The 60,948-nt window shown below is 36.3% G+C and overlaps 2 protein-coding genes, 1 long non-coding RNA gene and 1 pseudogene across 3 annotated transcripts; 1 reads left to right on the top strand and 3 right to left on the bottom strand.

Moving 5' to 3' along the window:
- The first annotated feature begins 4,120 nt into the window (after positions 1-4,120).
- Positions 4,121-7,022, top strand: LOC142617625 (uncharacterized). The gene is made up of 4 exons (XR_012841004.1): positions 4,121-4,256; positions 5,935-6,225; positions 6,419-6,505; positions 6,615-7,022. It is a non-coding gene; the product is annotated as an uncharacterized LOC142617625 (long non-coding RNA).
- Positions 7,023-17,290: 10,268 nt separating this feature from the next.
- Positions 17,291-20,920, bottom strand: LOC142617127 (NADH dehydrogenase [ubiquinone] 1 alpha subcomplex subunit 6). The gene is made up of 2 exons (XM_075789835.1): positions 20,571-20,920; positions 17,291-17,689 (listed from the first exon to the last, which is right to left on the bottom strand). Exons 1-2 carry the CDS (start codon positions 20,781-20,783, stop codon positions 17,504-17,506), a joined length of 399 nt encoding a protein of 132 aa, XP_075645950.1. The 5' UTR covers positions 20,784-20,920; the 3' UTR covers positions 17,291-17,503.
- Positions 20,921-25,060: 4,140 nt separating this feature from the next.
- Positions 25,061-27,361, bottom strand: LOC142616807 (subtilisin-like protease SBT1.8; annotated as a pseudogene).
- Positions 27,362-55,362: 28,001 nt separating this feature from the next.
- Positions 55,363-58,659, bottom strand: LOC142616806 (subtilisin-like protease SBT1.7). The gene is made up of 2 exons (XM_075789584.1): positions 58,606-58,659; positions 55,363-57,666 (listed from the first exon to the last, which is right to left on the bottom strand). Exons 1-2 carry the CDS (start codon positions 58,657-58,659, stop codon positions 55,378-55,380), a joined length of 2,343 nt encoding a protein of 780 aa, XP_075645699.1. The 3' UTR covers positions 55,363-55,377.
- Between the last annotated feature and the right edge of the window lie 2,289 nt (positions 58,660-60,948).

Raw genomic sequence — 60,948 nt, 5'->3', positions numbered from 1 at the left:
ATTGCTTGTTTACCTTAAATAAAGTTCGATTACTTGACCCTAAAAAAAAAATGTCTATTATATACATTTATTCAAATAAAATATTAATTTCTTTACACGGTGAACAATGTAAAATATTCAAATAAAATATTATACACATTTCTTTACACGGTGAGGTGAGTTAGAGGTAGAGAGAGGAGAGAGAAAAAAATAATAAAAAAGTCATTTATATGGTGAACAGTAACTGTGCATATATGCACGGTGTGGTTAGAATGTGTAAAGTTGGTATTTTTTTTTTCTATTTTAGAACATTACAGATGAGCTGGTGTGGTTGCTCTAAGCATTAACAATTTACACTTGGTATATCATGTATGGTTTATCTAACTCCAAAATGAGTTGGGGATATTGTAAGGAAACATGAATGTTGAAAACTTGGAAGTTTTTATTTGTCCAAAGAGGTAACTTTTGCTATTGTTTGTTGACAATTTTGTGTGTGTCAGTGGCGGCTCTAGGAATTTTTTTAGGGTATTTCTTAAGAAGCATAAATTACCCATGTACTTTGTCTTTTATAAACTATAATTTGTTGTATTGTTGTTTCATTAATTATAAAATTATTAATTGTTGTTTAGCCTAACATAATATAATTTGTTTGTCTTTTATAATGTATTGATTAATTAAATTATTAATTATTGTTGTTTAGTTGCTTCATTATTTTTTTTACTAACTACTAGCAGTCTAGCACACACCCCATGTGCATTATCCACGGCTCAACCACTACCTAGTGACTAACATAATTTAATTTTGTCTTTTATAATGTATTGGTGCCTGCCTCTGCATACCTTTACTTTCCCAATTCAAATATCCCATTCCACGGCCCCATGACCCCATCCACCCCTCACTCAACAGACAAGAGTCACAAGAGGAGTCAATTAGATAAATTTACAATACACTAAAAGACAAACTCACCAACACACTAATGAAAAAAGTCAAAACAAGGGTATAAAGTAAAGTTGTAAAGACAAACCAATTACAGTTCAGAGAGAGAGAGAGAGAGAGAGAGAGAGAGAGAGAGAGAGAGAGAGAGAGAGAGAGAGAGAGAGAGAGAGGGTCTCATTTCAGTTCAAACAGAAAGAGTTTTCTCTCTCAGACCACAGTCCATAGCAAACCCAAAGATGTAAGAGAGAAAAAGAGAGAGAAGTAAAGTATAAAGAACTTAAATACCTTGAGGAAGGCTTGAGGGGCGGCGTCGCGAGCCGCGGCAGCACATTGAGGCGAGGAAGGACTTGAGGCCAAGCTTCGCAAGCTCTGATTTGATCGGACTGATTTCCGATCTTTGATGCTCGATGTGCTCTGTTGCTCGAGTTTGAGGCCCGATTCGATGATTGATGTGCTCTGTTGCTCGAGTTTTAGGTGGAGGCATCGTCGCGCCGATGTGCTTGGTCCGTTGGTCGTTGTCGTTGATGAGGTTTTGTTCTTTAGGTTAGGTTTCTGATTTTAGTTTTTGCTTTACCATTTGATGAATCGGCAGACACGTATTGAGTTTTGGTTTTTTTTTTTTTGAGAATCCGTTTGGGTATTTAGTTAATAATTATTTTGATTTAAAAATATGGTTGGGGTTGGTTTTGTTTAGGATTGATGTTGAGCTTTTTTTCCCTGGGTGGGCTTGCTCTGTTAATTTTTTTTTAATAGATTTAAGTTCAAAATTTTTTTGAGCTTTTTCTTTTTGCTTGAAAGTAGAACAAATAATCCACCAAAATATAATTTTATTGGCATAAAATTTTTTTTAGGGTGTTCCTAATTTTTTTGAAGGGTAGATAAATAAAAATTTTAAATTATTATATATAATTTTTTTTTTCAGGTCAAGGTTGTCCTAGGACCAACTTGGCCTGAGCATGGCGCCACCACTGGTGTGAGTGTGTTTTAAAAAAAAGAAAGAAAAGAAATGAGCATGTGTATTGTTGTAATTTTTTGTTTCCTATTCTTTTTTGTCTTAAAAGGGAAAAGGGAATCGTTAAAATGGAGGAGAGAAAAATGGTCTCTTGGACATCCCTATTTATTATAACAAGATTTTATTTATTTATTTTTTAAATGGGACATTTTATTTGGGCACCATAACCGTAAAGTGTAAATAAGGACAGAGTCAGAACTTGGAGTTGGGGGGAGGGGGCGACATTGTTGTTGGTCATGTGCGGCGACTCTAACCTCTAGCTTTACTATTACTTAACTGCTTGAGAATTTGTTTTTGGGGGGTGTGTGTGACTTTGATGCTGCTATTGGCTAAGGACAAAATAATTTTATTTAAAATATTTTAGAGGACTGAGTTGTTTGTTTTGGGTAAAATTGGTTGATCGGGCTTAATTTGTTTTAGATTTACTATTAGTAATTTTGTGGTTGTGCCAAATTTTTGGACTTTTATATTTTGTTATAGATTTTAGATCTATAGATTTATTTATTTATTTATTTTTTTATGGTCTTTACAAGGAGGAATGCTAGAGCTACAAGTTTTTTTACAAATTGCTAATGTAGCGAGTAGTTATTAGTAAGTAAAAAAATGGTGTATGTGGTGGGCCAAGTATGAACCAATATAAATTTGCTACCTCAATGGTTTGTAAAGATATAGAAAAGTTCTTGTAAACCCCTTGCAAGAAATGCATAAATTAAATTGTGTTGCCTATTGTATGGAGGTAGAATTTACAAGGATTTAATGGAGAAACTGGTTTGCCAAAACATGCACCTAGTATTTAGGATCTACTTATAACTTATTAAAGGAAAATAGTAGAAATAGAGAACTAAGGCCTCCTTTAAGAAAAGTGTTAGAGATACTGCCTGAACTATACAATCATCATGATATTCAAATTAATCTTAAATTAACAATTAGATTGATCTAGGGTTTAAAATCTTTTGAGATTCTGCCACTCACACCCTTGAAAGTTTTTTTCACAAGCAAATATCCCCTGAACATATTTGCAATATTGAAGAGCAAATTTGGGGCTTAATTTGTGCTTTTACATGTCCAAGTCTCCTAAAACTTGTCAGTGCAACTCTGACATTTAGTTTTGAAATTCTCTTGCATTTGCTAGTTAACACAAACTCGCTGAAAATTATTTCCACTGGCCGACACAGACAAATCATAATCAACTCCATTTTACCAAACTTAACAATTAAGGGAAAATGTCACCATGTTTAATGAATCCAAAGTTTATGATAACCCCAGGTTTACTAAAATTAAGATGAACATACTATATATAGTTAGACCAGTTGATTAGGACAATTGTAGAGTACGTAATATGAATCAGCATTCCCCTCATTAATCCACTTTATTATCTCATGCATTGAACGTAAAATCACCTGAGTAATAGAGAAACTTTGATAAGTGTCACACTGGTGTTACCTGATTGTCTAATCCATTTTAAGTGTGTGCCAGTATGATCCAGTTTTTCCTAAGCCTAAGATAGCAAAATCATTAATTCGCCATTGCAACAAATTTTACTACCAAAACCTTATAAATTAACATGACAATGAATAGTATCGAACTTGCATCAACAAAATTTTAAATAAAATTATTGTTCTCTGTGTGTTTTTTTTTTAAGAAACCTTTATATTACGTTTAAATGTTAACACGTTGGTTTCTAAATCCAATATATTAAAATTTATAATATTCCTAATATTGCTCAAAAGATATACATACCATTATATTCATCAATTTCTAAGGCTACATATGATATATGTGAAATTACCATGATATGGAATCTCAAAAAATCTAGTCACAGAGTATGAGGCATGCTGTAAGGTATACAATAAATTAGGCAATTGGGAGTACAATTACACACATAATAATTTGTCACAGTAATAGATAATTTTTTTATAAGTTTTGATCTGAGTTCACTACTGGTATATATATTTTATTATCTATCATTAACAATTTGCCAATTCATTAACCAAAACGACGTCGTTTTGGTTAGTAAATGGAAAAGGTTAACAGAAGTCTAATGAAATACTTAATTAAGAAAATTTGAAATATAAAGGATTGAAATGAAAAAACTGAAACTTAGAGTACTGAAATGACAAAAGTTAAAACTCAGAGGGTCAGTTTTGAATTTAAGCCAAAACAAAACTACATCGTTTTTGAAAAATTTTCCCAACCTAAAAACTCTAACCTTAAAAACATCTCTTCCTTCTCAGTCTCACGGACTCACGCTTTCCCTCTCCCTCTCACTGCCTCACACCTCTCTCTCTCTCTCTGCTTCTTATCTCATCTTTACTCTCGGCTTCATCGGGTAAGTAAACACTGGTATTGAATCTCTCTGGTATTGTTTATTAATTAATTATTTGTGTAAAAGAAATGTTTATAGAGCTTTTAAAGTGAATACAAGCAGCCTCCATTCCTATCATGTCGATTGCACTTAAATTTGAAATCACACAGATTGCAAATAAATCTATCTAGCCGCTTTTGCTAAGGCCGGTTACAAGACAACATTGGATTGGACACAGTATCATACGTTCCATCCATTTTCACTGGGCCTTAAATCTGCCCAGGCATCAATCCATCCATCAGATAAAGGAAACTGTCCATCCCATTTTTCAGTCCAATTCATGTCACCATAAAAGACCACATTTGGAAATTTCTTAAGAAAGTTAACAGCCTCCTTTGCCTGAGCCATGCGTTCCTTACTGTGCAATTTTGTGTGTGTATACACTGGTGGATTTATGTTGTGATTATTTATTTGTGATTTTGTGTATAGTTATGTTGTGTATGTTGTGGATTTACAGAGCATTATTGTTTGTGAATTATAGTTTACAAAAATATTATTTGTGTATGTTGTGTTGATGAATTTATTTGTGGAAATATTTTGTTCTTTATTTATAGTTTTAAGAGCATTATGTTGTGTTGATGAGTATTATTTATTTGTGGAATTATTTAGTTCTTTATTTGAAACTTATTTGCTATTTGGATGTAATCATTGTAATGAACTTATTTATTTAGTTCTTCGTTTGATACTTATTTGCTATTTGGATGTAATGAACTTATTTATTTGGTTCTTTGTTTGAAACTTATTTGCTATTTGGATGTAATGAACTTATTTATTTGGTTTTGTTGAAAATTTATTATGTTAAGGATGATTATTGTGTAATGTTATTATGTTAAATTCTTTAAAAAGATGTTATATACATATATGTTTTTTAAGTAAATATATTTATTACTACTATTAGTTTGTTAGTTTTAGTATATTAAAAAAATTATTATTTATTTATATAATTTTAAAAATTGTTAATTAAATTATTTACGATATCATCAGTTCAACCACTGGTCGTTAGACTCTGGTTCGAGCAGAAAACCAATAACCAATCCCTTTTTTGGTTATTTCACTGTATCAGTTTTTAAAATCATGAGTACAAGTACTCCTCATGTAAAAAAACTGAGAAATTTAAAACTACTCCTAAAATAAATTTAAAGACATATAAGGAAATTTCACTTAGGCATTCTTATCTCTCCTTCAAATCGGAAAAAAGAAGAAGAGATTTTTCCACAATTTATACCTCAAAATTAGCCCGTTAGTCTTACACCACCAAAATTTTTGAGATGCTACCCAAAAATTAAATCATTACTAAATTTCTCATTTATCTCAAATTGTCTAATTTTAAGTTTTTTATTTTATTATTTTTTTTTAAAGCAAAACTTAAAACAACAAACTTCCCAAATTTTTAGCTTGTGGAACAGTTCAAAGAGGAATAATTATTTCCCTTAAATTTTGACCAATCCTATAAAATGACAGAGAAACAAAAGGATGGCAATAGTCAATAGGAAATTTAACAGGAAGTTTGTACTTAAGGCTAAAAAATTTAAAGTAAAACTGCTAAATTAAAGCCTCATTTTGACATGGCCAAAAATAGGGTGATCCTTATTGTAGAAGATTTTTTGTGTGTATTTATATTGATAAATAGCATGTGGAACAGTTCAAAGAGGATGAACAAATGCACGTTTAAGTATTGCAAAGGGAACGTCTGAAGCTAGCTATTACATCTCTATACACTACAAACTCAACACTTGATTCGAGTATTAGCTAGTCACTCATGGCCCTGCCTTGTGGAAGTGGGAGGAGGTGGTCAGGGGTAGTAAAGATGACCTGGTGCTTGTTCTTTCTCATACCAATGTCATTAGCTGGAGATACAAACACTGACACCATCAAACAGGAGATTCAGGAGCAATTGAAGCGCCTTAACAAGCCTGCAGTTATATCCTTTCAGGTTATTAATCACTTCAACTAATATGTTTGTGTTTTGTATAATATTTTCAGCTTTAGTCTTAGAAAAATCATTCACTTTTGTGGGTTGTGGTGCTTCATGACTCCAATGTATAATAGCAATGTAATTTTGTTACAACGTTGAGAATTTAGTCTAATATCTATTTGTGTGTGATGAGAAAATGTATTTGATACAGAGCCCGGATGGAGATATAATCGATTGCGTACCTATCGACAAACAGCCAGCTTTGGATCATCCTTTGTTAAAGAATCACACAATTCAGGTGACTAATTTAATTAACTAAATTTCATTTGGTATCACGAATAATTTGAGACTTATTGTATGTATGTTATGGGCCGGGTTTGCGTTGGTATTTATGCGGAATGCCATAGATGAGACCAAGTTCTTACCCAAAAGGGTTTTCATTCGATGAGAGCAACGGCGCGTCTTCAAACTCCAAGCCTGAAATAACTCAGCTATGGCACTTGGTTGGAAGGTGCCCAGAAGGAACCATTCCCATAAGAAGAATTAAAGAAGAAGAATTATTAAGGGCAAGATCTATAGCAAATTTTGGAAGGAAAAAATTCCCTTCCATCCCTAAATAAAGAGAAAGAGGGAAAAATAAGAAGAGGAGAATTATTTTTTTCTTCTCTTCATGTCACACCAAATGTACCTACAAGCCATATGTAATATGAAACTCTCCGATTCATTAATGAAAATAAAGAGTTATTCTATGGAGTAGTAAAACTTTGAAATTATGTAATTTAATATAGTGGAAGTTAAGATTGCAAGTTATAGTATATATGCTCATGCTTTCCTCCGTTCCAAACCAAGAGTTCTCATCCTCTTCTCCATTCATTTTATCTTCCTTGGTATGCTTTGGAGTGTGTGTCTCTTCCATTATATGTGGTGTATCCGTTTTTGGGAATGTAATTATGTAATGGCCCACCAACTTCAAAAATATGGTATTGAGCTAGTTGATTCGTGGTGAGAATGACATTTTCCAACTAGATGGTGTTATTATAATTTTCATGGACAACAAATTTTTTTTTTTGGATTATTGGAATATCTGAATGAAGGTGTTACTCAAATCCCAACATGTATGGTAGATAGCGGTAACATGACCAAAAGAATGTTAAAGAGCATGAGAATGTCCAAAGAAGTTTGGGATGAACCTGCTCATGCAGTCTATTTGTCCAACTATTGTCTCACACAAGGATTATATGAAAGATAACCCCACATAGCAAGCATGGAGCTGAAAGAATCCTACAATTTCTCACTTACATTTGTTTGGGAGTATTGCATATGTGCATGTAGTGGATAAAGAAAGGTCCAAGCTAGATAACCATAGTGAGAAGTATATGTTTATTGGTATGATCCAAGCTCTAAAGGCTATAAGTTGTGAATATCAAGTATTAGAAATTAGTTGGGATGTGGAATTGATGAAGAATGCATATGAAATTGGAGCACCCAAAAAGAAGAAAAATATCATTTTCCCCTTTATTTAATGATAGTAAGCAGATGAATGAAGTTTTAGAAGAGCTTCCATTCCACCTTCATCACTAGCACCTCTTATTTATGAATTTTCATCCTCAAGATTATCATGAGGAGGATTCTAGTGAAAGACTAAGGAAATTGAGAATTTTCAAGGAAAACTATGATTCAATGGAGAATATAGATGATCTCTCTCTCTCTCTCTCTCTCTCTCTCTCTCTCTCTCTCTCTCTCTCTCTCTCTCTCTCTCTCTCTCTCTCTCTCTCTCTATTAAGTTGTGCAAGATTTGAAAAGGAAAATTGCTAAAAAAAATTATAAAAGGTTACTAGACGTTTATTTGACCCTTCACTTTAGTCTTTGTAGTTTCAAAATTCATTGTTACGTACTTGAGTGGTGAAATCCCTCATTAGATACTAATGAGAAGGAGTGCTTAATAGAGTATAATTGGACCAAACTCAATTGGCTTAAAATTCTTGGTTATGTGGCATCCTTATATGTTATAATGTCCCCTTAATTGGAGTCTCTCCAAGGTGTTTTCTCCCTAAAACTGGTATCCAAAGTCGATGGTTTGAGGACAAATCTTTGTTAGTTTATCCCATCAAGTAGAATGAGAAAGAATCTTATATCAGCTCCATCCATGTTTGAGTAAAGGTTCTACTAGGTCTGTGTTGGTGACTCCTATAGTTATGCAAAAAAACTCCCATGTTTGCTCCACCCACGATTGGATAAAGGGTATTCTATTAGTGATAGCTGTTGATACCATATTTTTTTAGACCTTGATTAGTGTGCCAAAATGTTGATTCAGGCATTAAAAAGTGAAATCTATGCTTTTAAAACGTAAGAAAATGAAGTATTACATGAAAAAAGCTTTTTAAAAAAAAATTTACTCCAATCGAGCCTTGGGGTAATCATTCTAAAGATTTAAGAGTTCAAAATCCCAAGCTTGTCATTTTTTGCTAATTTTGACCAACGTTGACTAACCCTAATCGAGATTAGTCCAAATGTTGACATTTTGATTGAACCGTTCGATTGATATATATTTTTAGCATATTAAAGATCATAAAATCACCTTCAAAACGATAGTTTATGGGCCAAAATCGAAGTTAAAACGGATAAAATATCAAGAACACAACAAAACCCTGATTAAAAGTATTATTTTACATGTAAAACGACTGGTTTTGGAGCGTTTTCGTGCAATAAACCGTACTAATCCAGCCACAACTAGTGCAAATTGTCCAGACCAAGTTGAAGCAAGATGGTTAGCAAATTTTCAATAAAGGGTTTGAGAATAGCCTCTTCGTATTAGGAGGAAATAATTTTCCAAGAAAAGTGTTATAGAAATTTCTACACTGTATTACCTCCCTTCGAAGCGCGATATCTTGACAACGGTAGCTCCAAATTGCATGAGGTTAGAGCCTATGGAAACGAGACATTCAGATTTTTTCAGAGACACCAATTTTGAAGAAATCCTAGTCTTAAAGACCTCTAAACAGTAGCCTGAAAATAGGGTCGGAAAAAAGGATAAACCCAAAAATCAAAAAATCAAAAATTAAGGGGATGAGGATGAAAATTGGTGAGGTGGCAAGGATCCCAATGGGTAGCCGCCTCTCCTTCCACTCTTCTCTTGGAAAATCATGAAGAAAAATCTAAAAAATTCCTATCTTTCTCATTTTCTCTAGACTTTTCTCCACATCTATTTCCCCTTTCTTTCCCCTAGAATATCCCCTTAAAACCAAAAATCCTAGCCCATACTTTTCTCCATTTTCACCCTCCAAATCCCATTGGTGAGTCTTCAATTTTCTTCATAGAGCTAGGGTAGTGTAGCTACTACCCCCGCTACCTCTTTTTTTTTTTTTTCATTTTTTTTTTGTTATAAACTCTCTCTCTCTCTCTCTCTCTCTCTCTCTCTCTATATATATATATATATATATATATATATATATATATATATATATATATTTCTTTTATTTTGGATACTCTGTGCAGGGGCAGAAGGAGAGAGGGGAGCTAGGGGTGGCCACGACCCCCTTGACTTTTTGAAAATCCTCCCTCCCTCCCTCCCGTATTTTTGGCAAACGAAAAATTGAATATAAATTTCAATAATGGCCCTTATATATAATATATATATATATATATATATATATATATCTAAGAGTCTAAATCTAATTAAATTCTAAATTGGATTTCAATTAGAATCTAATTTTTCATCATGTGCCCATCTAATTTTTTAATTTTTTTTAGTAAGTGAATTATTGGGTGCAAAAACCGAAGAGTCTAAATCTAATTAAATTCTAATATATATAGATGAGTTAAAGTTACACATTTTCTAAACTATTGGATTTAAGTAGATTCAATGGTAAAAAAAAAGGCATTCATTAATGCTGATATTTTGATTGATCTCATTTATTATCCATTATTTATGATATTCCATACTTATCTCTAAACCTAAAAAAGGTATACGTATTTCTCCCTCTCTCTCTCTCCTCCATTGTAGTACATTTTTTCTAACAGATTGCTTTTCCAATATAAAATTTTATCCAATTTCCATGCCATTTAAATATTGCAATTTGAATAAAAAAATTTAAATAAATAAATAAAAGAACTTTAAAAATTGGATTCTATAATGAGAAAATGATTATTTTAAATGGCAGTAGCCAATAGGTATGAACATATGAGCATCAATTTCTTATGACTTAAGAGAGGTTATTTTGAGAAAGTATGTTTACTGCTAAAGCTTTCAAGGCATTCACACTTCTTGGATTTGTTAGGACTTAGGAAGGTAATTTTGAGGGAATATGTTTACTGCTGAATCTTGTGAGGCATTCACACTTCTTGGATTTGTTAGGACTTCTTGACTAATCAGGAAAAGATTTATTTTTTGCATTTTTTTTAAGTTATCACCAAACTTAACATCTATTGTGTATCTTTGTTTTCGTTTATTTTTAATAAAAAAATGGCAGATTGTCATGTAAAATTATGCATGATTGCCTCTTATTTGGATTGATTGGTAGAGTTTTTTTTTTTTTTTTTTTGAGAGAGTTTCAACCTATGATGTCCGCTTCTGATAATAACTCTTTATCATCAGATCAAGACACAAATAAGTTTTTGGTGTAGGCAGGGATTGAACCCCATATCTCTTATTCAATGATTGATTGGTAGAGTAGAGTTTCCTCTACTTTTCCTTCGTTTGATGAAATATACAATCATCACACCAGTGTATCACTTGGTAGAATATACATACAACTTGGCTGTGGAAGTGGAATCCTAGAGCTGTGGAAGAGAGAGAGAGAGAGAGAGAGAGAGAGAAATGCGTATAAATTTTTTGGGTTTAGAGATAAGTATGAAATGACATAAATAAGAGATAATAAATGAGAAATCAGAATATTAGCATTAATGAGTGTCTATTTTTTAACCATTGAATCTACTTAAATCCATGGTTTAGAAAAGGTGTAACTTGAACCCATCTCTCTCTCTCTCTCTCTCTCTCTCTCTATATATATATATATATAAAAAATGAGAAACTATTACATATTTTAGAAATGTATAGTTTTAAAAAGTGTAAGTTAATACCATGTATAATTTGAACATCTTTTCAAAAAAAGGTATAATTTGAATCGTGTAATTGTGATTGTTTTTAATTGTATCCGTGCATATACGCGATGTTACACACTAGTTGAGTGTAAAAATCGAAGAGTCCAAATCGAAGAGTCTAAATTTGATTTCAATTGGAATCTAATTTTGCACTACGTGTCCATCTAATTTCTTAATTCTTGTGGCAGATAAATTATTGGGTACAAAAACTAAATACTCTAAATCCTATATATATTAGTTACTGCTGAGCTCTTGTTACATCACCTCATTGCCATGTCATTGGCTGTATAATTATTATTTTTCTTATTTATTTTTTATTTCTATTTTTTTTACAAAAAATATATAAATAGATTATTGACTTTACACATTTATATTAGGTGGATTTAACATTACATATAATTTTGGTTTTACACGTTCATCTACTCTAATTTAGATGTTTATAACTAAATAATGAAATCAATGAAGAATCAAAAACAAAAAACAATGTCTATACATATCTATACTATATATAATTGTATGAGCTGGAAAATTGGCTGCCCAAGTCCACTGGAAATAGTGAAGCCCTGGCCCTTTAATTAAGCCCAAAATAATAAATTTTGTTAGAGAGTGGGAAGAAGTTTCTAATGTAAGTTTAATTTAGTTTAGGTCTAAGGTCGAAGATCCAGGCAAGGATAAAAAAAAAAAACTGCTGTAAAGAGTAGTTAATATTAATATTACCCTCGGGTCAGTTTGATGATAAGTTCTTATATAAGAGTTCTACATTTGTATAATTGGGGAGTTCCCCTCTCTTATATACTCTCTTTTGTTTGCATCCTAACCCCCCATTTGTATACTTCAAGGCTTTCCTTATGACACTTGTTCCTTCAAAACTCTGTTGAAGGTGGTAGAAGAGGCTGCTTAGCTGTGAATTTATTGTTTAGGTGTCATTTCCTTATTAATGCAGCTGATAAGATTGTTGTTATGCATTCAATGCGGAGGTACTAGGTAAGCTTTTACAGGAAACTTCTCCTAGCTGCTTTGGCCTTCTCCTATAAGGTCACTTCTTCCACTCAGGCACTCATGAAACATTGTGCACCTTCCCACCCTCTTCTCGGGTAAACCTACTTCTCGGGTTTATGGTGCTTCACAGATGAATTGATGAAGGTCATATCCTTTCTATTTTCTTAAATTCTACAGTTTTACTTTGTTCAACCTTTCATCTACTTCCACATTTCCTCTTCCATCTTAATTTTCATATAAATTTATTCTTACTTTATTTCCACCTCTCTCTCTCCTATTCCTTCCAAGTTGTCCATGACAAAAATGTCAATACTTTATCTCTTTCTCCAATTTTTGTTTCTCTTTTGGTAGATTTTTTTATTGTTCCAACCACTTTTTTTTTTTTTTCTACGAATGGTTCTTTTTGTTATTTTTGATTTAATTGTCACATCACATTTGTTTATCGTTTTGGTAAATTTATATCAATTTTTATGCATATTTAGGTAGTTTGGTATTCCAATTTCTGATCACAAGTTCTTCTTCTTTTTTATTTTTTATTTTTTTTTATTTTTTTATCCCATTGGTTTGATTTGATTTAGGTTACTAATTAGTTGTTTTGCAAGTTAGAATTTGATTTTTTATGGTGTTCAATTTAGATGTTAAACTATGAGACTTTATTTTATTTTTTAATCCTTTGGGGTTGACAAAGTACTTCTAATATAATTATTAAGTGTACTCTATAATGCCATTTATAGAGTATTCTATAATGAAAAAGTACTCTTAATAAATGTATTAGAAGTACTCTATAATGCCATTTATTTAGAGATGAGTAAAGATTAGTCAAACGAAAATAATCGGAAGGGTGACATGTTTTAGCTTTTGCAATTGTATTTCAATTATTATTATTATTTTTTAACAATGCATATATAGATATTTAATTCTTAGATTTTGCTAATAATTGTTTATTTGATAAATTGTTTTCCTAATTGGTCCAATTAATCATTGTTAGGTTTTATTAATTTTTTGGTTATGTTTTTTGGTGTTTTGGATTGTAGGGCAATAAAAAAAAAGGTTCGAGAAAGATTAATTAAAACTAAAACAATAATTTCCAAATTTTATATTCTTTTTAATGATTCACAAAATGTTAAAAAAATTTTATTAAAAAAAAAGAATATTTTCATTAACTTGCCTTTTGAATTTTAGGAAAAAATTGTATTGTTTTCATTTTAGCACGACAAATTTATATTTATGATTTATGATTGCTCTTATAATAAATAAAAATATGATTTTTCAAATTTATATTTATATTTATGATTTATGATTATTCCTATATTACATTTATGATTGTTCCAAGAATAGATAAAAATATGATTATGAAGTACATTATTTTTATTAAATTAGTCCAAATTATAAAAAAATAAATTTAACGAGACCATAATAAAATGCGCGGATTCATAGCTAGTAAAATTCTAAAATAAGAAGCCATTCCATATTTATAAAATGTATGGTTATAAAAAAGGTGTAAAATTTTTTGATACAAGATGGAATTTATACTATAACTTAATCTAAGTGTATATGTGTGTGAAGTTCCTTCCTAGAGACTTGAACCCTGTCCATTGCTCCTCACACCTCACAAGCACTTATACTTATGGAGTGACTACCGCACCAAGGGTGCGCGATGGTAAAAAAAAAAGGTGTAAGCTAATACTATGTATAATTTGAACATTTTCTCACAAAAATTTATAATTTATAATTTGAATTGTGTAATTGTGATTGTTTTTAATTGTACCCGTATATATAGACGGGTTACATACTAGTTTATATAGTTTTTTTTTTTTTTTTTTTTTGAGAAGCCAGATCACAGACCTGGGAAATTTATTCAAAAATAAACTCAATCTCAATGAACATCATGGAAAACTAGTGGGGCAATATCAGGTGGCAATTCATGCAGCCAAACCCAAACCCCATCAACTAACTTGGCCTTCTTAGCAAGAGCGTCAGCCACAGAATTACATAGACGACTAACAGAGACAAATTCCACATGCTGAAAAACAGAGGAATGACTAATGCATTTTTTTTTTTTTTTATTTCCTTTCCCTCTAATTACTCTTATGCCATACATAGTTAATTAAATTCAAGTGTGTTTAATGTATACCATACGTAATTTAATTATATTTTATTTTTATTAAATTGACTTGTATATTTTAGACATGTAAAGACTTATCTATTTATATTTTTTTGCAAAGATGTAAAGACTTATTTGATGTAAATATTTTTGTTTACCTAAGAAAATATCATATGTCAAATCAAAATTACAAATATTCCATGTATAAGCAATAAATAAATATTATATATGTGTGTGTTATTCTTTATATATATATATATATATAGAGAGAGAGAGAGAGAGAGAGAGAGAGAGAGAGACAATAAATAAATATTATATATGTGTGTGTTATTCTTTATATATATATATATATATATAGAGAGAGAGAGAGAGAGAGAGAGAGAGAGAGAGAGAGATACAGTACTTAGGTATTATTTTTTAGGTCTCCTTTTAAGATCCTGCTGTGTGGATTTTTTCTCATGTGATGGAAGTGTATTTTTAATTAAGTATTTACATAGCTAAATCTTAAGAAGAGAACCTAAGGATAATACTTAAAGTATAGTAACTAAGTTTTGTTATATATATATATAACTTGATCTCCTAAAAAAATTTTCTGGCTCTGTCATTGCAGTTATGTGAAATAGTTGATGTAAACTAGTGTGAAAGAATATTTTTCTTTCATCTCAATATAAACTGTATCATCCAATATGCTATGAAGGTAGAAAACACATGCATATAACTTATAAGCATATTTAGAATACATCACAAACCAAAAAAAGTATTTTTATATCACCTTCTTATCATCTTACCCAACATAAAGAAACAAAAACTTTACCTCTCAACTAGTCTCAGATTGTTTAATTTTCAAAGCAAAAACTAATATGAGCATAGAAGACTAAGTTTTCCGACAAAGGTAGATTAATTTATCCAGATTGATTAATTTTGAGCCTAAATTTCCATATGCTAATTGCTAACGCATTTATTAATGATTGATGCTGGAATGACATTTGTAGTGAGTAAGTTTTATTTTGTATTTGCCAATGACATGACATTAACAGATGTCTAAAAGTATTCCCATCAGCCGTTGCAAAATTATGCCATTTTAATACATCAAAAAACCTACTTTATTATTTTAATACATCATTTTAATATATACCATTTATCATATGTTCTATTCTTCAATTTTATATATCAAAATAATATATACAATACATTAAAATAATATTTACAACTCATCAAACAATCAACAACCTCCACACAGCTACCAACAACCAACAACCACCACCACACAACCACCACATCCTCCACAACCCAAAATATAATTCAAAACTAACCCATAGCCCACCAACACCAAATTGGAAGCCCCACCACCACCTCAACCACAACCCCTACAAAATTGAGCTTTTGGCCATGGGCTAGAGACAAGAACAAAAAAAAAAAAAAAAAGAAAAAAAAGAAAAAGAAAGGAGGAAACAAAATATAAAAGCAGAGAGATGGTGAACCTCAGTGGTGGTGCAGGCCTTGAAGCTTTCGGCCATGGACTTTTCAACCATCAATCAGAACTCATAGGCTAACCCACCTACTGCTGACCCATCCATCGGAACCCATAGCCTAATCCACCCGAATCCACCTACAGTCTAACCCACCCACCACTGATCCGCCCATCCGAACCCACCCATCACCGTCGGAACCGAACCCAACCAACACCATCTGAACCCACACATCATCATCTAAACCCACCCATTGCCCAACCCACTCATCAAACCACAGCCAAAGAGAGATCGGTGTGGAAGTGATGTGTTGACGTTAGCGTGGAAGAGCAATGAGGGTGAGAGAAGAAAAGATGAGAGGTTGAGAGAGAGAAGAGGATTGGGGTTTGAGAAAAAAAGAGAGGAAGAGATTGATAGAGAGATGAGAGATAAAAGGAATAAAAAAATCATTAAAATTATACATCTGTCCGTATGCTTCCATATACGTGAGTGTATTGTTCATCAATGTCAAAATATTTTGACATTTAGAACATCTCATGAGAGATGTTTTTTTGGTGTTTGGTGTGCCAAATGCCAAATATTTGGCACACCTGATGGTAATGCTCAACAAACACATGAAATTACAAGGAATGCCTATTGCAGGGTCCTTGGCGTGGATTTGAAGCAGGAAATGGCGGCGAATCCAAAGGTGTCCCGTGACCTTTGAAGGCCTCACTGACCGAGAAGATTGAGGGTTTGGTGGTGGCTGCTCCACCACAGCTGGTTGGGCAAATTTCCTTTGTTTTACCGTGATGGCTCGAGACAATTCTTCCCCATCTCTTGCATAAAGTAACTTCTCCATTTTTTCACCCAAGTGTTGCATTAAAGTAATTATGCAACATATATATTCAGAGAAACCATTAAAATAAAAGGCAATTGTGTTTAAAAGATCATAACACAGTATACAACTGGAAGAAGAAATGAAATTATATATGGGAGTCAAGTTCAACAATATTAATGGGAAGTAAAGAAGCAGAGACGTATAGGTGTATTGTATATACCCTGGTTAGTGAAGCCTACAAATTTCTAGTTAGGACTCAGGAACCTATTGCTAGTGTTCGTACAGTCGTTAAGGCTTTTCACATCCTAGTTGCCTCTTTGGTTCTTAAAGAGTATTATTATAAAATTATGCATGTCTTTGGAGTTCAGTCTCTTTTGCTTCCGTAAATTAAAATCCGAAAACATTGGTGTCATGAATGCTGCCATTGGAGATACATTCCACCCTGCTGAATCATTGTTAGACCAATTCAAGCAAACTAACGCCAACATGAAAATGCAATCATTATACCACGTGTGGATTAAGATATAAACCAATCTAACTAAATGAAAACAAAGGTACAGCATGCAGCAGTAGTAACATAACACATTGCTATTTGCCTCATCCAATAGTACTAACACCAAATTTCTTGAATTTTGAGAACAAAAACAAGGTTTCAGTAGTACTTTGGTTCCAACATACTGACCATAACAGAAGATACAAGGATCTTTATCCAAATGCAAGATACAAAACCAATTTCAAGTACATATTTATTAGGGGAGCCCACTTACACAAGCAAAGAAGGCACATCCATCCAACAGTAAAGATTCAAAAGTAGTTGCTGTTGTAGAAATTTTTGAGAAAGTTAGAGTCGCCTTGATCCTTGGTGCCCGAATCCAGCACAAGCCCTTTTTGACCCACCACATACTGGCCAATTATATGATGCCGCTGCTTAGCGTGCTCCACTATGTTGTTGAACTCTTCAACTCCCTTGAGCAGCAACATATCAATCACCTGCACATTTACTAAAAATATCAGGATGATGGGGGGAAAACTTTTTCGAGTCAGAATTTATAATATCATAAGACATCTTACCAATATATTTTTAATAATACTAAAACCACTAAAACTATTAGACTCAACATGAACGATTTATTTTACAAGTGCATGAACCATGAATGACTCATTTCTCTATAACAAGGTGAAAACTTGGTTCAAGGAACATTTAAACCAGAAAATTCCCCTTAATCTGGCAGTAACTAGATTTCTTAAACTTAAGGAAAAGTCCATACGATACATGAATAGACGCTAGTTTAAGAGACAAATTGATTACGACAACACATCAAACTCCATCCACTTCAAGGCTATACAGTCACAAGAACCATCGCAACAGCAACAGATCTATTCAAATGAAAATATTTCTCTCACTAAAACTTCAAACAAATAGCTGAAATAAAATCTATTACCGGAGCTTCCAATAATGAATTAACACAGACAAGTAACATCCAACTCATGCTCAAATTGTCCACTACAAGCTTGATATTTATGACCAAAGTCATACTCTTTGTTACCCCCTTAATTGACATGCCCCTTTTTACTACTTCTACTAATGTTATTTTAGGTCTTCCTCTACCTTTTTTGTTCGCTTGACTTGCATCAACTCACTCTCCCTCACTGATGTATTAATCATTTAATTGCTCTCCTCTACACATGATCAAACTATCTCAAATGATCCCCCTCATTTGATCTCAAACGATCTCCCTCATCATTTCATCATAAGGGGGCCCACCCCCACAAATTTCCTCTCTTTGAATCTTATATTTCTATTCATTTTCACTTATCCGTCTTAAAATTCTCATCTTAACATGAGATTTCAGCTACACAAAAAGCCCTAAAGGACAGCCTTCCAAATTTGTAAACTTTTATGATGATTAAACCTTCCTTGCCAACACTCCAGGAGCTGAATCACAGTTTTTGGCAGGACCCAAGATATCCCAAACAAAGCAAATGCAAAAGATCAGATATTTATGGCCACTGAACAATGATGCAAAAGATACCCAGCAGATTTCCCACTGTTTTTCACATGCAATACTGATCAGTAATTATGATATTTCACTACTGCAGATTTCCCACTATTTTTACACATGCAATACTGATCAGTAATTATGATATTTCACTACTGAAGATTATACACTATCAGTATTATACCCAATGCTGTTGTCCAGGTGAAAAAAGGGAAATCTTGTTTGGCACCTTTAAACCCCATGTACTCAGTTAAGGTTTAATCTTTTTTGTGGTGCATATCGAAACACCACAATACAATCTGACTTCAAATCAGTCATTTTTTGTTGCCTTCCAAGACGCTCACTCCTCACATCGGGTAGTAGGCTAGTTAGCAACTTAGCGTACAAGTAGTCAAAAAGATGCCCCATTGATTCTGATTCCCAATCTTGTAGTTGTGAAGGATTAATAAATTAATGATTCCAATACCACATTGCACTATCAATTGAGTTGCCTAAATACAAGGCAATTGAAGTTATAAAAAATGGATATGTACAGCATTAGCCTACTAGGAATCTAAGGATAGGTCCTCAAGAGAGAGCAGATGTGATACTTTCAGCTTTAAGTTCTATAAACCAGCTTATTACAAAAATCCATATGCAAACTTCAAGTCTCTAGAAAGCTAGAAATGTTACTAGGCCCTCCACACATTAAAATCGGGACATAGCGCAAATCTCAATTGATTAAGGATGCTTATTACAATCCAAACAATCCCCATTGACATTATCATAAGCCTTCTCCTAACAAAACATCCATACCATAGCTTTTATAACCACTCACCACTGACATATAAATGACAATCAAACAAAGAAATCAAGAAAGAGAAAAATTCAAACCTTGCCTAATCTTTGGGCATATCAGCCTCAATATTTGATCATAAATGTTTGGTTATGCAAACCTAGGCATCATCAAGTAAAGTTCCTGGATTCCCTAAAACATGTACAAAACGTAAAAGAAATACAGCACAACGATGTAAACAAAGCCAATCAATTTAATTAGGTTTAAAAACCTTCAACATAAAAGATGTACAATCACAACAGGTCTATACTTAGCTAGCATGAATTCTGAATGTAAGTGCGACTTAATTAGTTTGAAGAAATCCAATATTTCAATTTCGCTAAAAGCTAACATTGTTTATTTGATTTGTAACTCAACACGGCCCAAAACATAGGACCATTCAAACAGAAATCTCCTAAAAGACGATTTCAGCCAGATAACCAAGACTGCTTCAGCAGTTCCTTAAGTACAGTACATTAAGTTTTCCAATTAAATTCAAACACTTAGCCAAATTGAATTCAATTCGGGAACCTAACATACTACACCTAATGAAATCTAAAATAGAATGTAACTCGGTAGGTGCCCAAAACATGAGACCATAACATGGGTTTCAGCTAAATACCCAATTCTTCTACTGCAGTTTCCTTAGATGCAATACATTATGTAAATTCAAACACACGTTTGTATTGACCATACTGTCTAGTCTTTTCCAAGAACAATTAAATTCAATCAATTATGTGTTTGAATTTAATTGAAAAACCTAATGTACTGTAACTAAGAAGCACGGACACAGACACGGGTATGACACGAGTAATTTTTGAAAAATTATAATATAAAATGGCTGATAGGACACCGATATGACACTGATACAACACAGGTACAACAACGATATGTCTGAGACTTCATAGTTTATACCTAAAATTCATACTAATTACCAAACAGCCATTTACCAATCACATTGGCTAAATTCACAATAATGTTAACGAATAATCTAGAAAGATCTGGAAATGAAGAGAGAGAGAGAGAGAGAGAGAGAGAGAGAGAGAGAGAGCTAGACCTTGATGTTGGTGATGTGAGAATTCTTGCGAATCTGAGCGGCGACGGAGGAGCGGAGCTCGGAGACGGTAGCGACTTCGTCGAGGTTGTAGATGTCGATGATGGATGGGATGGATCGGCACGCTGTTCTGAAGAAATCGATAACTCGGTGCCTCGCTTCCTCCAAACTCGCTGAGTTCGGTGGTACTTTCACGGCCCGCCGTGTAAACGACATTTTTTTCTTGCTCTGAGTCAACTCGTTCGAGCTCACGCAACAACACCACAGCAATAGTAGTAGCTTTGTAGAGTTTTTGTATTTGTGATTGAATTGATTGTCAATAAACAAAACAAAAGAGATTAAGAGAGGTTGTAACGACGCCGTTTTTTAGGTAGTTGATGGTGTATGGGAGAGAGAGAGAGAGAGAGAGAGAGAGAGCCCATGGGCCTAGGGTTGGAACTTGGTGGAAAAGTTGTGGAATTGAGAAAGGAACGTGTGTTTCAATTGTGTAAACCCATGGTTTTGTTGGGCCTCTAATAGACTTTAAAAAGCCTAAAATAAATAAATTTGATTTTAAAAAATTAAAATTTCATTTGCTTATATTAATATATATATATTTTTTGAAAAAAAATTTCATCCACTTAAATTTTGATGTTTCCAAATAAGAGATTTGAGGCTCGAATAAGTGGTATTGGCTTGATGATAAAAAGTAATTATTATGGAATAGACTTTATAAGCTAAAATTCTCTTTATATATATATATATATATATATATATATATATATATATATATAAAGTCAAATGAAACCCTATCATCATCTTTCTTGTTCCAACTTTATTTTATTTTTTGATAATATATTTTTTCAACTTTCAACTTGTAAACAAGGTGATAAATTAACATGTTATATTTCTATATATTAATATAAGTATTTACTAACATTATATTTTGGATAAAAAATGTTCCCATGTTTTATACATGAATTTTTGAACAGAAGACATTGATAATGATAAAATTTAATAGAAAGTTCTTTCAAAATAATTTACTAAAAAATTTACTAGAAGTTTGATACCTCAACTAGCTCCTTTTGATATTTCCAATAGAATTTAGCGTTCAAATTCCCCTCATCCCATTGTAATTGTCTAATTGTAATAAATAATTAAAAAACCTCAAACCAATTAACTGCTAAGATTACATTTTTATATCTTTTTATCCATGTAATAGTTATTGGCTTTTTTATTTATTTTAAATAGACATTAATGATAATTTCAATAGGCATGTTAGGTCATGGATTAAAAGAGATTCATCGAAATAGGTTGGTAGGGAACATTCTTCAAAAAAAACAAAACTTTAAATACTGTGTCATCATCATGTTTTTATTATTGTTATTGTTCTTGTTGTTGTCTTTGTTCGAAAACCTTAAGTTTTAAGAAAAAATCAAAATGTCCCATACATGATGCTGGATACTTTTAAGAGGGATTGGAATTGGCATAATGTTATTTAAGGCAACCAAAAAATTGGCCAACGACGATTCTAATGTTACAAAACCCACCTCAAATGTTTTGAGTGTTAGTTCTCCCACTTGGGAATCTGACGAAACTGGCTTGTCTGAAGAGTGTTGTATTGCCGGTGATATTTCCTTCCAGATCTAGTGAAGATCTTCGGGTTTTTTTCTCCTCCCCATCATTTTTTCTTATCCTTGTTGCTGTTAGCCAAGTAAACCAAATTAGACTGCCACCGGTGGAGAGTCGCATGGTTGAGATGATGTTTCTATTTGGTTGATGACATGTTTCCTCTTCCCCCACCCAATGTGATTGGGTCAAGTGTTGCGTTGAGTCCAAACCTGACTTAATTCGACATGTGAATACCCCTATTATTATTGTTTCTTATTTAATTTCATTTTAGTGTTAGAACTAGGCATAATCGTATCTCTTGCAATGACAAGAGCTATATACTCAGAACACTTCCTTAAAGTGGCGGAATTGAAAATCTTGTTTGGGAGCTCAAGCTAAATATATTAATAAATTTCAAATTCACAAAATAACACACACATATATACTTTATACTTAAAGGATGTCTTTAACATAATTATATATATTATTTTCACATGCATGGAAAAATTTCACCAAGTCAATTATATAATTAAGACAAATATTTTATTTTGTTAAATCATTTGTAATTATCCTTTAAATTATGTATTTATCACAATTAGTATTAGTTAAATTGTTAAAATAAAGGTTTTGTTTTTGCAGAGCGTGTTCCAAATTTTAACCATAAAAAACATAACATGTTTTCTTCTAATGAAAAAGAATCTATGCATTCCTGTATCCCTAAACTCTAAACAAATACAAAAAAGAAAAAAGAAAAAAAGAGAGAGTTCTAATTTGAGAAGAACAGTAGATCTTACTAAAGATATCTACTTATAAATTTTTGGAAAGATATGCTTTAATGCTTTTAATTTCCATATGCTTTAATGCTTCTAAAGTTAACAGTTATACATGACAAAAAAAAAAAAATTGAATATTAAAAGAAAAAAATGACACCTTAGTACTTTAAATTTTAAAAGATGTTATTACAATTTTTATTTATTTAATAAAAAGAAGAGGGCAATAAGTAACAATTCATTTATAAAATTTAAGTAGTAAAATAGAGGGAGAGGGGATGAATTTGAAGGTCAAGTCTTAGTAGAGTTTCAAACTAATCCTAAGGGGTTGGTCTAATGGTTTTGTAGGCCTTATATGATTCATGAGGTCTTGAGCTTAGAACTCTTTGTTAGCATCTTAAGACCAATTTTGAAGGATCCATGTAATTACTTGGTATGTGTGGGACAATGGATTATATAACCAAGTGAATAGTCAAACTTTCCAGAGCATTGGGCATTTATAATTGAAATACAAATTGATTTATCAATAACAACCAAAGTAGCCAAAAATAATGTAGCTCAATTAGTTGGCATCTCTTAATGTTTTAATGGAGACCTCCAAAGTTTAAATTCCTCTTCCTCCTTTGTAACTATTAAATTATAAATTAAAAAATCATTAATATAATTAAGATATTTATTTATTATTTGTTGAAGTGACCAATCACATTTATTGCCATACATCAATCCGTAATTCATTTATAGTAATTTGTAGTAGTTTTAGTATCTTTCCTAAGGAAAAATGTAAAAACTACTATTAATTTTACCATATAAGTCATAAAAAACTTATATGATAGTGATTATGATTGGTGTCACTTCAAGACATAATAAATACATTTATTAATTATTTTTTTTGGAGTATGATACTAAAGATATTAAAATTTATTATATAGTCTTTACAAAATGATATTTTAAATAGCAGTAATCACATTGCATCCATTTGTAAATCTTTTCAACTAAAAACCTTTTTTTTTTTTTTTTTTTTTTTTTGTGTGTTGTATTTTAAAGTTCACACATTAATTTATAAGGCCTATGTAGTAAAATCTATAATAACCTTAGGAGTAGTTTAATATAAAATGCCTTTTTTTTTTTTTTTGCTGAGAAATTATGATAGAATATTTGTTCAAAGAAAAAAGAAAAAAACATCAAGCATATATACGAGATTACAACAATGCATGCTGTAATAAGAATTTGCACTTGATGTACGAACTGTGTCACCGTTTTGGTAATTGATCACGAGGTATGGAGATGAAAATGAGGGAGAGCCCATGGTTGGATTGGATCTAGGGGTGGTGCTACCTTAAGGCCAGAGTGGTCCCAAGACCACCCTGACCTGAATTATTTATTTATTTATATGTAATAATTTATTTTTTTTTTAATTTTTCTACCTTTCAACAAAAAATTGTGAACACCCTTAGTTTTTTTTATGTCAATAAAATTAAATTTTGTTCCATAATTTATTTTACATTTAGTGGATGAATGATGTTTGGTTGTGTACATTGAAAGAGATGTAGCTTGTAGTATTGATAATGAGACTATCATGCAACGATTTCAAAATATGAAAACTCGTAGAAGACAATTGTAAACTTTAGGTATTTACGTGTTTTTTTTTAATTGTTATTGTTGGCAATATATGAATTTCTCTTTTTATTAGATGGTATAATTTATGCTTTTTAAGAAACATCCTAAGAAAAATTCTTGGAGCTGCCACTGATTGAATCGAGTTGCAACATGGTTGTAGTTTTCCCATTTCGTAAGCCATTGTTTTGTTAGGTCTTTTAATTGGAGGTGGTATTTTATGAGACGGTTTTACCAAATCTTACTCTCTCACTCAGGGTCTAACTCATGAAATTGTCTCATGAGATAATTACTACTGCAATAAATCTAAAGACTATAAATAGCTAAATTTGAAATTTTGATTTCATTCATGACTTTTTTTTGTTTTGTTTTGACAAGTATTGTTTTAACATGGTATTGGAGAAAGTGTCAACACATTGTAAATTATAGCCACTACTTTGACAGACACATAAAAATTTTCATTCCAACTTCAGTTTCATCTTACAAAGCCAATACTTAATTTAGCCACTACTTTTACAATCAAGTCAAAAGATTGACAGCGGCTATGGGGCTTGATACTATATGGCTATGCTGATCAATCCATTTGAGGAAGCAATGGATTACTTTTGGAACTTTGATATTAATCTCAACGCTCACAACAAAACTTTGTTTCTGGTTTTTTTTGGTGAATGTCAGAGTACTAGGTTCGACTCTGATTTTCATTCCATCTGGAATGTCCTCCAAATGTGCTTGGTAAACAGATGTGTCATACCCAACATTTGTCACAACCCTGCTAAAGTTCATTGACATTGGATATGTGGTTTGGTTGGAGAGTACAACCATAAAAGAGGGGTAGTTAAGCTCATGACTAAGCTTCTTGTTGCAATGCCATTCATTTCGTTTAAGGATATGTCTCATTTGCTCGTTAGTGTACCCCAGGCCGCAAAGAGAGTCCACATAATCTTGAAAACTTAGTGTCATAGATGAGTCCAGGATCCATGACTTTGTTGGGATCGATATGTCCAGCTCCAAACTGTATAGGTGTGGCAATAGAATTAGATAATTGGGTTGTAAAACTTGCACCAGTATTGTCTTTGACATAGGCCGTGGTCATTAGAGCAGATAGGATGGCTGCAGGGCTCCACTCAGGGTGAATTGCTCTCAATAAAGCTCCCACACCAGCAACAATGGGTGTTGACATTGATGTGCCCCACATTAATGCATAATCAGTGACCAAATCATAGTTGCCAACAGTCACAAATGGTACTTTGGGAGTAAATGCCGCCAACACATCCATTCCTGGAGCGATAATATCTGGCTTTAGAATTCCTGGAGTGAATGGATTTGGTTCTGCTGAGGAGAAAAAGGCTACTTGAGGTGCTGGCTTTGTACCCAATTTCGTCAACACAAACTGAATCCTTTTCACTTTCGGGTTTCTCACCCTTGTCACGTACTCTTTAACTAAAGTCGCTGAAGAATCTGGTAACGTAAGGCATGGAAATGTGTAGTTCGCTAGAGATAAACTGATTGATAAATTGGACAAAAAGATGGCCGCATAAGCACCTGCCCTCTCGACCTCTAAGATTTGTTGAGAAGGATCTACCGAATAGCTGTCACAGATGACTACCTTTCCAGCAACATCATTTCTATCCAATGATTTGTCGCTGCAAATTGCTTTGCTCATGTTTCCTATGCGATAGTACAATGTTAAATTAGTAAAGGAAACGCTCTCTGGAAAGTATGATGTACCCTCCATAGTTACCCCATTTCCTAGAGTCATTGTTGCAAGGTAACTTCGATCAAGTGTACCAGCCCCTACCGTTGTGATCCAAGGCGCTGCATTCACTACTGTTGCGAAAACACCATCATTGCCAGCAGCACAGGCAACAAAAATCCCTTCTCAATTGCAGAAAGAGAACCTTTGGCAATGGAATCAATGAAATAAGCTGACTGATTAATACTAATAGACAAAGATAGGATATCAACCCCATCACGAATTGCTTGGTCCATGCCAGCGAGTACATCAGTTGCAGCAGTCCTATTTGTCTCTGCCAACTGACATTGTACACGGCAAGATGTGCACGGGGAGCCATGCCTCTGGCTGTGCCTCTCGCATATCCAAAGTAACTCACACCGGGTACATGGTTACCTACTGCTATGGATGCTGTGTGCGTGCCATGACCAGAGAAATCTCTTGCAGAATTATAGTCATCTTCCTTTGATATCTTAATACCTGCATTTCTGAGTCCTTTGCTGAAGGATCTAGCCCCAATAAGTTTCCTGTTGCAATATGAAGGGCTAAATTTTTCGCCCTTCTCGCACTTTCCCTTCCATCTTTTTGGCACTGGTGGCATACCCTTGTCGTTAAAACTCTCACTCTCTAGCCAAATTCTTGTATCTAAAACGCCTACAATCACACCTTTCCCATAAGAGGCAGCAGGCGATATGCCTGATATTTGTTGTAGTCCGAGAAACTTGGGTGCGTGCGTCGTCAACAGCTTGCCAAATGACTCCGGGTATGTGGCAATATGAGCTGAAGAGTTCTGAATCTTAGATAGTTGAGTGGGTGTGAGCCTTTGCACTAAAGCCATGCATGACATGGCTGTATGAGTAGATCAGTAGTTCTTCCTCATCATCAGCTGGAGATGATAATAATGACTTTAGGATGGACCGATGCCATGATTTGTGTGTTGAGTGTGGTGATGGCTTTTGACAATGGTCCATATGGATGATGTATGTCTGGTATTCTTCTATTGCTGAAACGGAATACATGTTCACACCAAGTAGCAATAGTAGTAGCCAAGGCAGTGCGCTCTGCAAAATCAGATGGAAGAGATTCATGGTTATGACTTTGTTGAGAAAATTGGATTTGAAAATGATGAGAATTGGTGAGTTTATATTGCCACATGTTTTATGAAAGATGGTGAATTGTTGAAATACTCTCCGATCAAATTTGAAATCTATATTCAAATAATTATGAAATCATTTATATATATTACATTTTTTTTTTGAGTAGGTATATATATTACATCTAAGAGTTCTATATTGCATTGTTTTACATGATTTATGAATCCAAGACCGTTTGATTGGGTTAAACCTTTCAAATTGGCAGACCTTGTATGTGTGTGTTAAAGACGAATTAGAATGAGAGGAAATCAGGGAGTGGATAAGTTGTAGAGAGAATAAAGAGGAGGAAGGACAAGCACATTTACCTGATACATGCCATGCTTTACTTCCATGGTACAAATGCTCAAAGGGCTATTATTTCTTCTTTTAATTGATTTTTTCCCCTCTTGATAATGGAAGTGTGCTAACTAGCAACTGCTAAGGTTAAAGACATCCATCATTCATGGAGGATATTTTTATTGATAAAAGAAACTCCACTTAAAACCTTTGATTTTTGTATTTATTATTTAATATTTAGACAAACTAATTTACATCTCCAATCTGTTTAGACAACCTAATTAGACTTAGAGAATTATGGTTAACTAACCTCTTATTGGAATCTGTTAAATGTTTAGTTATGAGTTTTCCATTAAATTTTGGGTTTTCTAAAGTTGGTTAGTCCTTCGGTGGTGATTAATTGAGCTTTTGGTTTTCTTTTGTTAAGAGTTTAGTTGTTAAGAGTTTTACAGTTCAATTGACGTCTTCTGATATTTTCAATGAAGACATTCTGTATCTTCTTCCTTTGTTATAATTGAAAAAAAAAAAAAAAAAGGTTGGTTGAGGATTTTTTCAACTTAGGCTTTTTGGATCTTCCTTTATTTTTTCCTTTATAAACTTTTTTTCCCCCAATTTAACAGTAATTTGATGTGAGGTACGGATCTATTCTTGCTCTTTGAAATTATTCTGTACAATCTTTTATTGGCTGGAGATGAAGAAAAAAACTAGACCTTGGAATTTGGAGCTGGGAGAATGAAGCGACGTCGTCGAGGTTGTACTTGTAGATGTCCATGATGGTTGACATGGGTCAAGCCCATGGGCCTGGGGTTGGAACCGTTATGTTTGGGTTGGAACTTGGAGGAAAGTTGTAGAGTTATGTAGCCCATGGCTTTGTTGGGGCTTTAATAGACTTTTTTTTTTTTTTTATTTAAAATTTTTAAAATTTTTTTATTTAAGGAAAGCCTTTAATAGACTTTAAAAAGAATGGAATAAATAAATTGGATTTTTTTTCTTTTATTTGCTTTTTTCTTTTATTTTATTTTTTTAAAAAAATTCTCATTTGATAAAAATTTTGATATTGTATTAAACATTCAAATGAAATTGTGGGTTCCTAGTAAAGTTTTTTGTCTACCGTAAGAAACCAATTGGTGTATTGACTTAATGATAAATAATTATTATCATGAAGCAGATTCTAAAAATTGAAATTTTATTGTATTTATATATATATATATATATATATATAAATTTAAATGAAAATCCTATCTTCAATTTTTGGTGTTTTTGATAATATCTTGTTTCAACTTTCTACTCGTAAACAAGGCAATAAATCAAAATGTTATATTTCCAATTATTCATATGAGTATTTTCTACTGTTATATTTTGGAGAAAAAAAAAGTTCTCATATTGTGGGATTTATCTTAACATAAAATTTTGAACAACATATATTGATCATATCAAATTGAATAGGTATTTCCTTTAGGATAGTTTAGTAAAAAATTTATCAAAAGTCTTGTAGTCCAAATAGCACATTCTAATTGATAGTGACGTTTTTAAGAGTCATCAGTTGGAACACGCAACCCGTCAGTCAGGCTCATTAGAATGCCACCTTTTTAGCATTCATAGCCATGCCCCTTACACAGCAACGTTAAGCTGACGGATTACGTGGACGAGTCAGGGGTGACGACCTTGGCTGTAAGGTCTTTGGTTGACGTCCTTGGCTGACGGACCACGTTGGCGTACGTAAGCTGACGACAGTATAGGAGGTACACGTGGGCTGACGATCTTGGCAGGTGAAGGCTGAAGGAGTAATCCAACTTTCATTTTTAGCCTATCTTGACTTCTGCTTATGTGAATATAAGGAAAGTTCTTGCGCTACACGTTCGACTTTAGTCAAGAAGATTCCTATAAGGAAAGGGCTCAATACAATAGGCAAAGATCCGCGAATTACTCTTTTAAAAAAGAAAGTACTTCTTCACCAAGGCGCATATTTCGGCCACATACCACTATATATACCCCAAGACCCTCATGACCCAAAGGTAAGCACTATTACCTCAACTCTGGCACTCTAGGGTTGTTTTAAAGACTCTAACTTGATCGTCGGAGGGTCTTTGGCCGGCACCACACCGGTGCTCTCTGTCGATCACCTACTTTCTCTTCGCAGGTGTTGCTTCAATCGGAGGAGTACTCGCATCTTACTGGTGATTTCTTCGGCATCATCAGTTGGCGCCGTCTGTGGGAAAGAAGAGAGACATTCAGCCTTGCTCTGTTCTTGAGACAAAAAGTTGTATGGTACTCACTTGATCGATGGCAACAATCAACAACCAAGGCGACGAACCGCATGCTACAGCGCTAGAAAGGCAAGTTCAGACGCTGGCTGCTGCCGTTGAGCGCCTTACTAAACAGAATCACGACTTAGAAGAACAACTACGGCAGGTGATCGCGCACCAAAGTGCACCAGGGGAGGACCAGGAAGTAGCAAGCCCGGAAGGGAGGAATGCCGTCAGGCCTGAAGGTAGCACCGCACCAACAAGGCTGGAGCGGCCGGAGACAAACCCGCCATCTGCCTCGGACTCCTTACCACCTCATATCGCGGCCGAGATGCAAGAGATGAGGGAACGCATGGATGTGATGATGAACGCCCTTAGAGGACGGGTGTCCAGCAACCTGGATGACCTAGTCCATAGAACGGATTCACCTTTCACAGCGTTGGTGAATTCATGCCCCGTTCCTCCAAAGTTTCGCATGCCCCATGTGGAAAACTACGACGGATCCAAAGACCCGTTGGACCACCTGGAGTCTTTTAAAACCCTAATGCATCTTCAGGGTGTACCGGACGAAATCATGTGCAGGGCTTTTCTTACCACCTTGAAGGGGCCTGCGAGGGATTGGTACACCAGGCTGACGCCTAATTCTATCGGCACCTTTAAGGAACTAGGCGCACAGTTCATGTCACACTTTATTGGAAGTCATCGGCACAAGAGGTCTATTGCGTGTATACTGGGCATTAAGCAGCGAGAAGATGAGACGTTAAGGTCCTATATAGCCCGCTTTAACAAGGAATCCCTCTCAATAGACGATGCGGATGACAAGATACTTGTGGCAGCATTCACGAACGGGCTACAAGAGGGTAAGTTCTTGTTCTCTCTATGCAAGAATGACCCAAAGACTATGTCCGATGTATACTACAGGGCGACGAAGTATATGAACGCGGAGGATGCCTTGCTGGCCAGAGACGACCATAAACCCAGAAAAAGGGAGAGACAGGAAGATACGAAACCCGACAATGGACGAAAGAGGGGGAGAACCAGAGAGGGACGAGATGATCGACGACCCAAGCCGCCTACAGGAAGGTACACGAGCTTCACTCCCCTGAATGCGCCCATCGACCAGGTGTTGATGCAGATTAAAGACGAGGAAACTTTGGCCTTTCCTGGAAAACTGAAGGGAGATCCCAACAGGAGACCAAGGGATAAGTACTGCCGATTTCACCAAGACGACGACCATGACACCGCCGATTGCTACGACCTGAAACAGTAAATAGAAGCTCTCATTAGGCGAGGGAGGTTACAGAGGTTCGTCAACAAAGAAAGGGCGGACCCGCCATAAAATCAAGCCCCTCGGCGAGATAATGATCGCCCCAGGCAACCTGTAGGAGACATAAGGATGATTGTAGGAGGCACCACGAGGGCCAGATCTTCCAAGAAAGCCCGAAAGACATACATCAGAACGGTCCATAACGTCCAGTCGGCAAGTCCTGCGCTTGGAAGGTCACGAATTGGAAATCCCCCCATTGAATTCTCGGAAGCGGACGCCCAGCGCCTTCACCATCCCCACGACGACGCTTTGGTCGTCACCATACGGGCAGGGGATTACAACATACACCGAGTTCTCGTAGACAACGGCAGCTCAGCAGACATCCTTTACTATCCCGCTTTCCAACAGATGCAAATTGAAAGGGAGCGACTAATTCCGGTTAATGCCCCACTCATTGGCTTTGGAGGGGCGAGGGTACATCCACTTGGCACCGTCACTTTAGCGGTAACCGTTGGAGACTACCCACAGCAAGTCACCCGGAACATAACATTCCTGGTAGTCGATTGCTCATCGGCTTACAATGCCATCATAGGGCGTCCAACCCTCAACTCATGGAAAGCCGTAACCTCGACATACCATTTAATGATAAAATTCCCTACTGATCATGGAATTGGAGAATTGAGAGGAAATCAGGTATCCACACGAGAATGTTACGTGGCCATGATGGAGATGGACAGTCACATTCAAGCCATGAACATAGAAGAACGTCGGGTGGCGACAGAACCCGTTGAGAGGCTCGAAGACGTACATCTCGACGAAGCCCACCCGGAGCGAACGACAAAAGTCGGAACCCTGGCCGACCCGGCAGTACGTCAGAAACTCGCAACTTTTTTGAAAGAAAACAAAGATGTATTTGCATGGAGCCACGAAGACATGCCAGGAATCGACCCGTCGGTCATGGTGCACAGGTTGAACGTGTCGCCATCTTTTCCACCCGTCCGACAGAAGAAAAGAACCTTTGCCCAAGAAAGAGACCAAGCAATAGCAGAAGAAGTCCGCAAACTGCAAGAAGCGGGATTTATCAGGGAAGTGTATTACCCCGATTGGTTGGCGAACGTCGTAATGGTCAAAAAGAACAACGGGAAATGGAGGATGTGCGTCGACTTCACGGACTTAAACAAAGCATGCCCCAAAGATAGCTACCCCCTCCCGCGGGTCGACGTCCTGGTGGATTCTACAGCCAAACATCAGTTGCTAAGCTTCATGGATGCATTCTCCGGGTATAACCAGATCCGAATGGATGAGGCTGATCAAGAGAAGACTTCGTTCGTAACAAGCCAAGACCTTTTTTGCTACAAGGTCATGCCCTTTGGCCTAAAAAACGCTGGCGCAACCTATCAGAGGCTCATGAACAAGATGTTTTCACGGCAGATTGGAAGGAACGTCCAGGTGTATGTCGACGACATGCTGGTCAAAAGCCAAGAGGAAGAAGCTCATCTGGAGGATCTTAAGGAAACATTTGATACTCTTCGCTCCTACAACATGAAACTCAACCCAAGCAAGTGTGCCTTTGGAGTGACGGCAGGAAAATTCTTGGGGTACATGGTATCCCAAAGAGGGATCGAGGCCAACCCAGACAAGATTCAGGCCATTATGGGGATGGCCCCTCCTAAAAATATTAAGGAAGTACAAAGCCTCAACGGTAGGGTCGCCGCGCTTAGCAGATTTGTGTCGAAGGCTGCAGATAGATGTCTACCTTTTTTCCGAACATTGAAAAAATCCTTTGAATGGACTGCCGAGTGTCAACAAGCGTTCGAAGATTTAAAGGCCTACCTCTCTTCCCCGCCATTGCTAAGCCCCTCGCAACCAGGAGAAGAACTGTTCCTCTATCTGGCCGTTTCCCCAGCAGCCGTCAGCGCGGCCTTAATTAGAGAAGACGATAAGGTCCAACGACCTGTGTACTATGCGAGCAAGGCATTGCACGGTGCAGAAGAGAGATATCCCCCCATGGAGAAACTTGCCTTCGCTTTGGTTACAGCGGCCCGTAAGCTCAAACCATATTTTCAAGCCCATACAATAGTCGTCCTAACTGACAAACCTTTGCGGCGAGCAATGGGCAGCCCTGCGGCTGCCGGACGGATGGCGTTGTGGTCCGTAGAACTAAGTGAATTTGATATACAATATCTCCCCCGCGTCGCCATCAAGGGACAAGCGGTGGCCGACTTCATTGCTGAGTTCACCAGCGCGCAAGGCGAAGAGGAAAAGATTCCCCAATGGGGCATTTTCACTGACGGGTCGTCCAACAAGAAGGCTGGCGGGGTAGGGGTCGTGCTTAACTCTCCGGAAGGCAACGAGCTCAAATGTATGATTCACCTCGATTTTCCTACAACTAACAATGAAGCTGAGTATGAAGCCCTGATAGCAGGTCTAGACCTTGCTCAAGTTGTAGGGGCCACGAACGTGGTTATTCATTGCGACTCCCAAGTCGTCACAAGCCAGGTAAACGGCGAGTACGAGTGCAAGGGTGAAAGAATGAAGAGGTACTGGGAACAAGCAAAAAAGAGGATGGACGGGCTGCAAGCCAAGATAGTCCAAATTCCAAGAGGAGAAAACGAACATGCCGATCGACTTTCCAAAGCCGCATCTGCGGAAACTATGACCCCCATCGACAAGGTACTTTCTTTCATTCAATCCTCACCATTAATTGACGTTGTCTGCATACAGGAAATTGGTTCCGAAAACAATTGGACCACGCCCTTGATCTCCTACCTAAAAGATGGCACGTTGCCTGATGAAAAGGAGGCTGCCAGGAAGCTGAAGGTCCGGTCTGCACGGTTTGTCTTGATAAAGGACGTTCTCTACAAAAGGAGCTTTTCTCGACCATACCTAAGGTGCGTAGGCCCCAAAGAAGCAGACTATGTTATGAGAGAAGTACACGAGGGGATATGCGGCAACCACTCTGGATCACGGTCGTTGGTACAAAAGCTGATTCGGGCCGGGTACTATTGGCCAACAATGCAAAATGACGCCCAGGTTTATGTGAGAGCTTGCGACAAGTGTCAAAGGTTCAGCAACATCACTCGGCAACCGGCGGAAGAATTGACCCCCATAACTGCCCCATGGCCGTTCGCCCAGTGGGGGTTGGATATCATGGGACCATTCCCGATGGCAGCAAGACAGCTGAAGTTCCTCGTCGTCGGCATCGATTACTTCACCAAATGGGTTGAAGCTGAAGCCCTAGCCACAATCACTGAAAAAAATATAAGGGGTTTTGTATGGAGAAACATTGTCTGCAGGTATGGAATTCCAAGAGTCTTAATTTCGGACAACGGTAAACAATTTGACAACGACTCCTTCCGAGCCTTCTGTTCAGAGTTAGGAATCAAGAACCATTATTCCTCCCCAGCCCATCCTCAGGCAAACGGACAAGTAGAAGTCACCAACCGATCCTTGCTCCGAATCATCAAGACTCGGCTCGAGGGGGCAAAGGGCGTATGGCCTGAGATGCTGCCCAGCGTGCTATGGGCATACAGAACGACAATACGAACCCCTACAGGAGAAACCCCTTTCTAGCTGACATACGGAAGTGAAGTGGTCATTCCAGCCGAGATAGGACTCACAAGTTATAGGGTGGCCAACCACGACGAGGGAAGAAATGATCAAGAGCTTCGTTTACAACTGGATCTAATTGACGAAGTAAGGGCGGCGGCTGAGCAGAGACTCGCGCGATACCAGGACCTCGCGCATTCAGAAACGACTAGTGAATTTTTTATGTCTTGAAGAAAACAACAGGTCCTCTACCTCCAAGTCCACAAAATGGACGACATTCTTATAAGTCCACAAAGTGGACGGTCTACATCTAAGTCCACAAAGTGGACGACCTACCTCCAAGTCCACAAAATGGATGACATTCTTATAAGTCCACAAAGTGGACGGTCTACATCCAAGTCCACAAAGTGGACGACCTGCTTACAAGTCCACAAAGTGGACGGTCTACATCTAAGTCCACAAAGTGGACGACCTACCTCCAAGTCCACAAAATGGACGACATTCTTATAAGTCCACAAAGTGGACGGTCTACATCCAAGTCCACAAAGTGGACGACCTGCTTACAAGTCCACAAAGTGGACGGTCTACATCTAAGTCCACAAAGTGGACGACCTACCTCCAAGTCCACAAAATGGACGACATTCTTATAAGTCCACAAAGTGGACGGTCTACATCCAAGTCCATAAAATGGACGACCTGCCTATAAGTCCACAAAGTGGACGGCCTGCCTCTAAGTCCAAAAGGTGGACGATTTCATTGCTAAGTCCACCTAGTGGACGGCGTCATAAATAAGTCCACAAAATGGACAATTTTATATCTAAAATCCACAGAGTGGACGATCCCAATCTAAGGACAACGGGGTGGACGACCTCACTACTAAAAGGCCTTACCACCAAGCGCATAAGATGTACAAGGGCAATAAAATGCTGATATGATCCCTCTTGAGCACGTCACCTTGCCATGATGCAACAAGGTGACGGTGTTATGTTCAAAGTTAGCTGAAAGAAAAAGGCTGACGCCGTTAAGAAATTAACAAGCATACAATCAAGTTGTCCAACGACGTCGCCCATGAAACTGACGGAGTGATAAAAACGACCCCAAGTTTTCATGGAAAAGAAGCTGACGCCGTCATCAGTTCAAAAATTGAATTGAAAAAAAAAAAAAAAAAAAAAAAAAAAAAAAAAAACCATCACCCTTAAGCTGACGAGCTCATCGCGGACATGATTTTGACTTATAATAAAAAATACGACGGATACATGGCAAACATTAATCAATGCCGTCGCTCATGAAGCTGACGGTTTGATAGAGCAGCTCAAAGTCCGAGTCAGACGGGGCTGTAATGATCGACGCCGTCAAAAGATTGATAAGCGAAAATTTTTAAAAGATAGTGGACAGGCTGACGTTGTTTTCTCTGTGGCATGAAATAATTAAAACAACGCCGTCGTCTAGAAGCGACGGGATCATTATGATAGGAAAGAAACATGCTTTGAACATAAGGCAAAATATTAAGATTAACATAAACACAGTCTTTACAAAAGCCCAAAAAAGCGGGCGTCAAGCATTAAAGATCGTCTACACTTCTCTTTAAAAAAAAAAAAAAAAATGCTCAAGTTCATGAAGTCGGGGGATCTTGAGGGCTTCTGTCATCATTAACAACAAAAGGCTGAACGGAGGGGCTGACGGTACAGAGATCGTCGCTAGAAGGATTTGTGGAAGTAAAGTTGACGGGCTGGTCTGCGGCCGGCTGAGCAAGGACAACACTATCGTCCCTCCGATTAGCGTTGTCACCTTCCTCATTGACGGTGTCTCCTGCGGGGGTTGACGGGATAGATTCGTCCATAGAAATCTTCGACAAGTCCAAGTTAGGATAAATAGATTTCACTTGCTTCAAGCAATCCTCAAACCCATCCCTGTAATAGGCAGCACAAGCGTCAATGAAAGATGACGAGTCCTTGAACTCCGTCACCGCGTCATTCCTAGCCGTTTCCACCTGGACTAGGATGGACTTCAACTCTCTCTCCGCCGTCAGCTTAGCCTCTTCTTCCCGCTCACGACGACGGCTTTCCTCCGCCAGTTTTTCCTTGAAGCCCTTCAGCTCCTCGCCCAATATGCGGTTCGCATCCCTGTACTGCATCTGGCCGTCAGTTAGGTTCTTGACACGCTCTTGCAGACGGGTAATCACCCCTTCCTTGGCAGAGCACCTGCGTGACAGAGCCTTCATGCGAACCATGGCCTGGAAGAAAAAGGGGACAAGACAACGTCAGGGCACAAAAATAGGTCGGACACCAAAGTAGAAAGCGAAGCTTACTCTGGTAAGGTCAAAAAGGCCTAACGCCTTTATCTCGTCAACAGCCTGCTCGGCGCAAGGGTCCATTTCCTCATCCTTCAAAATGGACTCCGTCACCTCTACAGCGTAGTTCTTTTGGGTCAACAGACGGCGCACGGATCCTTGGACAATAGGCCCTGACGAGGTCATCGGTCCCTTGCCTGCCCCATGAGCAGACCTAGGAGGTGACGGCCTTCGAGATGACTTGTCCCCAGGAGTGGGGGCAACCTTCTTCCCCGGACGGCCTACCCTGCCGTCAGGTTTTCTCTTGGCCGCGGCCTTCCCAACGGGCCTGAGGGCTGACGGTGGGGTTAACTCGCCCCCAGCATTCTCTTGCTGTTTTTTCTTAGCCGCAGCTGCAGCTTTGACCCTTTGCTTAGCTGACTCCATTTCTGCAAAGAATAAGGGTTAGAAAGAAACAACGTCAGGATAAAGACAAGAAGTTGAAGGACACTCACGTCGGCGAGAATAAGCGTTCAATTTGCAAGCCTCCTCCGTCGGTTCAGGGCCACCACAATATAAGTGAAGAGTGTCTAACGTGATTAGATCCCGACACTTCCTCTCGTCCAAGGGAATGGCCGTCACTCGACGAATGAAATCCTCTTGCTCCGCGGTGATACGTGGACGGTTGTTAGCTGCAGTGAAAAGTGACGGGTTAGGACAGCAAATAAGTAGACGGAGCGAGAAGGGTCGACGGGATTAACCTGAATCTCTAACATATGCCCATGTGTTGTCAAAACCATTGGGCATTGTCTCCCACTCCTCTGGACGACATACCCAATTCGTTCCTTCTACAAAGAAGTATCTGCCCTTCCACTTCCTATTGGAGTCAGGCATATCGGACACTAACTTCAACTCCTTATCCCTTACTGCAAAATGATACACTCCTTTTGACGAGGAAATGTGCTGAGGACGATAACACCAAAAGAACTCGTCCAAGGTCAGCTGACGGTTCCCACCACTCAGACGACCCCACAAGATCTCGGCACCAATGAAGGTTCGCCAAGCATTGGGGGCAATCTGGCTGACGGATATCCCAAGGAAGTTAGCCAGCTGACGGTGTAATGCCGTCAGCGGCAGCCTTAGCCCAGCCGCGAACATGGCATCATACATGCCGACGTCCACGCTTCGTCCGGAGTAACACTTCTCACCTTCCTCAGGAAGACGAATGGGAATGTCGTCTGGTATTTGATAACGGGACCGCAAACTTTTAAAAACGTTCTCCGTCATCGTTGGGAGAAAACTGTTGATGGACCACTCTGAGGGTAAGATGAAAGGACGGTCATCACCAGAGGATCCCGAGGTGCTATCTAAGGCTTCCTCGTTGTCGTCACTCTCGCCCCCGTCACTGATACTTGCATTTTCGTGAATCCCCTGGTCTTCATCGTCTACATCACCGCTCACCCCACTTCCTCTAGAACTCTTTACTTCACCGTCAGAATGAGTTGACGATTCTCTTTCTGACGACCAGGATAGGCCCTCTGCGGGCTCACGACCTGACGGGAAAACTTCGTCGTAACCCGCTCCGTCGCGGATCGACGACTGATCACTCGGTGTCTCCCTAGACATCTGACTACCTACAAACGACGGGTTTCTTTCTAAGATCCTAGGCAGACGACTTCACTAAAGGGCGACACTGTAAAAAGTAAAAAGTAAAGTAGCGAAAACTTACGTGTAGGAGGACGGTCTCAGGAAGCTGACAGCTGCGCGATTGACGATGTGATAAGGCTGGCAGTGACGGATTCGTTCTCTCAAGATGGACAAGGCAGAAAAAGTGGGAAAAAGGTAAATAGTGAAGTATATATAGGAGAGAGGAGGCGCGGAAGACGAAGCGACATACCCGTCCAGACGCGGAGCTAATCAGTCTATGACATGTGTCCCACCATTTAATGAAGATGGCACAAACTACCATGCACGAACCCTTTCCCCAATAACAAGAACTCCATGACCCGTCACTCATATCTGACGGGACAATAGAGTTGGGGGGCAGCTGATAGTGACGTTTTTAAGAGTCATCAGTTGGAACACGCAACCCGTCAGCCAGGCTCATTAGGATGCCACCTTTTTAGCATTCATAGCCATGCCCCTTACACAGCAACGTTAAGCTGACGGATTACGTGGACGAGTCAAGGGTGACGACCTTGGCTGTAAGGTCTTTGGCTGACGTCCTTGGCTGACGGACCACGTTGGCGTACGTAAGCTGACGACAGTATAGGAGGTACACGTGGGCTGACGACCTTGGCAGGTGAAGGCTGAAGGAGTAATCCAACTTTCATTTTTAGCCTATCTTGACTTCTGCTTATGTGAATATAAGGAAAGTTCTTGCGCTACACGTTCGACTTTAGTCAAGAAGATTCCTATAAGGAAAGGGTTCAATACAATAGGCAAAGATCCGCGAATTACTCTTTTAAAAAGGAAAGTACTTCTTCACCAAGGCGCATATTTCGGCCACATACCACTATATATACCCCAAGACCCTCATGACCCAAAGGTACGCACTATTACCTCAACTCTGGCACTCTAGGGTTGTTTTAAAGACTCTAACTTGATCGTCGGAGGGTCTTTGGCCGGCACCACACCGGTGCTCTCTGTCGATCACCTACTTTCTCTTCGCAGGTGTTGCTTCAATCGGAGGAGTACTTGCATCTTACTGGTGATTTCTTCGGCATCATCACTAATGTTTCCAACAGAGACATTTAGAACTCAAATCCTCCCAGCTTGTTGTAAATGTCGAAATATTAAAAGATAAAAAAAACCCTCAAACCAACTAATTATTGATATGATATTTTCATATCTTTTGATCCATTTAATAGTTATTGGCTTCTTTTTTTGGTTTAGAAATTCTTTAAGGCTTCGTTTGGAAGTTCATAAGGGAATGGAATGTAATGATTATAAGGGAATGGAAATGAATTGAATGTATTTAAGTAAAGGAAAAGAATGGAATTGAATGGAATTAAGTAACCTTGATTGGATGTTTTAAAATAAAGGAATGGAAATGAATGAAATGTAAGTAATCTTATTTGGGAGTAACAGGGAGGGAATGAAATGGAATCAATTTATGACAATATTACTATTAGATCCTTATTTTAAAATAAAATGGTTGAATATATAGGGGTATTTTGGTAGTTTTAGTAAAAAATTCATTAAATATAATTCCATTCCCTCCCATTCCTCCCAATTTCGGGGGGAATGAAAATTTGAGATTTTAAGGGAATAGAGAGAAATGAGTGTTCCCTCATATTTATTCCATTTCCTCCTACTTAAACTTTCAAACAAGGGAATGAACTTTCCATTCCCTCCATTAAAACTCTCAAATAAGGGAAGGGAAGAATATTCTAAATTTTTTTTTTCATTCCTTTCCATTCCATTCCATTCCATTCCCTCCTCCCAAACGAGGCCTAAATGAATTAGGGTCTGTTTTGATATCGCTTCTTTTGCTGAAACTGAAAACTTATTGCTGAAAGTATTGTACATAAAGGTAAAAATTAGTTGAAATAGTACAGTGGGACCCATGAATAGTACCAAAAAGTGCAATGGGCCCATAAATAGTAGCAAAAATAAGCTGAATAGTAAAATAATTTTAATTTTTCATCTCTATCCAAATGGAGGCTTAGTAAGTTATAAAATTAAAATAGACATGAATGATAATTTAAACAATATTGTATCATGTTTTTATTATTATTATTGTTGTGGTTGTCATTGTTTGAAAACCTTAAATTTTAAGGAAAAATCAAATGTGCATAGTGTTGAATCCTTGTAAAAGGGATTTAAATTGACATTATATTATTTAAGGCTAACCCTAAAATTGGTCAAACCAACCCACCCTCTAGACTCGGACTCACTTGCCATAATTTGACTAGTTTCAACTTTCAACAGCAGTGGTGATTAGCCCATTCCACAGGTGGAGGCCCACATGGTTGAGATGATCTTTTTGTTTGGTTGACAATGGGTTTCAGCTTCCCCACCCAATGTGATTGGCCAAGTGTTGGATTAAGCCTAAACTCAACTCGATATGACTTGTGGATGTATGATAAATTTAGAGTTGTGGAATAAAATAAACATACCTCCAGTCATAGTTGTTTAAGTCTTTGAAGAAAAGAAGACTCACTATATGATAATAGTGTATATAAAAGGGTCTTCTAGTCTATGGCCTTTACCTCACACATATCCTTTTGATGGAAACACAGGCTATATATATAGGCTAGACTAGGGACCCTTTTAGATGAAGATTTCCATAACGCTCCTTCTATCAAGGAGCTTAAAAGTTGTAACTTCATGGTGTTTATTAACCAAATGGGTTACACCATTTGAGAGTTACTAAAGGATGTTACATCTAACATGTAACTTTCACAAATAGGAAACTTAAGACATGAGTTTCATCTTCAAATGTGGGCCACATAAAATTCTCTTTAAGAAGATATAATCCTACATTCTCCCATTTGGCCCGCATGAAATTTAAATAACTCAATAAGTGTTTATCACTATGCTATAGCCACGATATTATCCATGTCATTAGTTGTGAAATGCTCCCACTCAAATAAAGAATCCAATACATGAACATGGCGGTAATCCCCTTAATTATAATGAGTATTTCCTTCAATGTATTACAATGTAATGTAATCCTTACATGAGTACTTTATGGGCCATTAATTCTTTATGAATGGACTACTTATTAGCCATTCGGGTCCTCCTCTAAACATCCCCACGGATATATTGTTCTTTATTTATCCCCATGGATTAAATAAACTTTATATATATACTTTATATGCACAATATATATATATATATATATATATATATATATATATATATATATATATTGTCTTTTATTCTCTAAGAACAAGCAAATATGTGTCCCAAATACAAAACAACTAAAGAGAAATTAAACATCAAATAAATTATTAAGTCCCATATGTTCCACGTGGTCTTTATATGGTTTGGTTGGCAAACCCTTAGTCATGGGATCAACAATCATTAGCTTAGTACTAATATGCTCAATGGACACCTTTTGTTTTCTTAACATTCTCTCTAACCTTGAGGTACTTTATTTTGATATGTTTACTTTGGCTTCCACTTTTATTATTCTTAGAGAAGAAAACCGCAGCCGAATTGTCACAAAAAATCTTTAGAGGTCTTGATATAGAATCGACAATCTTGAGACCTATGATAAAATTTCTTAACCATAATGCCTGTGTTGTTGCTTCATAGCATGCAACAAATTTTGCCTCCATGGTAGATGAAGCAACAAGTGTTTGCTTAGTACTTCTCCAAGATATAGCTCCTCTAGAAAGAAGGAAAATATATCCTGAAGTAGACTTTCTTGTGTCTACACACTCGGCAAAATCAGAATCTGAATAACCAATTGCCTTCAATTGATCAGTATGTTTGTAAGTCAACTTGTAATCCTTGGTACCTTGCAAGTACCTCATAACCTTTTTCGCAGCTTTCCAACGATCCAAACCAGGGTTACTTTGATATCGACCTAATAACCCCACTATAAACCCGATATCAGGCCTTGTGCAGACCTGTGCATACATCAAGTTACCTACCGCAGATGCATACAGTATGTTCTTCATTTGCTCTCACTCTAATTCATTTTGAGGACATTGATTTTTACTAAATTTGTCTCCTTTCATAATGGGTGATACTGTAGGTGCACAATCTTTCATTCCGAATTTCTTCAATACTTTTTTAATGTAGGCCTTTTGAAATAGTCCTAACACTCTTTGTGATCCGTCTCTATTAATCTCAATGCCAATGACATATGAGGCTTCACCTAAATCCTTCATCTCAAAGTTTTGGGAGAGAAATTGTTTTGTCTTGTGTAACAAGCCCAAATCACCAATTGCAAGTAGAATGTCATCCACATATAGGACTAGAAAATGTATTTGCTCCCACTAACCTTAAGGTATATACATTGATCAACAATGTTCTCAACAAATTCATATGACGTGATAACATTGTGAAACTTTATATACCATTGTCGTGAGGCTTGCTTTAGCCCATATATAGATTTCTTTAACTTGCAAACCAAATGATTGTCTTTATCATCATAAAATCCTTGAGGTTGGACCATGTATACCGCCTCTTCTAGATCCCCATTCAAGAATGCCGTTTTCACATCCATTTGATGTAACTCTAAATCAAAATGAGCTACTAAGGCCATGATTATTCTAAACGAATCCTTCTTAAAAACCGGAGAGAAGGTTTCATGGTAATCAATGCCTTCTTTTTGAGTGAAGCCCTTGGCTACAAGTCTAGCTTTATATCGTTCAATGTTACCAGAAGCATTTCTTTTAGTTTTATAAACCCATTTGCAGCCAATAGCTACTGCTTCCTTTGGCAACTCAACGAGATCCCAAACTTGATTTTTAGCCATAGACTCCATCTCTTCCTTCATGGCATCATACCAAAGTGTGGAATTGCTATCACTCATGGCTTGAGAAAACGAAGTTGGATCATCTTTAGGCCTGATATCAAAATCAGACTCTTGGAGATATATAATATAATCATCAGAAATTGCTGGTTTCTTCATTCTTGAGGATCTTCTTACACCTTCTGCTTCTCTTGTATTTTTAGAAATTTCAGCAGTTAGTTTAATATGAGCTTGTTCTTGATGGGTTGGTTGCTCCTCAAGGATATCATTTGAGGGCAGTTCAATAAAATCTTATGCCTCCTCAAATTCTATCTTTCTAGGAAAAGCACTCCCGCTAAGCTCGAAGTCCTCAAGAAATTTAGCATTTCTGGCTTCAACTATTCTTGGAGTGTGAGAAGGACAATAAAACCTAAACCCTTTGGACTTTACTGCATAGCCAATAAAATATCCGCTAGTTTTCCTTGGGTCTAGTTTCTTTATATGTGGATTATAAATCCTTACTTCAACAGGACAACCCCATATGTGCAAATGATTTAAGCTCGGCTTCCATCCATGCCATAATTCAAAAGGTGTTTTGGAAAAAACCTTAGATGGAACCTTGTTTGAGATATACACAGCAGTTTTTAAAGCTTCACTCCATAAGGATAAAGGAAGATTAGAGTTACTCATCATACTCCTTACCATATCCATAAGAGTACAATTCCTCCTTTTAGAAACACCATTTTGTTGTGGTGTACCTGCCATTGTATATTGAGCAATGATGCCCTCTTCCTGAAGGAACTTAGCAAATGGACCTGGCATTTGTCCATTTTCTGTGTACCTTCCATAATACTCCCCACCTCTATCTGATCTAATTATTTTAATTTTATTTTCTCTTTGTTTCTCTATTTTTGCCTTGTAGGTTTTGAAAGCATCTAGTGCCTCAGCCTTATCATATAAAAGATAGAGATACATATATCTTGTATGGTCATCAATGAATGAGATAAAATATCTCTGACCATTTGGGCAAGGAGTAGCAAATGGTCCACATATATCAGTGTGTATGATTTCAAGAATTTCAGAGCTCCTCTTGGCACCCTTAGTGGTCTTATTGGTCTGCTTACCCTTAATGCAGTCCACACAAGTACCAAAATCAGTAAAATCAAGAGTTTTTAGAACTCAATCTTTCACCAATCTTTTAGTTCTTTCTATGGAGATATGTCCCAATCTCCTATGCCATAGCATAGAGGAATTCTCATTAATTAAGCTCCGCTTTATACCAACATTAACATGCATATTTAAATAATTGCATTCAGAACTGGGGTCAATATCAATTTTAAATAAACTATCAACTTAGGCTCCACCTCCAATATGAACTTTATTTTTAAAAATACTTAAAATTGAGTTTTCAAATAAAAATCCATAACCAAAAACAACAAGTTTTGAAATGGAAATTAAGTTTCTAGAAAATGAAGGTACATAGAAAACATTATTTAAATCTAATACATATCCAGTTTTTAAAATCAGACGAAAAGTCCCAACTCCCTTAACTTTTGAACACATCTGATTTCCTGAATAGATGCATTGTTCATTTCCTTTCGGCTTCCTTAGATTTAGAAAACCCTGAATGGAGTTGACAATGTGAATTGTGGAACCAGAGTCAACCCACCATGTATTATTTGGAGCTTCAACAAACAGAGTTCATGACATACTAATGAAATGAGATTACCTTTCTTTTCGAGCCATTTCTTGTACTTTAGGCAGTCTTTCTTCATATGCCCTTCTTTCTTGCAGAAAAAACACTTAGTTTTGTTTTTATTGTCATTTTGCTTTATGTGTTTTTTCTTCACTTGCAAGGCATTCTTGCCCTTCCGAGCATTTTCTTTAACATGAGTGGCCAAATGAGCACTTTCAACTTTCTAATGTTTTAATCTCTCTTCCTCTTGAACACACATAGTCAAAAGTTCATTTACTGACCATTTATTTTTATGTGTGTTGTAAGATATTTTGAAAGGACCAAATTCAGAGGGGAGAGAATTCAGTATGAAATGTACTAAGAATGACTCAAAAATCTCAACTTCTAGGGACTTAATTGAGCAAACATGTCCCTCATTTCCATAATGTGCTCACGCACATTCTTAGAATAGTCAAAAGTTTTACTTGAAAACCTTTTCATCAAGATGCTTGCCAAAGCCTTATCGGATCTTATGAACTGTTCTTCAATGGCTTTCATAAAATCCTTAACCTTATTACATTCAGGGATAGAACCCCTAATGTTCTTATTTATATGGGATTTTATGAACATTAAACTTAAGCGATTAGATCGCTCCCACCGTTCATGGTCAAGTTTATCATTTGGTGCACTTGATTTCGTGGCGACGGGTGGTTCATCTACATGGAGCGCCAAATCAAGATCCATGCATCCTAATGAAAATATGATACTTTCTTTCCAGTTATTATAGTTGTCACCAATTAGCATTGGAACACGTGAAAAATCAGTTATATAAGTAGTAGGAATTGCTGTAATAACCAAGAAAAATAAACTTTAATGCTATGAAATATAAACCTTAATTCTAAATCAACTAATGTCAATTTAGTAGTAAATTCCAACCTTCCTATGGGTAGAGGTGCATCACACATGAATTTACTAAAATACTTTATTAATAAGACTAGTAAATATAAACAATAAGAATAAAATTTTCCATACCTTTGGGCCTAGGAAAAATTATATTCTTAATGCCTAATTCACCATATTATTCCAATTCATAAAAATAATAACCTCCCTATGGGGCCAAGTTATTGCTTTTCACGAATTAATTACAATTTAGATGTCTTTATTCTTAATGAAGTATTATAAAAATTAACTTGATGTGATTATCATTATGGCTTAAGATGCTATGGCTACTCTCAAGTCATTTTGATATTCACCCCTTCAAATTACATCATAAAGATAAACTAAACGTCATATTTGTCAATTAAAATAAACCATAAAATGATATTTAAAGACAAGTATAAGAAATGTAAATACGCTAAAAATATCATAAATTTTAAATATGTAATGATCAAATTTTCATATATAGTCACAAACTTTGTAAAATAATTGCACACTATATGTAAGTCAGACAAGATAAGTTCTACTAAATAACAGAGAGGCATAATAATCTATATGCAAAGTTATCATCACAGATGTCCTCTTTCATGAGAAGCTTAAATTTGAAAAAACCAACATGATCTCCACAAAAACATTTGGCCAATGCCAAATGCGAAAGAAATAATTTTCTATAGATAGTCGTCTATATCCGAAAACTATCCCATATTAAAGCCATCCAGCCCAAATGATGGTAAAAGCTATTTCAGTGATATACTTCAATACTATATGCTATGACCCACACATGAGATACATGGTATTAAACTTAATTCTATTCCATGCCTCTTAAAACTGGGTTTGCTGACATTGGTTAAAAGGTCAGATTTTGATATCATAGTTAATTTAGTTGAAAGGTCCCAATACAAAAGAATATGCAATGCAAATGCTTTATATCCTCAAATCCATATGTGCATTGGAAATTTAGCCAAATCATAGAAAAATCTATGAATGAAAAATTACTAAACAACATAGCATGAAGGAGGCTCTGATACCAAATGTAAGATAAATTTAGAGTTGCGGAATAAAATAAACATACCTCCAGCCATAGTTGTTTAAGTCTTTGAAGAAAAGAAGACTCACTATATGATAATAGTGTATATAAAAGGGTCTTCTAGTCTATGGCCTTTATCTCACACATATCCTTTTGATGGAAATAGAGACTATATATATAGGCTAGACTAAGGACCCTTTTAGATGAAGATTTCCATAACTCTCCTTCCATCAAGGAGCTTAAAAGTTGTAACTTCATGGTGTTTATTAACCAAATGGGTTACACCATTTAAGAGTTACTAAAGGATGTTACATCTAACATGTAACTTTCACAAATAGGAAACTTAAGACATGAAATAAGAAACTTAAGACATGAGTTTCATCTTCAAATGTGGGCCACATAAAATTCTCTTTAAGGAGATATAATCCTATAGTGGACACCTCCGTTACCATTCTTTACTTTTTATTCATTTGCATTTAGTGTTTGAAGTTTGAACAAAACACTATACACTTAAACTCTTCCTTATAGTGTTGAAATTGAAAACCTTTTTTGTATAGTTCAAGCTAAATAGATCAATATCTTTTAAATTTACAAAATAACACACACATTTTTATAATTTATACTTAATGAATGTCTTTAACATGATGAGATATTGAAAGTACAAAACCTAATTATTTGGGTGTTGATTTTAATTATGACTGAGTTTATTAAGGCTAATTAATGATTAATGCAAAATTTATGAAATTAACCAAGCAATGCTACTACTAGTTTTCATGAATAAACTTAATTAAGAAATGCAATCAGTATAAAAGGTAGAAGGTAAAGAGGATGCGAATCAAAGATAGCATCCAATGTGTTATTGAAAAGGAAAACTGGAGTACTCAATATAAAAACCTCTCCATGAACCTCAAAGCCGGAAATGATCCATTAGATGGAGTACAAGAATATGCAAAAACCTTCCAAGTCTGAGCTACTCAATCACAATATACTTGAAATCTACAAACTCCAACTACCAATGGGCTTTCTAGAGTCTTGTTTTTAAGCTACATCTATCATACGTGTAATTTATACTCAAAGAATGTCTTTTATATATGTGTGTGTGTATGTTATTTTAAGTATATGGGAAAATTTCTTCAAGTCAATTATATAATTAAGACAAATATTTTCTTTCAGTTAAATCATTTGTAATTATCATTTAAATTTTATATGGATCACAATTAGTATTATTTATACGGCTAAGATAGAGCTTTTTTTTTGGGTTAAATAACATAAAGATTACATATGGAGTATAATAGTATTTTTAGATATATAAATGTATACAAATCAATTAATTTATGATAAACTAGCTAATAAATGGCATTTTTATAATTTTAACATATAACAATAACAAAAACAACAATTATAAGAATAAATGATATTTAATTTTTTTTATGAATAACAAAGCAATGTCCTAAATTTTAACCATAAAAATCATAACATCTTTTCTTCTAATGGGAAAAAATCTTTGCATTCATGTACAAATAAATACAAAACAAAAATAAGTTCTAATTTGAGAAGAAAATTAGATTTTACTAAAGATATCTGCTTATATATTTTTGGAAAGATATGCTTTAATCTATATCTATATTTAAAAGTCGAAGCCTATCATTTATTGTTACTATGATCCTGTTGAGTCACACCAGCGGTCACATCATCCACTTATTTTCTACTTCTTATTTTTCTCTTTCTAAACTTTTATTCTCCCTATTCTAAAAAAGAAAAAACTCTTTTTCTCCCTATTAGTCTACATTTTCTATTACACTTAAAAAAAAAAAAATTCAGCTTTTGTTAGCTATTAATCTTGGATTACTTTTGAAAAAAAGAAAAAGAAAAAGATTACTTAGTAACAATGCATTATTCATAGTGTAAAATTAAAATATGTTTTGCTTCTTCACTCTAAGTTTCTATGCGTACATGAGTATGTAGTGTGATTGGGATGAAAGTCCGATGCATATGAAATGTTTTGTCTAAGCCTAATGCATTTTAGGCTTCCTCTCTCAACTGTTATAGGCTTTCACACATTAACACTCTATATGTCCAATGCATTATAGAAACTTAGGTTTAGAATATATGTTGCCTTCTCTAAGTTCTCTCAACTATCTTAGGTGAATCAGGGAAAATGTTTTGTAAAGAAAATATTGTTAATGCTCAATTTAATTTCTTCCCATTCTTGGTGTATTGTTTTCGACAATTCAGGCGTGTTCTTTTTGTAAGCACACGGGCTTACTACTCTTTTGGGAAATTATAGCGGCATATTTATTTTTATTATCCACATCATATTTGAGTAAACTATCTAAATATTTTGTGACTTTAATAATAATAATAATCAAAGTCTTTTCTAAATAGTTCATTGAAATAAAAGTCATTAAATATTATAAGAATGACTCTTTGTTTGCCTAGGCGTGTGTGTGTGTGTGTATAAATATATATATAGAGGTAAAACTAAGAGAAAATCCAATTAGAATTCAATTAAAGTTTAATTTTGCGCCACGTGTTCTATCTAATCTAAATTTTAATTTTTGGTGCCAAGTGAATTATTCAGTAAAAAATTGGATTTCAATTAGAGTTTAATCTTGCGCCAAGTGTCCCATCTAATCTAAATTTTTTAATTTTTGTGCTAAATAAGTAAATTTAGTGTAGAAAACAAGGAGTACAATATAAATAAATCACAAAAAACCTAATCATATAACTAAAAAAAAAAAAATTCAAATTTATAAGTTATTTATGTAATATATCATGACTATGTATGGTCCATTACTAACTAGGTTATATATATTAAACCATAGTTTAGAGAAAATTCAATTAGAATCAAAATTTGGATTTTGCTTTTGTTAGTTTTCCATAAAAATTAAATTTTTTAGATTTTTGTTATTATTTATTCTCTGAACTAATGAGAATATTTTTTGTACAATTTCTATTCAGAAATTTGTATGCGAAGATATTGAACGTAACAAACTGTAATTGAGCTAAACAATCTCATACATCTATCCCCCATTCAATTTAAGAGATATTATTTGACCAATTTATTATTTTATTTTGTGTTGTATTTGGTAGAATTTCACAGAAAATAATCGTGAAATGATAATGTATATGTAGATCCAATAGTGATTTTCAAAATTATATACATAATAGCAATATAATAAGAAACTTGGTGTAACCAATATTATGAAAATTGCAAGAAAAAACTATTTTAATACCTCCAAATGTACTGGTCAAAAAATGTCCAATATATTTAATAACCCAAGTTGATATCAATAGCACCATTACAATTCATCATTCTTGTGTGTAAGCATGAGTTATATACTAGTAATTAAATGTATGACTATACGAGTATATTCTCTATTGTTTTAATTAAATTAAATGATAATCAATTGCCTCCTCCATTATATCAGGAAAAAAACCGTTTTAGGTTTTAATTTATTATTATTAATTATTATCAATAAATCACTATAACCATTCAAATAATAGTTACATTCTTACTCAATATATATATATATATATATATTCCACAATTACGAGAGTAATATTCAATGACACAAAAATTTACACCATGATTTGTCTTTTTTTCATTTTTCTACTTCTTTTTATTATTATTATTTTTATTATGTCATTTTGAATTCATTGTTTAATTTTTGTAAAATCCATGTTTACTCCACACTATATTTATTTATGAAGTTTCAAAGGTATGCTATAGAATTTGATGGCTGATTCAAATGATTTCTTGACAAAATATTGTTTGAATAATTTGATAAGTTGTGTTATATTTCTTTGATTTTTTTAGTAATGGTTGTTTAATAACTTATGTGGTAAAAATTTTCTTTTGGCAATTCACAAAATGATCATTAAAGAACTATTGTTATAAATATTTTTAGTTTTAAATAAGTTTAGTCACAAATGATCATTATTAACATTCCCTGGCATCGCATGGGTCTGCGGTTAATTTATACTAAAACTCAATTTGGCTCATGAATTTACGATTCTAATCTCAAGTTTCATTATGATACGTGCTGTGTGTCCGATTGTGCGCATTGTGTATCAACCAAAGGTACAATGAAGCATTCTAGAAAAATCTACATCATCCTGAAGCAGTTGCTAGACTGAAGCAGTCATAGACCATTGACCACCAGAAGTGGCAAGCTATTATCAAAGTGGCAGCCTATAGAAATAGGAAATCAAGAAGATGTGGATATGCTTTTGAAGCCATCACTTTGGGAGGAATTAACCTGTTCATAGGAGCAACTAGCAGTGGGAGACGATCAACACTTCTATCATACAGAAAAAGGACAACCTTTGTCATAGATATAAAAATGAAATATTGAAAAAAAAGGAAGTAGTTATTTTCATAATAAAAGTTGATACTCTAATTACAATTTTTTTATTGGAAATGGTGGAGTATGATGAAACACGAGTTCGTCAGTTGTAGTGAGGTCGTCCAGACGGGACCGGACTAATGAATCACGAGTTCGTCAGTCGTAGTGAGGTCGTCCAGACGGGACTAGAGGTCTGCTTGTGTCGCGACGGAAGAAGAAATTCTCCAGAATGGTCACCGGTGTGGTGCCTGCCACAACGTCTCCGATGCCAAAGTTAGTACAAGGGAGTTTATAATAATAGACTATAAAAATGATTAGGGATATCTTGTCACTGTGTTCATACCTTCTGTTGGCAATGCGTGGGCTTTATATATGTTGTTCCAGATTCTAGCCGTTGTGGCAGTTATTGTGGCTTTAATGCCTCTTTCAGTAACGCTTCTTGCTGAGTAATGGGGTTTTAATATGCCTTCAACGGTTCGTCCAGCTGGTTCTGTAACCGTCCGGGGTATTATTGGTGGCATTGAATGATCCTGATATCCTCGTCAGTGACGTGTATATTTGTTTAGGCTCGTCTCAGAGAGTGGTCTCGTCAGTCCCATCAGATACCTTTAGTCTCGTCAGTAGTTAATCTCGTCAGTCCCATTAGATGCCTTAGTCTCGTCTGTAGTTGATCTCGTCAGTCCCATCAGATGCCCCCGGATTCTGTGGTCGTCATGACGTTCCATGACGACCATAGAAGATGAAAGGTTTTTTTTATTTATTATTTTTTTTATAATAATTTTTTGGCTACGTCAATAGTATACATCCATCTAGGCGGAATCTTATCACGAGGCTTCATCAGTAATGTACATCCATCTAGGCGGAATCTTATTACTTACTTCGTCGGTAATGTACATCCGTCAAGGCGGAATCTTATTACCTAGCCATTCTCGATGATCTTTTGGCTTCGTCGGTAATGTACATCCGTCAAGGCGGAATCTTATTACCTAGCCATTTTTTATGATTTTTTGGCTTCGTCAGTAATGTACATCCGTCAAGGCGGAATCTTATTACCTAGCCATTTTTTATGATCTTTTGGCTTCGTCAGTAATGTACATCCGTCAAGGCGGAATCTTATTACTTACTTCGTCGGTAATGTACATCCGTCAAGGCGGAATCTTATTACCTAGCCATTTTCGATGATCTTTTGGCTTCATCAGTAATGTACATCCGTCAATGCGGAATCTTATTACTTACTTCGTCGGTAATGTACATCCGTCAAGGCAGAATCTTATTACCTAGCCATTTTCGATGATCTTTTGGCTTCGTCAGTAATGTACATCCGTCAAGGCAGAATCTTATTACCTAGCCATTTTCGATGATCTTTTGGCTTCGTCAGTAATGTACATCCGTCAAGGCGGAATCTTATTACCTAGCCATTTTCGATGATCTTTTGGCTTCGTCAGTAATGTACATCCGTCAAGGCGGAATCTTATTAACTAGCCATTTTCGATGATCTTTTGGCTTCGTCAGTAAACCGACGATCTGGATGCTCCCTCTTTCGTCCTTTACGTTCGTCCTCCCTCTTTCCCCTTTCTTCTGTTTTCTCCATATCTTTAATGGCGGCTAGCGCATCCTCAGCATTCGTGTACTTTTGCGCCTTTAAGAGCATTTCTGCCATCGTCTTAGGTGGATTTTTTGCCAGCGAAACCACAAACTCTCTAGACTTCAGCCCTGCTTTAAAGGTCGTCAGTTGTACTTTGTCATCAGCGTCGTCCACTTCCAGGGTTTCTCGGGTAAAGCGTTTCACGTATGACCGCAAGGTTTCTTTCTCCCGTTGCTTAACAGTGAGTAGGTGGTCTGCTGGTCTCTTAGGACGTTGCCCTCCGACGAAATGGCGCAGAAAGGCGCTACTCAACTGTTTGAAGCTATCAATGGATGAGGTTGGCAACTTTATGAACCACTCTCTTGCAGCTCCCTTAAGTGTGGTAGGGAAGGAACGACACATGATTTCATCAGGGGGCTGTTGGAGGCCTAATGTCGTCTTGAAGGTATTAAGGTGATCTTGGGGGTCCTTAAGCCCGTCAAAATGCTCAAGCTGAGGCAACCGAAACTTCGCCGGCACTGGTCGTTCCAAGACTGCCACGGTGAAAGGAGAATCTGTTGCCCTGACCATTCTATCTAGGCTCTGATCTGTCTTCTCCTTAATAGCATTTCTCAGTTCGTCCATCTCTTTCCTCATCTCTTGAAGAAGATCAGAATTTTGTTCGTCTAGAGTAGTGGTCCTTCGTCGGTCACTTCTCCCATGGCTGTCTTCTTCATCCTCCTATACAACTCTAGACCGATTCTCCTTATGCTGAAGCTGTTGTCTCATCTCCTGATTCTGCCTGGTGAGTTCTTCAACGGTGGCCGCAAGAGCTTTGACTTGCTGGGCTAAGGCCACTGAATCTTGGTTGGACTCCATCTGAATATTGAAGTTGGTAGAAACTACGCTTTTGAACCGTTAGTACGAAAATGTCGTTCCCACAGACGGCGCCAAACTGATGAAACACGAGTTCGTCAGTTGTAGTGAGGTCGTCCAGACGGGACCGGACTGATGAATCACGAGTTCGTCAGTCGTAGCGAGGTCGTCCAGACGGGACTAGAGGTCTGCTTGTGTCGCGACGGAAGAAGAAATTCTCCAGAATGGTCACTGGTGTGGTGCCTGCCACAACGTCTCTGATGCCAAAGTTAGTACAAGGGAGTTTATAATAATAGACTATAAAAATGATTAGGGATATCTTGTCACTGTGTTCATACCTTCTGTTGGCAATGCGTGGGCTTTATATATGTTGTTCTAGATTCTAGCCGTTAAGGCAGTTATTGTGGCTTTAATGCCTCTTTCAGTAACGCTTCTTGCTGAGTAATGGGGTTTTAATATGCCTTCAACGGTTCGTCCAGCTGGTTCTGTAACCGTCCGGGGTATTATTGGTGGCATTGAATGATCCTGATATCCTCGTCAGTGACGTGTATATTTGTTTAGGCTCGTCTCAGAGAGTGGTCTCGTCAGTCCCATCAGATACCTTTAGTCTCGTCAGTAGTTAATCTCGTCAGTCCCATCAGATGCCTTAGTCTCGTCTGTAGTTGATCTCGTCAGTCCCATCAGATGCCTTAGTCTCGTCTATAGTTGATCTCGTCAGTCCCATCAGAGTATATTATTATGAAAGGGTGTATTACATATACATCTTTGGTCACTGCCTCCAACAGAAAAGCACGAGATTCCTCAAGCCAAACTCTTGCATTAGCAACATTCCTAGCATATTTTGCTAAGTCACAAGCTATACAACACTTCAACGCCTATGAATACAACTGATCTGCCATTGTTGAAATGTTCTGAGTAGATGTCTGATTTCCTGAATAACATGACCACACTTGAGAAGCATGGCTGATTCTGATACAGAGTTGGATAATGTCGCCTTCCAACCCAATATATTGAATTCCGACATCTCTAACAAACTTTGGAGCCAACGATAATTTAATGGATACAACTTTTTTCACAACTGTTTGACTTGGTTTGTTGTTATTAGAGTAATATCATTTTTACTTGGGTCCACTATCGACATCATTTTTATTTAGCACCAATTACAACAGATAATGTAAGTTGACAAAAATGTTGGGTCCCTAGGCTTGTACACCTTAATAGTTAAGACTCTAAATAATTAAATTTCAAATTTTGATTTCTTTCACGACCAATATTTTTTTGACACTAAATTGGAAGCAACAAGTTCAGTTGGTAAATTTCGATAAGCATTATGTCATCATGGTATCAGAAATAGTGATGAGTGATACATGTAAAAAAAAAAAATTCTACTTGTACAGATACAGAAGTACTTGCATTCTAACTCCAGTTTCATATCACAAAGGCAATACTTAATTCAGCCACTGCATTTACTATCAAGACACCCTCTACAATTTGACAGTACCATCTAGAAAAATGATTTGGGGGCATCATGATTTGCAGCTGCTATGGGGCTTGATACTATGTGTCCATGCTGATCAATCCATTTGAGAAAACAATAGATTATCCTTGGAACTTCTTTATCAATCTCAACACTCACAACAAAACTTTGTTTCTGGTTTTTTTGAGTGAATGTCAGAGTACTAGGTTCGACTCTGATTTTCATTCCATCTGGAATGTTCTCCAAATGTGCTTGGTAAGAAGATGTGTCATTCCCAACATTTGTCACAACCCTGCTGAAGTTCATTGACATTGGATATGTGGTTTGGTTGGAGATTACAACCATAAAAGAGGGGTAGTTAAGCTCATGACTAAGCTTCTTGTTGCAATGCCATTCATTTCGTTTAAGGACAAGTCTCATTTGCTCGTTAGTGTACCCCAGGCCGCAAAGAAAGTCCACGTAATCTTGAAAACTTGTGTCATAAATGAGTCCAGGATCCATGGCTTTGTTGGGATCAATATGGCCAGCTCCAACTTGCAATGGTGTGGCAACACTATCAATAAAATTGGTTTTAAAACTTGTGCTGTTATTGTCTTTGACATAGGCCGTGGTCATTAGAGCAGATCGGATGGCTGCAGGGCTCCACTCTGGGTGAACGGCTTTCAGTAAAGCTGCCACACCAGCAACAACGGGTGTTGACATTGATGTGCCCGACGATAATGCATAATCTGTAACCAAACCATAGTTGCCGACGGTCACCCTTGGTTTATTGGGTACATATGCGGCCAGCACATCCATTCCTGGAGCGATAATATCTGGCTTGAGAATTCCTGGAGTGATTGGATTTGGTCCTTTTGAGGAGAAAACGGCTGCTTGAGGTGCAGGCTTTGTACCCAATTTTGTATGCACAAACGTCATGCTTTTCACTTTTGGGTTTCTCTCCTTTGTCACATATTCTGTAACTAAATTTGCTGAAGCCTCTGATAACAAAAGGCTTGGAAGTGGGCAATTCTCTGGACTTAGACCAAGTGATACATCAGTCAGAATGATGGCCGCCAAAGCACCTGCCCTCTGGACTTCTTTGATTTGTGGAGAAATATGAAACGATTGGCTATCACAGATGACTACCTTTCCAGCAACCTCGTTTCTATCCAATGCTGTGTCTTTGCAAAGTTCTTTGCTCTTGTTTCCATTTCCATAGTACAATGTTAAATTAGTAAAGAAAATGCTTTCTGGAAAGTACGATGTACCCTCAATGGTTAGCCCATTTTCTAGAGTCATTGTTGCCAGGAAACTTCGATCAAGTGTACCAGCCCCTACAGTTGTGATCCAAGGCGCTCCATTCTCTACTGTTGCATAATTAAACTCATTGCCGGCAGCACAGGCAACAAAAATCCCTTTCTCAGTTGCAGAAAGAGCACCTTTGGCAATGGCATCCAAGAAATAGGCTGACTGATTATAGCCCAATGACAATGACATGATATCAACCCCATCACGAATTGCTTGTTCCATGCCGGCTAGTACATCAGTTACACCAATGTCTCCTTGTTCATCTGCCCAATGGACCTTGTACATGGCAAGATGTGCACGGGGAGCCATGCCACTGGCTGTGCCTCTTGCATATCCAAAGTAACTTACACCAGGTACATGGTTACCTACTGCTGTGGATGCTGTGTGCGTACCATGACCATAGTAGTCTCTTGCAGAATTAAAGTCTTCTACATTGGATATATTCTTTCCTGCACCTCGGAATCCTTTGCTAAAGGATCGAGCCCCAATGAGTTTCCTGTTGCAGTTTGAAGGGCCAAATCCTGTGCCATTCTCACACTTCCCCTTCCATCTTTGTGGCACTGGTGGCATACCCTCATCGCTAAAACTCTCACTCTCCGGCCAAATTCCTGAATCTATAACGCCTACAATCACACCTTCTCCATAAGAGGCAGTAGGCCATATGCCATAGTTTTGTTGTAGTCCTAGAAACTTGGGTGTGTGAGTTGTCAACAGCCTGCCAAAGGACTCCGGATATGTGGCAACATGAGCCGAAGAGTTCTGTATCTCAGATAGCCGAGTGGGTGTGAGCCTTGCACTAAAGCCATGCAGGGCATGGCTGTATGAATACAGCAATAATTCTTCTTCGTCATCTGCTGGAGATGATGACAAGGATTTTAGAATGGACCGATGCCATGACTCATGTGTTGAGTGAGGTGCAGGCTTTTGAGAATGGTCCATGTGGATGATGTATGTCTGGTATTCTTCTACAGCTGAAACTGCATAGTTCACACCAAGTAGCAATAATAGTAACAAAGGCAGTGGGCTCTGCAAGATCAATTGAAGAATGGTGAATTATTGAAATGCACTTGAATGAAATTTGAAATTGATATTCAAATAAGGTAAGATGCTAGTGCACATAAACTATTACATACAAATTTGCACACAAGCCAAAAAACATGGGAACTTGTGATTCCAAGTCATGATTTCGTTGATAAATACAAGTCTCCAAATAACGGCTTGACATTATGAGATCTTTTAAATTTATATTACATTTAATAGTTTTTTTTTTGGGGGCAGTTTTTACATGATTTATAAATTCAAGACTGTTTGATTGGGTTAAACCTTTCAAATTAGAAAACCTCTTATGCATGTGTGTTAAAGATGAATTAGAATGAGAGGAAATTGCAGAGTGCATAAATTGAAGAGAGAATAAAGAACAGGAAGGACAAGCACATTTACCTTAGACATCCCATGCTTTACAGCCATAGTAAAAGTGCCCAAAGGGCTATATCTTCTTTCAATAGATGTTTTCCCTCTTGATTTTGTAATTGGGAGTTGCTAACTGCTAAGGTTAATGACATTCGTCATTCATTGAAGGTATTTAAATTGATAAAAAAACTACTTTAACCTGTGATTTCTGTATTCAGTTTTTTTTTGTAAAGCTTATCAATTTCTTGAATCTGTTTAGACAACCTCATTATCGTTCTGTATTAGTATAACATAACTATGGAGGTTTTGTTCTATTTTCTAGTTTTTCTCGTGTTGCCACATCAAACTTTGAGACTTATGGTTGATTGACATGTTTTTGGAATCAGTTATAAATGTTTAATTATGAGTGCTCCATTAAATTATGGTCTTTGTAAAGTTGGTTAGTCTTTTGGTGGTGATTAATTGACCTTTGGGTTTTCTTTTGTCTTATTTAGCTTTGGGTCCTTAATTAAAATTGGGTTGGTTGGTTTCCAAGAATATTGTAGCTCAACTTACACTTTCCGGTATTTCCAACGGAGACATCCTTTGTTCAAGTCCCTCGTCTCCCATTGTTGTAACTAATTATAAAAAAATCATGTTGGTAAGTCTTTTTTATATTCCTTTATTTTCCTCTTGCTAACCTTTTTGTTTTCCCAATTTAATAGTAATTTGATGTGAGGTACAGATCTATTTTTGCTATTTGGAATTGTACTTACGCTGTTCAGATCTAAGAAGCATGGGTGCGTTTTAGGACTTGGGTGCGGGTGCGAGACTCGGCAATTTTTGAAAAAATAGGGTGTGGGTGTGGCGGGGTGTGGCAATTAAAAAATTATTAAAAATATTTTTTTTTATATTCTTTATATATTTTTTTACTATTAAAATATGCTTAAAAAACACATTACTATGACTTTGGTTCACAAAACAAAGAAAGAAGAAGGCAAGAAACACAAAACAAAAAAGAAAACACAAAAGAAGCAACAAATATTCAGAATAAAATTGAGGAAGGACAGATTTAGGATGTTTGGACCTCATTCAAAGCTGATTTAAGCTGTTCCGGTATGATTCAAGGCCGATTTCGGCCGTTTCAGTCAATTTCGGCTGCTAGTTGATATGATTCGATTCGGTCGATACGACTTGATTCTGGCTGAATCGGCCCTGTTCGACGCGAATCAGCCTGAATCGAAGCCGAGTTGGCACGAATCCAAAAAAAAAAAAAAAACCTTAGATGCGGCACCGATGCGCAGGCAGTGGCGTTGATGGTCACACCCCGCATCGGGCCGTGTCGGACTCAGGTGCGGCACCCTTCCAGCTGCATCGGTGCTTCGTAGGTCCAGATGTGGAATGAAGGTCCACTCCACTGGCTCTAAACTCTTTTATTCCAAATTATGTGAATGTAATGGCCCTTATTGGTGCTTTTGTTCTACTTAGTGGTGAAGATGTAAGGCTGTCGGTGTTAGAATGTGGAGGATTTAGTGACATCGAAACAAGGTTTGGGTAGGTGGGAATCTGGAACGCTTCTTCTTTGTTGAGTAGAAATTTATGACTCTGTCATTGGTAGAGCCAGGAACTTGACTTTGGGGGGGCCGAACAAAAAAAAAGTTTTTATTTTTATATTATAAAAAGGTGATTAAATTCTCTCTCTCTCTCTCTCTCTCTCTCTCTATGCAGGAATTTCGACAGACCCGGGGTCTGTGAGTTTGGTTCATAATGGTTCAAATATGGTGGCTTTAGCTTTGGCACATTATGCTGTCTCCAGAAAACATAACTGTATGCATGGAGGACTGCCGTTGATTATAATCTCTCTTGGAGTTGTTTTTAAATGCATACAGTAGTCTTTGTATATTGTAGAATTTCTCATGATCGAGGAGGTGTTAGTTACATTTATGTTATATTTAAATTATAATTATAGTTGATTTCTAAAAAAAAAAAAAATTATAGTTTGGTGCAAACACTATTATAATGAAAATAATACAAAAAGAAATTGAATAATACTTATGAGATGACTAGAGTTACACAATTAATGGATGACTGAAGAATGAAAAGGCCCGAACTTCTCTCTTACGCACGTATCTAGCCTAATATTTGAGTCAATTCATATTAGCTTATTAATTACCACAATTAAAAAGTGTAAAATAATCTCTATCCTTTTTAATGTGAAATTACACATTTTTACAAACTCCTCATTTTTCGTAATAACTTCCACGTTTTTATAACTACAAAATAAAAACTACCACCTTATCAAAAGAAAAAAAAAACTACCAAATTGTAGTGTAGATGGGCCAAGGTACTTGGAGCGCACATAAGTGTATATCACAAAAGACAAGCCCATAAAAACCTACAAAAAAATTGATTGCAAAAAGGCCCAATAAAAATAGAATTGCCACTATATGTAAGACTTCAATACTCTTTCATTGGGTTAAACCTTGGAAATTGTCAAAGCTGGTTTGTGTGTGTTAAAGACGAATAAGAATTGAGAGGAAATTACAGAGTGGATAAATTGAAGAGAGAATAAAGAGCAGGAAGGAGAAGCAAATTTACCTAATACATGCCATGCTTTAAATCCATGGTACAAATGTGAAATGCCCAAAAGGTTATATCTTCTTTTTATTGATGTTTTTCTCTCTTGATTTTATCATGGGAGTGTGCTTACTACTAAGGTTAAATTTAATCATCATTCATGGAAGATATATTAATTGATTAAATAAAGTAAGAAACCACTTAAGTCTTGATTTCTGTGTTCAGTATTTGGATTAGATTATCAATCCCTTGATTCTGTTTAGACAACCTCTTACCAATTGTTTAACTTAACTTTGTTTCTTTTTTGGTCTATTTGCATGTTAACTTACCTCTTTTTGGATT

Source organism: Castanea sativa, chromosome 11, assembly GCF_040712315.1.
Source record: "Castanea sativa cultivar Marrone di Chiusa Pesio chromosome 11, ASM4071231v1".
NCBI classification, from domain to species: Eukaryota; Viridiplantae; Streptophyta; class Magnoliopsida; order Fagales; family Fagaceae; genus Castanea; species Castanea sativa.
Note: the sequence above shows the minus strand (reverse complement) of the source record. Positions and strands in the feature narration are given on the sequence as shown.

Bases quoted from the DNA above. Each gene is read 5' to 3' on its own strand.
- LOC142617127 (XM_075789835.1), bottom strand. From the start codon at position 20,783: ATGTCGTTTACACGGCGGGCCGTGAAAGTACCACCGAACTCAGCGAGT. The intron at 17,690-20,570 runs GTCTAGCTCTCT...GTAAATGTGCAG, and splicing joins CTCACATCACCAACATCAAG to GTGATTGATATGTTGCTGCT.
- LOC142616806 (XM_075789584.1), bottom strand. From the start codon at position 58,659: ATGGGAGACGAGGGACTTGAACAAAGGATGTCTCCGTTGGAAATACCG. The intron at 57,667-58,605 runs GTAAGTTGAGCT...TTGATCTTGCAG, and splicing joins CGTTGGAAATACCGGAAAGT to AGCCCACTGCCTTTGTTACT.